Raw genomic sequence first — 69,563 nt, 5'->3', positions numbered from 1 at the left:
CAGTGTAAATACACTACATTGCCTGTTTTCAACTTTTAATAGACACATCCTATCATTCAGAATAAGAATTCCTACTATTACAACATGCTGGGGTCTGTGACATTTGTAGACACTCTATGTGTGTTAAGCGATGGTGTTTTCTACCTCCTAGGTGGCCCTTGTGGTGGATGAGAAGCTAATAATACTCATAAAGCCATGTATTTACAGGTTAGTGGTTATTCATAACCAAAAAGAGCTGGTAGCGTTAAAAATTACTCTTTTCAGATGTTTTTATAATGTATTTATACAGCTTAAACAACTAATGCAGTGTTTATATGGTAGACGATTGTTAGCCTTTTTCTCCTTATCTATATGTAATAAACTGTACGATTCAGCCGTTCTATACAAAAGTTCTATAGAATATATTATTCACAATTGCAATATCTTCATTTGTGCCTTAATGTGTTCATTGCTTGTAAAATTAGTCCTCAATCACTGCCAAATTTAACAGATTTTGACGAGGGGGGAAATATTTGCTGTTATTAGCAGCCGACATGCGAGTATGACAAGCAAGTTTGCCAATTAGGCCTGTCGATATGGGTATTAACTGTACTTTTCGCAAGTCCATCTCTAATGCCAACCCTTATTTTCCCAGAATTAATTCACCAGAAGACGAGCCTCCACTTTACTGCTTTACTCATAATACTAATTTCCGTGTTCTCTACTTATTTGTAGTCACAGACAGGTCCAAGATTTGAGGCAGGGAAGGTTCAGGTGGGGTTAAACATGAGAAAACCAGAACCGCAAGTACAATATATCCAAACTTCACCAAGAACTGGACAAGCAATAGAGAGCATCTGCATCTGGATTTATATAGAAACAATGAAACATACGTGGCACGTACAGCAACCCTGGGCCACCTTACCGATGGTAAAACTAGAAATATGGCAAGAGGGTCACATCCACAAAACTAGATAGATGCCAGGGGCAAGGGAATGAGGTCTATCCATTGAAGGGAGAGTTGACAGAAGAGTTTGTGGGACGCTTGTGATTTCAACTCCTCGACTTCACAAAACAACATGAAGGTCCGACCCCTGGAAGCTTCTGCTGCTGAATAACGTGGCAGGCCCTATATCATGTATAGTTAATTCAGGGAGATTTCTCAAAATTCTTCTCATCCATTGAATAATGCATTATAAAGAGCCAGCACACCCGCCAATGCTGAATGTATGCGGGAGCTCTCGTTGGAGATTATAAGGCACTCATGTACTAAGATATTATACATACCTTGTTGTTTGGAAGCATTTAGGTTTAACCCCAGTACTGTGCTTCTCTTATGAACCAGACACCTCATTGACTGAGCACTTACTTAGTTGTGTTGTTTGACTTGCTGTTCATGGGTTGTGTTATGTATTTGTTAATGGCCGTGATTTGGCTCTGATGTAATCAGATTGATTCAACTCTGTATACCCTGAACCCGGATTGCATTACTACTTTGTTGCAGTCTTGTTGAATCTCTACCTTTTGACATGTGAGCATGTTTCCGTACTTTGGCCACAAAAATGCAAACTCTGAAAGCTTTGTGGATTGTGGTCGCCTTGCACAGGATATCACTTTTATCATTACTATGCATCTTAAATTCACACTCAGATCAAACATAAAATCAGCCTAATTTCCTGGCAAAATCTTGAATGCGCAAATAAAATTTTCTTGTAAAAGAGAACTCCCATGCTAAACATGTTTTATTTTTTTATCTACCTTTTTGTCTCTGCAAAGATCAAGCTGATTGTGTCAGATAAAACACTACTTACCTAATTGCATACACGATATAATTAGAAATAAGGCCATTGGGTTTAATTATGTTATCATGATGGGAGGGACAAGCTAGATCAGTCAAATCTCACAATTTCCCTGCTTGCCATATCTTTTTCTCGGAGTCCCAGGAGGAACATTCCCCATGGTATGGATTTTTTTGTGCCAAAACATATAATAAAACATATAGATGAATAACCTTCAGCCTAACTCTGTTTTTTTCATATTTTAATTAGTTTTAATACATAATGCGTTATTAAAAATATTTGCATTTGCCACAATGAACTTGTTCGAATGCCATATCTGTCCAAATAGGGAAGAAAGATTCAAATGTACCTTCAGGCGTATCTTTATATACACTAATATAACCAGGGTACAAAAATACCTGGATAGTTTCTAATATAATCCATCTGGATCACTAGTTTTCATCTAGCGATGTAATATAATGCAGTTACTTTAAAGAGTATGTTGTCTCTAAATTGTGTTCTGTTAATAAAACTAAGCATAAAATATAAGTTAAAAACAAGTGAATGAAAGCTTTTCCGTTCTGTGTACAGTATACTCCATTTCTATGGCTCCCTCTTTTGGTATATTTTATAAAATCATGTTGTACTTTAGATTTCCTTAAGAAAATAGGAAGGGCCTGCCTGGGAGTGAGCTTTGCCCCCAGGTACACCTAAAACGGAGGTTACAGAAAACAAGGAGCAGCAGGCTGAGCGATTTACAACTGCGGGAAAACGTGGGGCAGGGACAAAGGGAAATAGGCGAAATGGGCTTTTTGCCAGAAGCACGGCAGGGTGCGGATGGGGAGGGCCATTCTGATAATGCCCCGTCGATCCTCAGCGATAGCAGCTCACTATCTGTTTCTCGGTGAAGGGTGGATGACTAGTTGAGCCCCTAGCCTGCCCCTCGGACCCACGCGTCACGCCAGATGCAGGGTGATCTGGGCGCTGACTGGATGCTGAGTGCACAGTGATTCAGTAGCTGTCCTCGGGAGAGAGAATGCCGCATTATACGGGGACTCCTTGTCATTCCTGTGTAATAAATAAAGGGACTTCATTTGCCACAATCCTCTGTTTCATTGTGTTTATTGTATCAAAGTTAATTCGCAGTTAAGAACCATGCCAACGGTACATATCGGGGCATAGTGTATGTACCTTAAACCAATCTTGATGGCTTGTGTTACATATTCAAAAAAAGTATTTTAACTGCAACAACCATTAGACCTGTCACCAAGCTAAATAAACATTATTAATATACTTCATAATTATCTAGGCACATGTAATGCTCCAAGTTATAGATTTCCCAACCAGCTTATCTACAACACAATCCACAGATCTAGAAAAAGACAATCTGAGCCGCAGCTGATGAGGAACGAGTGACACGTTTGTGCCGGAAAGTGTTCTCTTTTCTTCAAAGTTTGACGCAGACCAGCGTAAGTAAGAATACAACACTGATTTGCTTTGGAGAAAGGCTTTTGTCTCACCCATAAGTCTTATTTTATCAAAACATAGAAACATAGAATTTTGATGGCAGAACCCTTCGTCCCATATAGCCTGCCCATTTTTTCTCATGTAAAGACCTTTGATCTTGTCATCGATTGACGATAACTTTATGTCTATCCCATACATGTTTAAATTCCTCTTCCCAGATTAAAAGTTGACTATCTGCCTTTCAGTCTCTCCCTTCCAACTTGTTACTTGGCGTGCAACCATCAGGAGAAAGAGTGATTTGTAAGTCTTGTTTGTGCTCCACAAACCTTATCCATATCAGAATAAATAAATATTCCTACATTTTACACACCTTGAGTCTGGAACAGTTTTATCACCTTGTCGTTGGACTTATCACTAGGTACACTCTTTGAGTTTTATTTATTGGTAGGTCTAAATGCAGTTAGCAGTGGAAACAGGTTGCTTATATTTGCCCAAAATATCCAAGGACACTGTTTGAAATGATCCAGCATTACAATAAAGAAAATACGTCTTCTCCTTCCTCCCAAACGCTGGAGATGCTGCCCCAAATATTTTTTATTTTGTCAGTGAAGCAGAAACCTACCTGTTATTTTTATGAAAATGATCCACGGAATGAAATGAGCATTGATTTGTGTGTTTTTGTGTATTCTAAGAAACGGCAGGTCCCATTGAGTTGAACTGCAAAGGTTAATTTAGATTTTTTCTGTAAACTACTGATCCAAGAGTCTCCCTCTTAGACATGTACAATAAGGTTTAATCTACTGTATATACACCTAAGCAGTGGCGTCGGCAGGGGGGGGCCAGAGGGGGCCATGGCCCCCCCTAAATCATGCTGTGCCCCCCGGTGTGCCCCCCCAATTGAAACGCCGTCTTTTTTTTTTTTTTTTTAATAGATCCGGAGGAGAGAGAGAGAGGCGCCGAGCGGTCGCTGAGGAATAAGTTCTCAGCGACCGTTCGGCGCCTCCCACTCTTTTCCGCGACCGCGAGGCCTCTGCCTTGGTCGCAGTGCCGGCATTTCAAGCCGAGCGCCGGTATATGATGTCATATCCGGCGCTCAGCAATGAAGCCGCGCACACTGCGGCAGAACCAGGAAGACAGAGACCTCGCGATCCCGCCGCTGGACTTCTACAAGCCCAAGGTAAGTGAACTTCAAAGGGGGGGGGGAGGGTAGAAAGTTAGGAGGGGGTTAGAGAGTGAAAAGAGGTAGATAGGAAGTGAGAAGAGGTAGATAGGGATACATTGGGAGGGAGAGAGGGGGTAGTTAGGATAGATTGGGAGGGAGAGGGGGTAGTTAGGATAGATTGGGAGGGAGAGGGGGTAGTTAGGATAGATTGGGAGGGAGAGGGGGTAGTTAGGATAGTTTGGGAGGGAGAGGGAGATATTAACATATATTGGCAGCAGGGGCTAATATTAATATTAATTGGCAGCAGGGTCTAGTATTTATATTCATATTGGCAGCAGGGTCTAGTATTTATATATATATCGGCAGCAGGGGCTAATATTAATATATATTGGCTGCAGGGGCTAAGTTTATATATATATTGGCTGCAGGGACTAATAATATATATTGGCAGTAGGGGATAATATTAATATATACTGGTAGCAGGGTCAAATATTAATATATATCGGCAGCAGGGTATAATTTTTATGTATATCGGCAGCAGGGTATAATATAAGTATATATCGGCAGCAGGGGCTAATATCAATATATATCCGCAGCAGGGGTTAATATTAATATATATCAGAAGCAGGGTGTAATATTTCTATATATAGTCATCAGCAGGGGCTAATATTAAAGAATGAGAAATAACTGCCTAACGTGTGTGTGTATATATGTGTATGTGTATATATATATATATATATATATATATATATAGTGTATATGTACCGTTTTATAATTGGCCCCCATACTTTGGTTCCTGGCCCCCCATGTGCCCCCCCTAAATATGAAAGCTGGAGACGCCACTGCACCTAAGTTAAATGTGTTCCCAAAATATTTTGTTCATTCAGATGTGGACTAAACCTACATTTACAGCAAACTCTTTGCCGCTTGAGGTTCGCTAGCAACCTAGATGTAGACTGATCAATCTAAGTCATAGAATTACTTGCATTTAATCAGGGATATATTGCTGATCTGTTTGAGGCCATCTAGGCCTAGTAGTTAACACCCCTGATCTGTTGTATAATATGTTTTGTAACAGAGTGTTATCCCCACCTGCTGGTTTGTTTTGGTAATACACCAGGGCCATTTTTTTTATCATGTAATGCTTAGTTCTGAAATGTTTCTAAATATTAAGTGGACGGACGCTCATCATCAACTGCATAGCTTATATTGTGATTTTTGACATTTGCATTGTTATGTCGAACAGGTTTACATCCCAGGTGCCCCCATGGCAAAAACTGGTGTGATACAATAAAAATTTTAAAAATGGTTTGATTGAGTCAGGAATTCTCTATCTCACAGTCACAGTGCTATCCTGCTTATGAGTTTTTTCTAAACGCGACAATAAACGTGTTCAGCTCTGACTTTGAGTTGATCTCTTTCAGTTTGACATTCCTCAAGTTCAATTCTAACTCAATGGCTTCAGCTCCTTGTCATTGTATTACTTGGTAACATAAAGGGAAACTCCAAGGCTTGGGGCACCTAAATCAACGTGGTATTGGTCTTGATGGTGGGCGCTCATAAGGGTCATTTAATGAGAACCCACACTTCTCTCAACCGTGCGTGAGAGGGAGTGTTCACCTAGCCAGAGGCCTGAGAGTGGAAGTTGAGCTCTCTCTTTCGCTTGTGTGTAGAACTGGAAAATGCAGAAGTAAAATGTGTCTGTTTAGAAATCACATTGATATCTAAAAATATGTAATAGTTTCTACTCCTTGTGACCCTTGGACAGTAGTCTAACATATGCTTTTCCAGTCAACACTACACAAAGGCTTGGAATTTAATTCTACTTTCACACTACAGGTATTAGAAATGTCTGTCTTTTTATGTACATACAGTAGCTATAAAATATAGTATTGAAATATATATGTGTGTGGAGAGGATGGTCCAGAAGGCATTGTTACCTGGGGTGTCGTTTGTTGTAGGGCTTCAGATGCTCTTCATAAAGTACTCAAGTCCCAGTAGTAGTTACCCAGCCCGTTTAATCTTTTTCAGATACTTTATCAACCTCAACTTGATCTCTGTTTCCTGAGAACCAAACTCAGCGTGTCCTTTCACTTCGATATTCAGTCTGCAGCCAAATCCCTTCACCCTGATGTGAACCCTCGAGATACACCATGATGAAATACCTCAACATACACAGCACAAAGTTTCAGATAAGAGGGCACAAAAGAAATGGATAAGTTTAGGAAAATAATTTTTTTTCCCCAGACAAATAATAAATGCTTACAAAATGTAAAATAAAGCTATTACTGTATTATTAGTACAACATTTAAGACACGTTTCAAACATTGCTACCCTTTACGGTAAAAAAGAAGTCTACTCTATCAGATTGTGATGATTTCTTTACAGCAAGGGCAGGCAGGTCATACAAGTAAGCGCAGGATGGATATCTACCCCCAGGGGCACTGAGATTTTCTGAAGATTCACCCTATTGTTGATATATGGATTGGTGGATACGCTTCGTTCCTCTTGACCAGGCCTTTCTGGTAGAAGCATCCATTAGTTTCAGAAGAGGTTATAAAAAAAGAGTGTATTGTCCTGCTAGTAAATTATTCAACTTGAGTAAGGAAGCAGCTGTTGTTCTCCTGGGCAAATATTAAGTGCCAATGTTTCCAGCAAAGCTTCTTTATAACACATGGGGGTGTTAGTTGTGAGAGGTGTCATTAGCCCTAAGACCTTAATAATGTCCTCTCACTGATAGCCCCTGCTAAAAGTGTTGACTGGTCATTTGAGGAAATATTTCTACTTTTAAAAACCTTCTGATAAGTGGAGTGCAGATAAAGCACTATATATATAGGAGATGTGGATTTTGCGATAAACCACCACACGTTATTTAAATACGTTATTTAAAGAAGCATAAAACCTGCCTTATATTCCATTATAATTATGGTGTTACTGTATCTAGGAGTGACGTTCAACAAGAAAAGGGTACCATGCTACAAGATTTTGAACAAACATTCAGAGATATGTAGGGTTACATTCCGCACTTGCTCGTGTATTTTTTTACGTATACTAAGATCTATCACACCCCTGCCTTTTGTAAGAAGGTCTATGAATATGGATTTGTGTTGCAGAGAAAGATGCAGATAACCTTGAAGTTTAAATCTTGTTCTCCCTAGAAAGATCCAGGCTGACATCCTTTGCTCTGCCAAACATCAAAAATAGTGTTGACTGTACTATGAAAAATACTCATAATTTGAAAATAACACATGCATATAATCTGATTGATCCACTTTTATGTACAGTCATGTGAAAAATAAAGTACACCTCTTTGAATTCTATGGTTTTACATATCAGGACATAATAAAATCAGCTGTTCCTTAGCAGCTCTGAAAATAAGGTAAATACAACAACACATGATATATTACATAAAGCCAAAATGGAGAAGTCATGTGAAAAACTAAGTTCAACGTATTATTCAATAGCTTGTAGAACCATCTTTAGCAGCAATAACTTGAAGTAATCGTTCTCTTTATGACTTTTTCAGACTCTCACACCATTGTGGATGAATTTTGGCCCACTCTTCTTTACAATGTAGCTTCGGTTCATTGAGGTTTGCTGGCATTTGTTTATGCACCGCTCTCTTAATGTCCCACCACAGCATTTCAATCGGGTTGAGGCCTGGACTTTGACTGGGCCATTGGAACACCATTATTCTTTGCTTTTTCAGCCGAACTGTTGAAGGTTTGCTGGTGTACGGTTTGTTCAGATGCAACAGATGCAAACCTAAGGTGTGCTGCCATATTCTTTTAGAGAGAAGAGGCTTTCTCTTGGGAACTATAACTCTTGGGGTTTTTTTGCAATTTCTCAAGCATTGCACAGTCTGACCTCGGGGGGAATTTGCTGGGATGTCCACTCCTGGAAAGATTGGCAACTGTCCTGAATGTTTTCCACTTTTGAAAAATCCTTCTCACTGTAGAATGATGGACTTTAAATTGTTTGGAAATTACCTTATAACCCTTCCCAGATTGATGAGCAGCAAGAATTGGTTCTCTAAGATCAGTGCTCATGTCATTCCTCCTAGGCAATGTGTAAACAGATACCTGAATGCTCTAGACCAGCAAACTGCTAAAACTTAAGCTTTTATAGGAAGTAGTCACACTTGCTGATGATTAATTAATCAAGGGCATTTGATTAACAGGACCTGCTACTTAGCATCTGAATGGAAGCAGTAAGGGTGGTTGGCATTGCTCTAGGCCTAACTCAGGGCAGTTCCACCAACCACCCTCCCAGCTGTGCTGCCACAGTACAGTCCTCCATTGTGTTAATGGCCCAGTTGGGAACACCAGTAATCTCTCTTTTAACTGGTCCATAGGGCAGAGAGCCTGATCACCCATAGTCATAAGTATAGTTTATAAACTTGACTTAATTGCAAGGTAAGGAATTTTACTTGACTGACGGGGGATAAATAAGTGGAGCAACCTCCCAGACGTTGTAGAGCTTAAGGTGCTAGTAAATATTTAGAGCACGAAAAACAGGTAGACTAGGTGGGCCGAATGATTCTTATCTGCTATTAAATTCTATGTTTACTCTGTCTGTCAACACTGTGGTAAGATTATTAAGGTGTAAGAGCCTGCTTGACTGCTGACTCACGGGTCATCTTGGCACAGGCAGGCAAGATTTTGATTTTTGGTTACTAGTAAGCACTTTGGTACGAAACATATTGAGGTAAGGTCTAATGTTTTGGCACATGTCAGCCTATGTGTATTTACTGTCACATTAACAAAGGCTTAGCTATTATCAATACTTCTAGTTCCAGTTGATGGGTAAATCAAAATACACATGATTAATGACATACTTAATGAGTTTATTGGGTTGCAAGTTTATCTATATATATATATATATATATATATATATATATATATATATATATAGATAGAGAGAGAGAGAGACCGGTAACATTGTAAAATGGTCATCACGTTATTGTAACGATAATAGCTTAAGGGAACATGAAGCTAATTCTTAACTTTTCCATGACAAGTCATCCATCCACAGATAATCCATGTCTGAGACCAGTTTCTTTTTAACCTCAAAGAGGGATGGTTTATACGAGTTCACAGGATACGTGGTTCAAATTCAGTATATTTTAGTTTGGCGTAATCTTACATAAAATAGTTTGTGTGTACAGAAGGGTCTACAGAGGCGGTTTTAATCCTCACTAGAGTCTCTGGTCTTAGTGGACATTTTACAAGGTGCTGAGAGTAATTTTGCAGTGAGTGATGTGAGTATATAGAATCATTTTACAAGGAGCGTTTGGTGTGGGTGCAGGGAATGACTGGCTGGGAGTGTTAATTTGGGGATAGGGAGGGAGTTTGGAAGGAGTCTTTAATGTGGGTGCAGTAGAGTGCTGGATGTTGGTGCGCGGAGCAGCTCAGAAAACGCTATTGCTTTAAAAGTGCAGGAGAATTGTGTTTTAGAGTAAATTGATCATGGCTTTCTGCCACCCCCTCCTTCTCTGCGGTTACAATAAGGAAGTCCCCGTGTTTCTGTTTCCTTTACATCTCAGTGCTTAAAACAGGAAACTGAGTGTAACAGGCGCAGAACAAGAGAAGTTGGGGACAACATTTTGGCATTCGGAGCAAGTGCAGAGCCTGCAAGCCCCACCAAAAACTGAGAAGGCACTGGAGTGGATGCAGTCTGAGGGGGTGCTCCGCAAACAGTGCATCTAACTGACACTTCCTGAGATGTCTAACAGCTGGTACCATGGAAACATCACTCGTTCCAGGGCTGAGGATCTGCTGTCACAAGCTGGAAAGGATGGGAGTTACTTAGTGCGAGACAGTGAATCCGTCTGCCGTGCATATGCATTGTGTGTGCTGTAAGTCATACTTCTTGTTGTCTACTCGCCATGCGTTACTTGTTTGGCATGCATTGTCCAAAGCGATGCATACGTTGTTAGTGTTGTAATAGGGGATTTATTCCTAGGTGCAGTATGAGTTGTGAAGCCTGCAGGGTAATACGTTACACAGGTGTTAGGGTTATATGGACTGGTGTGCATTGGTTGATTTCAGCTGCTTTGGTCTGTATTCTGCCATCTGATAGGGATAAATACAGAACAATTTGGCAACCTGCTGCCCTCTAGCTGATATCGACATATGGCTGCCTGAAGGTGGTAGGAGTTGCAAGTTACCTGTACTTAGTGTTCATTCTCTTTGGAATTTGCAGTCGCTTTTTTTAAGTTCACGCTCTGCTCACCGTGTCCTGAAACATCAGTTGAAGCTACCTTAGTGGAAAGCATTGATGTCTGCGTTTACAAGGAAAGGACGGACCGTAATCCTGACCTTAGTTCTTACAATGTGATTAATGTTACTCAATGTATGAATTTCTACTGCGTCGGTTTACTAGGAAAAATCTCCCACACCAAGGGCTGAAGGAATAAAATGTGACTTTTTTCTCTGATATTACTAATCCACTGCCCTGGTCTCTATAACCATATTTCCTCAATTCTTTCATTCCCAATCAATCAATTATAGTAGTAACCATTTTGTCCCAGGCTTTCTTTGTCCACTAAAGGGCTCTGTCCTCCATCCTTCCCCCATGTCACTGATGTTCCGTCCGCTTATGGCAGCGGTAGATAGCAGCCATATTTTCGCTAATTTTCCTTTTTTCCTTGAATTCTCCCTCCTCACCCCTAGCAGTGTTTCTTGCATTGCTGCACTATTTGGATTGACGCAGTTTCATACTAGGTTTTGTATACTGATGTTCTGTCTGCATATGAGTGATGTTACCTGACCTGCTCTTCTGCATTCTAAACTATATTGCAGATGTTCTCTCTTCCTCTTTTTTAGATTTGTAAGGTCGCCTTTCCACTATCGTTCTCTAACTAATCCATTTGCCCCACCTTTAACTAATATTCACTATTCATTTCTCAGTTTTTTAGTCCCTCTCACCAGAATCCTCTCTCTTTTTCTCCCTTGGTCATCCCTAAAACAGTAATTCTGTCTGTTATCTCAATTTTAACCCAACTTCCCTACTCCGTCTTTACCTTTTTTCTCACACTAATTGCCATCTCCCAGGCATTCGGTTCCCAAATAATTGGCATAATTAAAAAAGTTCTGCTATATTGGAAATGGAATGCTATAGAAGTCGTATAATGAAATCTGTACATCTTACCAAAATTTTAATTGTAAAATGTTTGTTTTTCTATGTTTGAAGCAAAATCTTATTTTTCAGTCTTCTCTATATGTAAAACAAAAGGTGTAGTAGTTGTAACCACCTGTTGGCTAAGATGACTCTGAACTATTAGTTGCTTTGTCTTTGCAGATGTCAGAATTGTGTGTATACCTACAGGATTCTACAGAACTCGGAGCAGCAGCTGTCGGTGCAGGTCAGTCTCCACGTCTCGTAGTCCCCGCGTGATATATAGGTATACCTGGGAACATCCAGGTTCTGGCTAACTGGGTTCCCAGGTATGTATATAGGTTATGGGGATGTCCATTGTTATGGAGATAAACCGGTACAATGCAGCCGGAAGTGCTAATGGTTTACAGGAGGTGCAGCCCGTCTTTAACTTTAAATTTACAATTATGACAAAGTTGACAATAAGAAGACTGGTAGAGAAGGAGAATAGAATCCTGCTCTTGGAAGCTTACAATTTATTGGTGGGACAGAAAAAGAGATTGTCACAGACTGTGCCATCACGACCACTATACCCTTGCATGGGTATATCTCCCAGCACAGATGCTTTTACCCTAGCCCAGTGTGACATAGATAAGGTGCCGTTTACTGCCCAGCACGTAACTATGGAGCAAACCCTTAGCACTAACACTTAAAGCTCCACATTTCTAGCATTAGGATGTACATGGGATGGAAAAAGAGCGTCCCAGGGGGATTTGAACACGTCATTTCCCAACATAATGATGCGTTACACCGACATGCTGAAATAATGTGCATAATGGCTTCAGACAATAAATTGAGTACTATTACTGTTTCCACATGTTTGATACAGCATGGTACATTCACCACTTCAGCTTCCACAAAAGCGAGGAAAGTATTAACAGGGAAGTGGTTATCATGCAGATTTTGGGGACAGGATGTTATGAACTGGTCCCATTGGGGTATACACATGTATAAGTATTGTATGTATATATTCATTTTCTTTGAGCACCATTAAGTTGTTGTAGAATATCGATAAGTATCAGGTCCTCTTTAATGTAGCAAAGATTAATGTTTTCACTTCCATGTGCCTCACCCACAGACCACTGTATAAATGCAAATACCTTATAAGTCCAAGTGCACCCATACATTTAACCTGAACCCCAGAGAGAATAGAGCTATCAGCTGTCCCCACAAACCGCCCCAGTAACCGTAATTTGTTACAAATTGACCTCTGTTGGTAAATCATCATTTTAGTGTAGTCACAGCAGGTCCCAAAGTAGTCAGTAATCTGGTACGTGTTCATCTTTAGCTACCGAGCAATGTGTTCTATGAACCTTTACGTGACGTCATAGCTAGAGTCTGCTAGAGTCTGCATGTAGTTTGTAGTAAGATATAAAGGGTCCTGAATCTAAATTAATGAAGCCTGCATTGTGCACTGTACTTTATGGGCATTTCTCCTGAACATACTTGACATTATATACTTGTTCCTCTTTTGTATTGTTTATTAAAGCCAGATATTCATTTGCATTTAATATCATGTAGGTAATTACAGGGATTATGTATATAAAAGGTTACTCTGTCATTAAGAAGACTTACAACAGCCAGAGCTTGTCTATAAATTTTACTTCCGGGGCCATGTCCTTAAATTAAACATAGAAAGCTTGCGAGATGAAACCAGAGAGTAATAAAGGAGCTCATATTAATCATATTAAGATTCCATAGGGTTCTTAAAATGACTAGTGTCTCATACAGTCACGTCAATGAAGAATGCATTTTAAAGTAGTTTGCAAGTACCTTAGTATATATCATTTAGGCTGGATGGGAAATAAAAAATAAAAGTACCGGTATTTACCATTAAGAGAAGCTGCAGTTCCAGAGCTATGCATACTACCCCCTCTATGGTTAGGTTTTTGTGTTACTTTTGGCTGCTTGAAGTAGCCAATAAGTGTCAGGAGGCTGCCCACATTCTGCGCATGGAAAGGTTCTCATTGGACCACCTGGAGCAATTGCACAAAGCAAAAATGAAGCTGGTTGGCGAAGAGTGTAGTGGACATCTATGGGTGTCCACAGTAGTGCCATCCCCTGGAAATTCTCTGACAATGCCACCCTTTCCTGCCTATGCTTCATGACTGTGATAGGACCAACATTTTGCAGCCCACTGGAAAACATTTTGTGGATGTCCATGCAAGTGTGCATAGTGGCAAGTAGGAGATGTGTTCAGTTGAATGAGCTGGTAACATAAATACATTGGTGGGATTTCCATGCATTTACAATGAGATAGAATATAATGGCAAGAGAGTTCCTTTAATTTACAGGCAGCACCCCCTGCCAAAATGAAAAACCCACGCTGCCCGAAGCGTATGGCAATATCCAGTGTAGAATTGAGGAAGAGGTGCCAATTCATGGGGGAACATGTATAGGATTTTGACAGAGCTGTAGCTAGCTCCTTTTACTGTCTTTACACACACCTGTCCATAAACACACACATACACGCTGCCTTTACACACACCTGCCCATTAACACACATATACACACGACTGCCCTTACATACACCTGCCCATTAACACACATATACACATACACTGCCCTTACACAACCCTGCCTTAACACACATACACACACACCAGCTTTCAAACATACAAATACCTACACTGCTCTTACATACACACACACTGCCCATACACATATACTGCCCATACACACACCTGCCCATTAACATGCATATACACATTCACTGTACTTACACACACCTACCCATACACACTACCTTTACACACGCATGCCCATAAACACATACACTGCCCTTACACAAGCCTGTCCATACACAGATGTATACACTGCCCTCACACTCCCCTGCCTTTACACACACATATACACACACACACCAGCTTACAAACACACAAATACCTACACTGCTCTTACACATATACTGCCCATACACACACACAAGCTTACAAACACACACATATACACACACGCTTACACCCCTTTCTCCCCATTTCTTACTTTTCTCATCTTCCATCATCCATCATCTCTATCTTCCATCCTGTCATGGGAGCGTGAGGTCTGTGACTCCAGGCCTCTGCTTTAGTGCTCCCTCATCACTATGCGCTGGCTATTGATGCAGAGCGCCAGGGTGACGTCATATCCCAGCGTAGTCATTAGGAAAGGAGCAGGAAGCTGAGGTCTGAAGTGACAGACCCCACGCTCCCTAATGTTGGTCCGGTTAGAGGGGGATTGTGATCTCCCCAACCAGTCCAGATAATTGGGGGCGCACTGCCCACGGGGGCGCCCCATGAGCAGGGCTGGTTGTTGAGAGCACAATCGTGCAGCTGCCTCAGCACTCCCCTGAAGACCGTCCCAAGGGAAGTAGCCTCTCTGCTCGCCCCCTCCTCTATAGATATGCTACTGTTTTTTTAGGCTGGCAGCAATGTTATTCTCCACGGGGCCCCTAGAACGCATTCATTTGAATGGCAACCTTAATGTTGGGTTGGTTAGAGATATCGGTGATCTCTCCAACCAGTCCTGGAGGCTGCAGCTGCTGATCGGGCGGCTGTGAACCCCTTCGCAGTTGCGCCCGAGGTGAGTTCCTCCCTCTCCTCACCCTTCCTACGGCCCTGGATTTTGACATGAAATAAAAGCGAGGAGTGCTGAATATGAGTGTTGTGTCATCTTTAGCTATAAATGAATCTTATTAATTTTTAATCAAAGCCATGATATTCTAAACATGAGGCTATAGCTTATGTTTGACTACCCTAATTCTCAGCAGAGATATACAGAGCATGTTCTCCATTACACTCGTACGCAGAAGCATCTGTCATGTATACAGTCTTTCCTCTGCCGTACACACATTTTCACTTCCGCTGTCTTAGCACATAAACTTTAATGAATTCCCTCTATCACACAATTTAATAAAATACACACTCAGAAATTGTACGCAAAACACTTGTATATACATTAGCATTTATATACATAAGGCTCACTCCCAATAATGCACTCAGCAACTGTCACTTGTCCTTCTTCCTCCTTTCCGAAACCACAGCAGTTTTGCATGTTAAATTTAGACAGAGCACAGCCCAAGAGCCTGTCAAAGGAGTGGAAACCACACACACAAAATTATAACGTAACTTTGAAACATAAAGTAAGATTATGTGATGGTAAACTTTTTCCTTTATTATTATTTACTGTTCTATATAACACCATCAGATTTTGCAGCAATGGGGTACACAGGACATAACGAGTAGTATATAACATAAGAATTTGATTTACAGAAGCAATAGGTGAGCCCTGCTCAAACAAATTTACAATCTAGAATGAATTAGGGTGTATTACACAAGATGTAAAAGTGCCGTTGTTAGGGATGGACCAGTAAGTATTGCAGGAGAGAGACTTAGAAAGGTGAACTAAGGAATATGGGGGGAAGGGGGGTCAACGTGTAAGTTTGTAGGCCTGCCGGCATCCGCCAAACCCACCTATCAAACTACTAAACAGAGAAGCGAGACAAGCCCTGGATGCTAAGAGGAAGGGCTGCATGACTGGGCCTAGATTAACAGCAAGCATGCTAGGTTAGGATTTAAGGGGTCATTTAAAGGACATCCTATGGGGTTCCTCGACCCTTTAGGTGGGGTTTGGGTGGCTATTTAGGGGACCGTTTTTCCCGCCACTGGTCGGATACTATTAACCAGCATTGTAATCAGTGAATCCCCGCCCTCCCTCCCCATTTTTAATTCATCTTTCTGTATCTGACTGGGGTTTTTTTGGGCGGAATTTTAGAGATAGGTATGCTATGTTTACAATTGGTTGTTATACCAACATTTTATGTTCATTGTAATTTCTTCACGGGTTCAGTCCCTGGGGAAACTTTTCAAGGGTAGGGTGTTCCGACCCAACGGTCTCCGTGTGGTATTTGGCGGGATATCCCTACAAAATGTTATTTAGCGATTGTTATGGTTTTACATGTTATTTGATGGCATAACCGATCTCATATTTTCTTAATTTATTTTCTTGCATTTGTCACAGTAATAAAGCGCTGTGGCCTTACACTTTTCCAACGACCTCAAGTCTCCTGTGTCTTATTTAAGTGTTTACGCTGTATGTTAATATATAGTGCCCAAGTCATGATTCATCACTCTACAGAACACATTTCCACTGTTCCAGTCCAGTGACGACATGCTTTACACTAGAGCCCATGCGCGGGACTGTTATTTGAATCCCGCTCCCGCTGATTTTTTGACCAATCCGCCCGCTCCCGCAATGTGGGCGTTCCACTCCCGCCACATTTGTGGCCAATCCCGCCCGCTCCTGCCACATTTGTGGCCAATTAAGCCCACCTCCTTACCTGACCTGCAGATTCCCGCGCAGTCCCGCAAGGCTGCCCTCGAGTTGCTCCCTCACAGCATCTCTTCTCTTGCTCCGCCCAGGAACAAGGCAGGGCCACAGGAAGTGACATCACATCACGTAACTCAGTTTTGTTCCTGGGCGGAGCAAGAGAGGAGACACTGTAAGGGAGCAGCGAGAAGGCAGCCTTGCGGGACTGCGCGGGATTACCGGGACCCGCAGGTACAGTGCCTGACCGCCTGCAACACCAGCAAGACTGCCCGGAACATTCTTGTTCCCTATCCCAACTCCCAATGCAGTCCTCTACTTTGCACTACTCAATCTAAAGCTTGGCATTGATGTGAGGCTTGCATGCAGCTGCTCTGCCACGGAAACCCATTCCATGATGCTCCCACAACAAAGTTTTTGTTCTGAAATGCCAGTGGAAGTTTGGAACGCTTCAGCTATAGAATCAGGAAAGCGTTGATGACTTTTATGAACCATTAGCCTCAGCACTCAATGACCCTGCTCTGCAGGGCCGGACTGGCCCACAGGGATACCGGGAAATTTCCCGGTGGGCCAACCGGTCCGTGGGCCGCTCCGCCCGGTCGGCCAGCATTCAAAGCGGCCGTAAGTGTTGTAAATACACAACACATGCGGCTGCAACGTAAGACAGCCGCTGAGCGGCTGCGAGCAAGCTTCAAATCGGCCATTGCGCGGCCGACTGTCCACCTCCACTGGCCACTGATGAAATTAAAGCGGCTGGTGTGCACACAACGCGCCACCCAATGGCCTTTCCGCTGCTCTTCGTCCCACCCCACAAAAGGGGTGGGACGAAGGCCATTGGGCGGCGCGTTGCGTGCACAGCAACCGCTTTAATTTCATCAGTGGCCGGTGGAGGCGGGCTGACGGTGCCGCAGCTCTTCGTCCCACCCCACAACATGTTCAACACAGCCCCTGTGCGGCTGCAGCATAAGACAGCCGCTGAGCGGCTGCATGGAAAGTTCAAAGCGGCCATTGCGCGGCCGCCAGTCCGCCTCCACCGGCCACTAATGAAATTAAAGCGGCTGGTGTGCACACAACGCGCCGCCCAATGGCCTTGCCGCTGCTCTTGCCCCCTTTTGCGGGGGTGGGACGAAGGCCGTTGGGCGGCGCATTGCGTGACGGCCGCGCAGTGGCCGCCTTGAATTTTGCTCGTAGCCGCTCAGCGGCTGTCTTACGCTGCAGCCACATGGCGGCTGTGTAGAACATGTTGTGGGGTGGGACGAAGAGCTCCTCGTGACAGGGAAAGGACTGTCATGTCGTCGAGGAGAGCAGGACAAAAAACACTAAACTTTAAGTACCGGTATTAGTATTACCAAAATATAGTAATGGGGTTAAAGAGGAAAGCAGACCCATATTCAAAGGAGAGGGGTTTGCCTTCATTAAATTTTTTCATTAAATAATACAAAAGGAGGGGGTGGCTGGGGGTAATACACATGGCAGTGGGGGGGGAATCAATAATAGACAAGTGTGCTTCACAAAAGTGTTAGGGGCATCAAGGGAGGGGGTTAGCTGGGGTATCACATAAATCAATGCTGGGGGGGCAATACCCAAGGGTGTGGGGGAATAAATGCACAAATGGGGCAATACCCAAGGTTGTGTTGTGAGGGGAAGACAGTAATCAATACTAAAGGAGGACCTAGCTGGGGCATCAATACACAAGGGGATTAATGACAGGGGGAGTTAATGACAAAGCAGCGTAGAACATAGTGTTTTATGCTTCAGTATGGTAGAGGCTGTCCTGGTGTGTGTATGTCTGGGTGTCGGTGTGCACTGTACTTACTGTAGTAATAAACTGATTTATTTAATGTTTACTTATCCAGAGATAAAACGCCCTCCTGAATTTGTAGTCACTTCAGAGGACAAAACTTTCTAGGCCCAGAAATGAGTGAGAGGAAAAGTAAAGGTATTGTGTTATTTACTCTTATTTTAATCTGCATATTTGGGATCTTCAGAGTGAAACCCAATTTAGTTTGTTATTCCCTTTGGTTTCACAGTCCTTCCCCCTTAAGAGAGGACCTTTTACTTAAACATACTGGCAGACCACTTTGTGCATTAAAAAAAAATAATAATAATGTATCTGGGATGAGGTATTAATTGGATGATGCAGTGCTAGAACAGTTGTGGTGGTATTAATAGCCAAAAGTTTCTTACAAGAATATCGTGAAAAATAATGTGATCACTGTTTTGTTCCACTGAATAAAATGGAACTTTTTCATCAGTAGCAAATGTTTTGATTTCATTATGTCTAATGTATTTCATTTATTAGGGCCTTTTAACACTTGCTTTCTGGCATTTTAATACAAATAATGTGACAAAAATAAGGTTTTAAAGCTCTTTGTATGGCAAATAGTGTGACTCGGGAATATATAAGGGGTGCTTGAGGGTATAAGCGCTCGACCGCGAGATAAACTATATGGGGCCGGTCCCCAAATGTTTCCAGGGCTGCTTTTCAGTCCCAGTCCGGCCCTGCTGCTCTGTCACTTTACATGGTCTTCCACTTCCACTTCATGCTGCTGTTCATAAAGTTTCCACCTTCCAATAATACCATTTACAGTTTACCATGGAATATGTGGAAGGGGTGAATTACTGAGCTCTTCAGAATGATCCATTTTATTTTCACAAATGCTTGTAAATGCAGAGTGCATGCTTGAGTTTATACACCTGCAATGGGTCTGATTGAAACACCTGAATTCAATCATAAGAGGTATGTCCCAATACTTTTGTCCATATAGTGTATATAATATAGGTACATACAACACATGTAGATTATACCACAGAACAAATGAAGCTGATAGGACACAATATATTGCATCCTTTCATTAGTCTTAATTATTCATTATTTATATTTTCTCTTTTCACTTATTTATCTAAAAATGTTTTATTACCCCTTTCTATTAACCAGGCAATATTCTCCATTCTCAATGTGTTTCATTCCCTTAAACTTAGCTTTATATTAACTCTCATCTTCCTCATTTGGAATCTGCTTATAGTTCCTAAATGCTACCTTCTTCTCCTTCCATATATGTGTCACTTCTGTGGAGTACCACAGTAGTTTCATTTTACTTTTAGTCTTACTGACAAGTTTAATGCAATGTTCTGCTGCCTTTAGCAGAACATATGTTTAACTCATTACATTTCTCTGGACTCCATACAATGATATGCAGATCATCAAAGAATCACCTAAATATCTGTCCTTTTTAGAAAAATCAGCCTTGCGGTGGTGGGGACATCTGATCAGACTTTTTTTAACAGCATGCCAGCCAGCTAATCTTACAGTAGACCACTAGTGTTGGTTACCATAATAGCAAGCAGCCGTATTCGACTGCCCCCTTCATGCACTGATTGCTGCCCATGTACACAAGTTGCGGTTTGGTCTATGATCAATCTGCATTTAAGAATAAACACGTGGTTTTCCTCTTTAATGGAAGTCTTGCATGTAATAGATGTGCAAGACTTCTGTTGCAACCCAATAAGTTGTCTGACAGTTGGCTCAGGAGCCCATTGGCACCCTCCCCTACACTATAGAAATGTATGTTGTAAGTGGTTGAGACTTGGGTATGCAATAATCATCCGAATCAGAAAAAATTGCTACATTTGTTCTCTTACCATTCACAAGTAGAATTAAGAAAACTCAAACATGAATCACACTGTGTAGTATTACAAATTACCACACATGTACCCCCGCACACATTAAATAAATACACAAAAATACAGTTCTGTAAATTAGATCACTTGTCTTGAAATGAGTAGTTTCATGAACATCAATGGCCTAGCTTTAGTCCCAAGATTGGATCTGTCACCTGAGATTATTTATGAAATTGTTTATGTTGTGTGCTTTGCTGGTATAATGGGGAAATCTTTTGTCTTTTGTCTCTGTCAAGCGTCTGTCATACTGCTTTATGTGGCAATTCCTGTGTAGTAATGATCTCTATTGTCTTAAGGTTACATTCATACCTGGGATCTCTCCGGGTTTGACCCGGAGATTGCCGGGTGAGCACTGCTTCTCCGGCTCTCCGGGTCAAGACCTGAATCCTCCAAGTCGCGGGAGCGGGGTCTTGACACGCCCTGCTCCCCGCCCATTTTTCCTTTAAATGGGGCTGTTTCCCACTGCCATCAGCGGGAACGCCGCCGATGTCATCGGGAACGCCTCCGACGCCAGCGGGAATGCCCCCGACGTAAGCGGGAACTCTGCGTAACATCAGCGGGACCGCCCACCAACATCAGCGGGACTGCCCACCGACATCACGGGCCTGCCAGCTGATGTCAGTGTGCAGTCCTTGCCACGCCCCGCAAGGGAAGGCTCCAGGTATGGTTACATCCCTTCTTTTGGCTTCTCCCACCTGATACTGATTAACAAAGGATGCTTCCAGTGAGGCTTGGATTTCATAAATGAACATTCATTTTTAAAAAGTATATCCCACAAAACTTTGTATACCGTGGGTTATGTATTCCTGCCCAGTTGAATTGACCTAGGATGTCAAAATCAATTTAAGAAAGAATCCGTTTTCTATTACTATAAAAAAGACACACGTGCTAAGAGGTAGGACACATTTATATCTTAAGGGTGCTGGGGCACTTTTTGTAGTTTTTTTATTATAATTAAGTGGCAATCTTATAAACTGCCTACACATTATTAATAAAAAGGTGTAGTTGTGGCTGAGGGTGATGGGAGCTGTTCTCTAGGGGCTTACCTGAAAATAGATTTCTGCCTCAGTTTCCTGTTACCATGTACAGCAAATTCTAGTTCCAGCTGAAACCAGGCTGTTATGCAGGTGCAAAAAGGCCATGACATAGGGGATACAAACTTGGTCCTCACGTACCAGTTTTTTTGTAAGGTATACCCCACGATCATTAAGGGGTTAAGCAAGTAGGGCTGGTGGATTCCAAAACCCCTCAGAACTGTAGTGTCATACCACCTGACTGTCATGTCATCATCCAGGGGGCACAATCCCTGATCGTTGATGCACAGATTGTTTAGAAGTGTTTCATTACCATGTAAAGTGGAAAGACAGACCATGTTCTTTTTCTGCTTTACTGTGTCTGTTTTTTGGTCTTTTAATTGAACATGAAGAACTTGAAGTGAATTAGATATTCACTTACATACATTTCTGGTTTTCTTGTATCTTTTACACTTTGAGGAAGAGTGTCGCATGGGCAGCTGCGGTTCATACTAGGGAAGTATTTACACATTTATTTATTGATTATTTATCACATTTCACCTTAAGTAGCACGTAATTTTTGGATTTCTTTTTTTGTTAAGTGAATTAGATATACCTATCCATTTTCTTTGGACCTGCTTTTACAGGGATAAACTTATGCTTAACATGTTGCTGCCCTGCACGTGTAAACTGCTGCCTTGCAGTATGTTGGATACAGGCTTGCACTAGCCATCGGGCACACTGAGCATATGCTTGGAGAGGAAGTGTCTGAGAGCCACCTACATTTCACTGAGAACATGTTGCCCTTAGCATGCAGCCACCAGGTGGAAATATGCAGTCACTCGCATATATCCACCAGTGAAATGAGATTTATTGGCAACAATATCTAGACTTATATTTACACATATACATATTTGGTACTATACAGCCTAGTATATATCATATACATGCATTGCCTATTATTATTAACCTGTGCAATACTGGGAGAGAAATTCCCAGAGGACCCATTCTCCTTTGTGGGGCCAGTACTGGCAGTGTATGGGGAGATCTGGCATGTCTACCCCAACTGCTGGTACAAATATTAGTCCACCCCATGTATGTTTGGGGTAATTTTATAAATGCAGTTCCATTACCATAGTTAAAAAAAGACACACATCCATCATATTCAACCCTGCTGTTGATCCAGAAGAGGGCAAACACCCCACAGTGATCTGCTTAGATCTGCATGTTATAATTACTTATGCCTTTATTAAGCTTACTAGCCATGCAAATTGTGCTTTGTTAAAATCACCCAGGTATCAATAGAAATTGATAGCACACCCTATGTAGATAGTGGCGTCAATATCGTTTTTGCTCTTTCTGTAAAGAACCCTCTCTGCTTATTTAGGTGTAAACTCCATTCTAGACGTGTCAATGGCTGTCCAAATGGATTGTTATCTGCACAATCCTGTTAATGAACAGGTCATTAGAGAGATGTTTGTAATTGGTTCTGTATGTATTTATATAATTTTAGCATCTCTGTTCTAAGATGCCTTTCTAGTTCTGTTCTAGTGTAAAGCTAAGGTGTTCCATTCCTTCTTTGATTTGGTAGCCTACCTCTGTACTTTTTCAAGTTCCATAATTTCCTTAAAAAGAATAGGTGCCCAGAATTACATGTTGTTCTCAAGGTGCAGCATTTATATTCTGCCTTTTTGGAACTGCGTAAAAAAAGCATTGTGTTTATATAATGTTTCAGGGTGATAAAAGACTATTAACATAAGTAATCATGTCTTCATTCAAATTAGCCTTCATTTCCACATGTCTGACATCATTTGACAAATTTCAACAGCCACAAAGTGTCGGTGAAGGTAGAATATAGAATATATATATATATTGAGCAAGAATACTATTATTAATATATGATATTTTATTTACTTCAAGACAAATGAATTAAAGAGACTAAAGGGAATTGGGTCATACCTAAATATGTTACATGCATTTAAATATAAAAATTGCTACGTAAACTGTAGTACACTGTTTTCATGTATATGGTATGTGCTTACTTCCATGTATGAAAAGCAACAAGAATTCATTTGGACATCATAGGCATATTATCTACATACAATATTTCCAATTTCAGAACAAATACTAAAACATGTGAACTATTTATTATTCATATTTTAAAACATACAATGTGTGCATTATAGAACCAAAAGTACATATTGGGCAGACTGGATGGGCCTACTGGTTCTTATCTGCCGTCACTTTCTATGTTTACTTCTGGACATCTGACCATACCGCCTATTTGAGCTTGTTGGACCTCCAATTACAAAACCATGGGCATTAATATTACGTTGTGCCCTCCCCTATCATAGCCTCTACTCTTCTTGGAAGGCTTTCCCCAAGATAATGTATGTGGGAATTTGGGCCTATTGCGACAAAAGAGCAATTTGTGAGGTCAGGGATTGATGTTGGATGAGAAGTCCTGGCTCAGTGGGATTAAGGTCAAGGCTCTGTGCAGGCCAGTCAAGCATTGAGAGAGCTACGTGCCCTTTTTGCAATTTTTGTTTTTATCCTTGCTGGCATTGAGTCATGGTGATAAGACCAAAAAACTGCCAGATCACATGCTTGACACATCTTACCCGAAGAGTTATTCTGTAGGAACCTCATGCATACAATCAGAGATTTAATTGGAAAATTGCTAAAAGTTTTTTTTTTTTTAATAAATATGTTTTCTATCTAGGCTTCTGAAGGTGTTGCAATGCGTTTGTTTACAAGCCTGCTGGAGCTCATTGAGTTTTACAGGAGTGAGAATTTGGGGCTGGTTACACACCTTCAGTATCCCATACTGAACGAAGATGAAGGACCTGAAGAGCCTGATGAAGAACAGGGTAAGACCTATCATTGGTTTGACATATGAGGAGCAACTTAAAAGAGATAATACTTTCACTGCCTCCCTTCACCCTGTGAGGTAGCATATGCTAATTAACAAGGGAGAATATTTCATTTTCATATAGTACTACATGCTGATATCACAGATATTAATGGCAGAGTCAACCCTCTTTTGTTTTATGGACGAATGAAAAAGAGTGCAGTTTGTTTACTTTCCAAAAGTAATGTCTCCGCAGTACTTGTCTCTCAGTCTCTTACTGGCATCATGGATGCAGTAAATGTACACCATATTCTGAATAGCAGCTCCCATCATGCTTAAACGTGCAGATTTTAAAGAAGAAATAGCAATAAACATAATTAATATGATTGTTTTAAGGACATGTTAATTATAAGGACGTGGCAAATTATGTGATGTTATATGATTTTAAAGCTGTTTTCAGTCTGGTACAGTAGTTATTATATCCTGCATTTAATATCAAATGCATCTTTTATATTTCTGGCAGGTCAGGCCTTTTAGAAAATGTAGTGACCTGTGATCTATGTGCATGATAAGCCTACCATTTGTATTTCTATTGATTAATTTTGTGATCTATAGATTATAATAGCAGGAAATCGTGTTACTAGATGAGCTCTGCATACCTGAGCACACATGACTTCTACATGTCACAGCTTGTTACAAATGTGTGTACAAAGTTGGATTATTCAGACTGTATCTTTGCTCACAGAACAAGCTCCCCCAGATGTGCCACCAAGAAACTTTGCCTCTACCTTGGTATCAGCAGATGTCAAGGAAATTCAGATGACTTTGGAGAAACCTGCCCTCGGGAATTCTTCCCTTCTCCTCTCAGAAACTCTGCTACAAAGGCTTCAGGATATTGACAGCCGTGGGTATGTGCTGCTCTTCTTTTGTAAGTATTAATGATGGACTCCAGAGGGACACCACCTATCATATGACCCTCAATGCATACGATAGCTATGTTTTCCTCTTCCATTTATGTGGTGTCCCCTCTAGACATTAGCCCCATGGGGCCCCTATGTGGTAAGTGCTGCCATTGAGTTCAATGGGACTACTTTCCTGCCTCTGATTGGCCTCTTACCAATGTGACAGCCGTGCTCCTATTCTGCTCCAGCCTCAGAGCTGCAGATTCTCTCAAAGACAGAGAGGTTGAAAATAATGCATATTAAGGTACTACAAAGTACTTTAATATGCATATTTAGTTTTAAGCGCAGCCTGGACACTGGAGTGTCACTTTGCGTCATAAATATTGGTCATTTCTTAATGCCCACATTTCCTAATTTTTCATTTTGCAAGTGAGCCTGATCCAAGAACATGTTGTTAGCAATAGCTTAAATAAAGCGCATAATAATACACTGAGTCCTATTGGTCCATTGTAATATGTAAATTCTGGGAGAGGTGTAGAACCATACAGCTAAGGGCAATAATACCAATGTAATGTAATGGACACACTATATAGCCTTTATGCATAATCTTATTAGCCTAATCTTATTTTAGTCACAATTTTTTTAAATTATATTTTCAGTTGTTGTCGTGCTAAACTGTTAAAAATTTCCCAACATGCAGGGTTCCTGAGGAACATTTGCAGGCTATACGTCAGTATCTGTCTCTCCACATCAGTAGTGATTGTGAGATGGCACGGAATGGGTGCCAGAGTCTCCCTCAACTGAAAAAGCTTCTAATGACTTTGTGTTCTGGCCTTTACAGGTAAGTGCCTATTGGACTGGTGGAAAAAAAATAAATAAAAAAAAAATTAAATCTTGTAAACACTGTATAGTTAACATAGAATATAAGTGTATGTAAGAGCAGTTGTGTTGCCAAATTTGAGTCAACGTAGCAACCAGAGCAAAGTGTCACGGAACCGGGTCCATACAGATGACTGCATTGACCCAGCGCGCCCAAAGATTGTGTGTAGGAGTTACGGTGCAGTAGCGGAGTTGGACAGGGCCTGGTGCAGGGCGAGCGCACTAACCCGGGTGTTAAGCACCTAGGGTTGTGCAGCCACATACCAGCGCCATGACATAGCAGCAGATGTAGTCCAAAATGAAACAAAGTGATATCCTGCAGGCACCCTGGAACAAGCATGAGACATAGCACTAAACTCACGTGCAGGATGCTGCAGGCTGGGAGTATGGAAGCTAAGCAAAGGATATAGCAGAAACATAACAAGCAAGGGGGACAGAGCAAGCAAGATACAGAGAGACCAAGGAAGAAACATAACCAGACAAGACATACATAATACAGGACACCCCGCTGCCGGGGATACGAGACAGGACACCCCGCTGCAGGGGATACGAGACAGGACACCCCGCTGCAGGGGATACGAGACAGGACACCCCGCTGCAGGGGATACGAGACAGGACACCCCGCTGCCGGGGATACGAGACAGGACACCCCGCTGCAGGGGATACGAGACAGGACACCCCGCTGCAGGGGATACGAGACAGGACACCCCGCTGCCGGGGATACGAGACAGGACACCCCGCTGCCGGGGATACGAGACAGGACACCCCGCTGCCGGGGATACGAGACAGGACACCCCGCTGCCGGGGATACGAGACAGGACACCCCGCTGCCGGGGATACGAGACAGGACACCCCCCACATCTTATGGCCATAGTATGCTTAGCCCACCACTACGCCAATGACGGTGGGTCCTAACGCTAATCCCTGCTGACAGTGGTACGAAACAAACCAAACATGAAACCCAAACACATAACAATGAGAGACATACCTGTAGACTGCAGACTGAGACAAACAGAACACACAGGTGGGGCACACCTTATAAAGGAAACAGAGCTGAAGCAAAGAGCTGAACTAGAAGCAAGGAATGGAAGATCAGAACAGAACATTTACTGTCTGCAACTAAGCTTAAAATGAATAGCTTCTGAAAAAACGGAAAAAAAAATATATAAAACTGGGAGAGCAATCTCTTTTTAAGTTAAGAACTGCCATAAATTATAATAAAAAATATACAAATGTGTTCAGTTCTCTTAAAATGCTTTATTGAGGTACAAATCTCTGCTACTCTGTTCCTGCTGTTATTTGTACTGTTAGAATAAAATGTCACCCTATAAGAGGAAAAACGCTGTCTCTATTTGTTCTCTGGTATGAAGCTTATTCAGACTTGAAGGAACAAATAAGATGCAGGAACAAATAAGATGGACGGGACAGAAGCTGTAGCTTTTAACACAACCTGTGGTGTGTCACTATTCCACTAGTAAAGGTTCCAGAATAAATGTATTTATAGGAAACCAAAAAAGAATGCTTTGAGTTAAGGTGCAAAATTGGGACAATATGATCAAGATTGCATCAAGATGGATTAAAATTGACCCTGGCACTTTAAGGCCAGTGGCTGAGGATCCACATACATGTCTGGATTCATATAGTCATAAAAGAGCATGCGATTCAACACTTTTGCAACACATGGTCATCTACCGTATAACTTTCTATCACATGAAGCTACACGTTTCAAATAGAGGCATATACAGAGTTCTTATTTAATGTGTTATTGTGTAGAAGAGGTTGAACCACAGCAGATGTGATGTCAGTTTGTCTGTCCTGCCTTCCTAATGTACGTAGTGTTTCCTCAGTGAGGTGACCCGAACGTTACCTATCCTGGAGTCCCTGCAGTCTACGTTTGATTCACAGCTGTCTCCAGGATTTAGGCAGCGATCTCCAGTAAGTTTTATATCACAGTTTCTACATCTCCACTAACAGTCAAAAAATATTCATTTACAACATTGGTTTTCTGGTACAGAACCTAGCATAATGGACGGGAAATAAATAAAAACAAATAAACTATATCTCCTTATATAGACAGATATCAGTGGAAAATTGTACATTGTACAGAATGAAATATATATGATATTAAAGCATGGATCGATATTTCACTACATTGGATTTCTTGAATGTGTTACTTATTTTATGGTAGTACAACAAAATATAGACATTTATGGGAAACAAATGAACGTTTCCATTTATATATAGATATATGTATTCTTGCTATTATTACTATTAATCAGAGCACAGCAAGCACTGATTCCAAGCCTCAACCTCAGCTAGTCTCATGAGACCAGTAAAGACCACTTTGCATTCACATTCAATTAAGAATAAAGTAGTTTACAAAATAAGTTCAATTATCATATAAATGTGTAGAAATGCTCATTAATTTAGTCTTTCTATAACCAAAATGGTTTGCTAAAACAATATTTACATGAATCTTTTAAAAGGATAAATGAAAGAATTAATATACCAAACAGTGAGGTTTATGTAGTTCAGGGCTGGCCTATATTTAATTTAAAAGTAAATAAAAGGGGCAGTTTAATATGCATTCTTCCAAAATGAAAACAAAATAAAAACAAACCTCATACAGATGCTACAGTCGTACTGTAGCAGCAGCAGCCGATCTACTACACAATCCGACATTTCTTTCCACTGATTGGTTACTGGAAGCAGCCAATCAGTGGCAGGAACGTGCTCCCATGCAGTGTTCACTGGCGCTCAGCACCTGTAAGGCATTTTATTCTGGTATAAAGCTCCCCATTAGGTTTGTTAAAACCACACTGGACAGTTTAAAAAATGTTAAAAGTACATATAGATAGTTTTTGTATGGGATTGATGTCAGGTGACACTTTGTCTTTAAGTGCTAGACTGCACCCCTTGGAGAGGGAACTGGCCACAAAATGTCTCTACTTAGATATTCCTTATCTAAATACCTCTTGATCTTTTTCAGCTATCTGGTGATTCCAACACTAATCCTATGATTAGTAAACTAACCCAGCTCACTTCCCTAGTCTCTGGCCTTGAAGAGAAGGTGAGGGCAAGACTTTATCACCTTTGTCACCATACAGATGTTTCAAAGGGAAAGGTACAAATTAAAACTTACATGATCATATTTTACTTTTATTTCAGATGAAAACTTTGATAACAGATGGTACTGTGGTGAGGCATAGACGATCTCTGATCCCACCCATTGTATTTGAGGTAGTGTCTTCTGTATCAAATATCCACATGAAAATGCATACTTTTTTAGCTCAAAATAAGCCCCCAGTGATCCTCCTTTCTTTGTAGGTTAAAGCAGATTCTCTGGGTATATCCCAAAAAACACACCTGAAGGTTGATGTGGAAACTGGAAAACTCATCATCAAAAAATCTAAGGACGGTCCTGATGATAAATTCTACCCCAGCAAAAAAAGTATGTACTAATGTTTGTTACAATGAGCACAGTCACATAATGAAGACTATGAAAGTCTTATGGCAGCACCTTTTAATGTCACAGATAAGATAATTGGTTCTCTTCTACTCAGTTCTGCAGCTAATCAAGTCTCAGAAGTTTCCCAATAAACTTGTAATTGTCCTGGAGACAGAAAAGGAAAAGACACATAGAAAAGAATATGTATTCTCTGACTCAAAGGTAAATGGGCTAATTGGGGAAATTTGAGAGGAATCTCAGTATTAGCTGGCTCTGATTGAGCGTGACATCATTATTTCATATTACTGTGTCATTAATTAAATGTGTTCTAATAGATCAATGACCTTTACAATCCAGTTCAGCCACTTCTATTACACGTATTTCATGCATCGAGCTTGTGTTTCTATTGATGGTTCTGATGGCTAAATATTCATACAGTAGCAAGGCACAATTTTCCCAGCTAAAAAATATAGAACATGTCCTGGATAAGAATGGCTGATATTTAACTTTATTTCTATTCAGAAACGAGAAGGCTTTTGCCAGCTTCTCCAACAAATGAAGAATAAGCACTCAGGCCAGCCTGAACCAGACATGTTAACTATTTTCACTGGAACTTGGAATATGGGTAGGTGTTGTTAAATTCCTGTATAAGTAATCCCAGAATGCCAAAACTCAAACTTCTCTTGTCCAGCTCTATAAACCTTAAAAACCTAGACCTGATTATTTACTCCTTGCTTAACTTACCAGGAGCTGCTCCCCCGCCAAAGAAGATCACATCCTGGTTCATGTGTAAAGGTCAAGGCAAGACCCGCGATGAAACAGCAGATTATATAGAGTATGACATCTACGTAATTGGTACCCAGGAGGACCCACTATCCGAGAAGGAATGGGTGGATATCCTGTTACGATCTCTAAATGAAATTACCTCATCTGAGTACAAATTGGTAGGGACCATTTCTGTTGTGCAAGGGCTATGGTTATATATTCTAGAGCTGAGAAACAACAAACCATTTCATATAGTAACACATAGCTGAATATACAGCCTAAATAGTTCTTTGAAATGGTGCAAATATCTGTGAAGATTTGAGATTAGTCAGTAGTCCTATTATTGTTTTACACCTTCTTTCTTCACACTCTCTCTCTTCAATCCCCTAACATCTGTATGGTTTTCTCCTTTCTCTGGCTTCATCTTCGACATCTTCTAGCTACTGTATGTACTATGCTACCTTCAGTTTGTCCCCTGCAGTTTTCTCCTATGCTATAATTACTTGTGTTTTCTGTACCATTGTCTCAAATTCTAACTTTCTCCATCTTGTCCCAGTCACTGTCCTTGTATCTAATTTTTTAGATATGTGTTTTGTGTTTTACAATTACATGGAATATCCATAGAGGAAATAATTTATGCTGAATTGAAACAGAATGTTTAAGTGTAAGTCAGACTGAGTCCCCATTGAATGTACCATTTGACTGAATGCTTCACATGCTCAGTAATTCCTACAAATGAACCCTACAAAATGAAAACAGAAATCTAGTCTAGACGCCGATCTACCTAATCTTGCCCAGTTTACGTGTGAGCTAAGAAAACATGCTAATAGGTCCAGGTAAATGAGTATTATCAACTTGACACTGAAATTAGACCATCTGGAATCTCTATGCTAAATAGACACACAGCTATGACTATTAACCCGCAGAGGTACCTCCCATCCTCAAACCCCAAGGAACATTTCCATACATTGCTTAAAGCAAGATATTTAGGCCGTATAATGTGGAGTGTTTCAGTGTTTCAGTGTTAACAAAAACTAGATGTTAACATATGAAAGTTTTATCTTGCAGGAAATACAATTTCAGCAATACCTAAGAGTGTGAGCTATACTATACTATAAAAGTCATTGTGAAGTGACATAACATAGGAGGTTATAAACAATATTTTATTATAGATCACTATACAGACGCTCTGGAACATTCGAATTGTTATCTTGGCAAAGCAGGAGCATGAACATAGAATCAGTCATGTGTGTACTAACAGCGTGAAGACAGGCATTGCCAATACACTGGGTGAGCAAGTGAATGGATGTTTTTAACTTTGCCGAGTTCTGTCTCTTAAAGACTAATTTACCGCAGATGACCCTTCTTGGTGCAAATCAAGCCTAGTTTCCAGAACTAGTTTGTAATGCTGTACTCTTTTTGTAATACGTATGCAATTGTTTGTGTAATTATTATTGGGGGGATAAAGAGTATGAGTAACACTTTAAATGTCTTTTTTTAATCGCTGTACTCTTTAATCACAGATTTTCTATCTCCTCATCTTAATAGGGGTGGTAATCTGTGCTTTTGTGGGGCAGAGTCTGTCTAGTGGCTGTATTGTATAGAGCACCACAATTCATATACCGCATCCCAGTGTTCTGTACTGGGCAGCGGTACAAGACAGCAAGTCATACCTGACATGTGTGGAGGAGCCACAAAACTTTTGCCTCCTCTTGGACCACACAGAGTCGCTCAGAGGCTCCTTCCCTATGCCACTGCATAATGCACAGTTAGCAGGTCAAAAGCAGTAGATCTTGAGAACATTTACCAAAAACATATTATATCCTCTAGATTGTAAGCTCCTTTGAGCTGGGCCCTTCTCATCTGTTGTTTCTGTAAGTCAATTTGTTATGTCCTGTCCACCCATTGTACAGCGCTATGGAATTTGATGGCGCTATATAAAACAATAAATAATAATTTACATGAACTTTAAAATTTCCTTGCAGCTGTAGGCATTAATATACCTGCAGTAGGATATCTACATTTCTTTAACATTTTGTCTGCATATCTAGGCAATAAAGGAGCAGTTGGAGCCTCTTTTATGTTCAATGGGACATCATTTGGCTTCATAAACAGCCACCTAACCTCTGGCAGTGAAAAGAAGCTCAGGTACTGTACATCACGCCATACCAGCATCAGCACAATACTGTGCCACATCTTGATACCCTTTAGACCCCTACTTGATTTTTGCTTGTTTAAGACATATTCTATGGTCAGTTGGGGTTGTCAATCTGTCCCTGTTAATGCATGTCTAATCCCTGATTTTTTGTCTACTTGCCTTTTGTGCTAGATTAGCATTAACATATTTTTGCTTTGGTTGTGACTGCAATGTACTCTTTGTCTAATCAGGCGGAAGCAGAATTATTTTAACATCTTGCGTTTTCTGGTTCTTGGGGATAAAAAACTCAGTCCCTTCAATCTCACGCATCGTTTCACTCATCTTTTCTGGTTAGGGGACCTCAACTATCGAGTTCAACTTCCTAATTCAGTAAGTAACATCTCATGGTCTAGATTACAAGATTGGTATATTCGTATAAACCAAACTGTTTTTCTCCAAATGTAATGTCGGATCCTACAACAGTATGGTGACCATTTTCGGAGGCTCACTTTCCATCAGAACATAAAGCCTCTCTGTAACTATCTGGATTTTCTGGTGAGGGAAGCCTTATGGCTGGATCCTCCCTAAAATGACATTTCAGTGCTCCTTGCGGGGTGGGACCAAGAAGTTCTGGCCTCCCTGCAGGCCTTTACGGCCAGAAAGTGAAGGGGACGCATATTCCTGCAGGGAGTGTAGCCCCTGAAGAAAGAAGACTGGAGGATATGGTGCTTCTGTGGCCCATTTAGTAGTAAAGCAGCCTGCAGCATTAATTAGTCATTTTTTCTATTAATATCAAAGACTAATGGAACCAAAGCCTGATCATGTTCAGTTTAATGTTGTAACTTTATTAGCTTAATATGAAAAACCCAAACTAATTTTATGTCTGGTTTTGGCAGGAGGCAGAGAACATTGTCCAGAAGATAAAGTTGCAGCAATATCAGGAACTGCTTCCATATGACCAGTTGAACATGGAACGCAGGGAAAGTCAAGTGTTTCTGCACTTTAGTAAGTTACTTAATATGTTGCCGGCTGGGCCACTCTGATTTAGAGACTTTGGCTGCCATCCAATCTCTCACCTCTTAGTATTTTAACTGGCCAGCATTAGTGGCTTTTGTTTTTAGAGGTGGCTTTATGATGTGGGGAAGGTCCAGCGGAAAAAGGAGGTAAAAAGCGAGCAGAGGGCATATGCAGAGGCCTGGCAATCAGAGGCTATATGCAGAGAAAATACAGCAAGTTCACAGGTTAGCCAATATGATAAAGGGAAAACATGAAGACATAATCAATAATGTAGCACATTGTATTCAAGTTAACATTTGCAGTCAATTGGTAGGATTATTTATATTATAGATATATCTAATACCAATTGTAATACTGGAATTTCAAAGATCCACTCTTTCTTGTCACAATAATACACTTAATGGTAATGACAGGCACAATTTGAACAAAACTTTTGGACCTAGAAGAGGAAATCTCTTTTTTCCCCTTAGCACATTCCAAGGAAATATTTCATCTATTTTGCATCTCCCCCACAGAGCTGCCACCTATTATGATCTCCATAAAACACTATGAAGCCTACTGGAAGGTTTATTGTAAGGCTCCTTTAGTGTTTGAAGGCACATTAATAATACATTGTTTTAACACTTATTGAAAAAAACCCATTTGTGTGATCTTTTCTTTTGCTTTTATTGTGTTGATCCAGTCCATCCTAAAAACATACAGTATGCGAGAATCAGTTATCTCTAGGGTGGAAGCATATACTCTGCACTCTTTGAAGAGCATGGAGTTCTACTTGTGATTAAATGGGCACTCCAGCAATCATATGCACTTTAACACTTAGGATAACTATGTGGTCCTTTTAAATTTTCATGCGGCCCATTTGGCAAATGCATGGTGGAATTCTACAGGAACTTTACAAATGCACTTGGTTTTTCCCCATTCCCAAGCAAACAGCTACTAAGAGTATTTTAATATGCATTATTCCATAGTGGGGGTGTCAGGGACATTAGACTGTCCCTTTAACCATATACTGCTCTATACGAATAGGTTTATGCACAGGCAACATACATAAACTTCAAACAAAGCTTCGTATAAGGATAACACACTATTCGTGAGTATTGCCTGCCCAATCTAAAGCAGAAGGTTTGTGTAAAAGGAATATAAGCTGAATATTGGAGTAGTTCCTAATGGCTAACTGCATAGGCAGTTGATGGCAAGTGGCTGCTGGTTTTCTGGCAGTTGGTGGTTCCTGCTTCCCTTTTCTCACTTATGTAATTGAGCTAGCTCTTTCTTCCTTGTGATTGATGGCGGATGCTGGAACATATTACTTAGTTACATTGATGATGACACACAGCACTTTGATGTTCTAGGAACATGCACAAATATTGATCCTACAATTGTCAATTGTTTTAAACCTGCATTGCAGATGAGGAAGAAATCACATTTCCACCGACATACCGATTTGATAGAGGAAGCAGAGAACGATATTGTTACACAAAACAGAAAGCAACAGGGGTGAGCAATTCTGATGTACATTGATCAACTTCAGCCAAAAAAGAATGGTAGCTAAATGCAAAAAAAAGTCAGGGTGATGAAGGGATCTTCAGGTACATTAGCTCTATTTACTGTATCATATAATACATTGCAGTTTCTTTAAATACCATAAAATCAACCAATTGGTTCCAAGAACCAATTATATACTGTGGACAATGGCCTACCTTAAAATTAACCGGCGGGAGACTGCGGATCCTAGAGGAATTGATGTTGTTTTGAAAGCAAAGGGTGGTCACATCAAAAAGTGATTTGATTTAGATTTTTCTCTTCTTCGAGTCACTTTGTATTTGTTAAATGATAAAAATAAACAATTGACATGTTTAAAAACATTAACTTTACAGCATTTTTTCACACTGCCTAAAACATTTGCAAAGTATGGAACATAGCATTCATCGGCCTATACACATTATTCAATTAAATGCATGTAAATGTTACTTTCTCAATAAATGTAGCTAACACACAAAAAAAACATTACAATAATTGGAAAGCTAACCAAAAACAGCAAGAAGAACTAACAATTCCTCCAAACACACCCAACTCGAGTGGTTAAAAGAAAAATGTACTATGGAGAGCTCAGGATTATCCAAGGTGATTATTTTAAGGAAACAATGATGGGAACCTCTTTGAGATATACCAAGGCTCTGTGGCAGGTGTGAGCTTGTAGAAGAAACGGCATGGATAGAATGGAGGGGTTTAAACTAATTAAAAGATTAAAATCTATAGGTCTATGCTATAGAAGAAAAAAGGAAGCAAAAGCTATAATTCCGATAATTCCCTTTTCTATTCTCGTTCAATACTCATATCAACTTGAGGATCATTTAGAGAAGTTCACCAAGGTTCTTGTGGATAGTAAAGCAGATAACCAAACATTTAACTTCAGGCTATCAGCTTAACTACAAATATAATTTGTTTCTGTGCACATGCGAGACATGTGGTTTCACTTCTGCTTTTTTTTTTATACTTATCTCAACCCACATCACCCGGTTTTACACACTTATCCCCCTTTAGCTTTCTAGTGGAGTATTCAGCCTGGAGGAATGGAACGTAAGAACCCTGTTTGACTCCTGAATCATCCCTAAAACATGACAATGAAATCTGAAATTCAAACCATATTCACATTTCTCATAGAATAAAATATTTGATAAATTTTGCTAAAAGTTTCTATTCATCTGTTTTTTTTCCCAGATGAAGTACAATTTGCCTTCGTGGTGTGACCGGGTTCTCTGGAAATCCTACCCTCTGATGCATGTTTTATGTCAGTCGTACGGTGAGTGTGTATGGTTACCGTGGCTCTTACAATGTCTATCCTCAGATTTAAGTCACCTCTATAAAGCAGGAGTATGAAGGTTTCCAGCTAAAGCTCATTCACAACATTATTAAGTAAGCTGCTAGAAGTTTATTGGGGATTTTTATGTGCCTAGGAAGGCATCATAGGAGATGTAGTTAAACACTAGCTGGAGTCACCGTTTGCCTTTGTGTTTACCGCAGGATTTCTCAATATGGAGACTGTCTTCATGAAATTTACTGCTAGGTTATGCGTTTACGTGAAAAAAAAATATCAAAAAGAATTTCAGACATTGCGGATCATGTGAGAGTAATGTTGTATGTAAACCGTATATCAATATCATAATCTCACTATATATACATATATATATATGTGTATTTATATTGCCGTGCACAATGACTGGCAGATGTGACCAGACTAGGGCAATATGCTTTCGCAAAGAGAGAGGGTAAGATGAGCCTTGTGCAGGGAGGCAAATAAAAGTAAGCCATAAGCCAGGCCTATGTATTAATTTATTAAAATGATATTAAAAGTGATATGCATAAATAATAACTCTCATATTTCCTTGAATTGGGACCTGATCCTTCTTAAGCACAGCATCTGCAGGTTTTTATACCCAGTGTGACCTGACAAAGAATAAATGGACAGCGAGGCGATACCGGATCTTTGGTCTTAAAGGGATTTGTTCAGATTCTGTAGCAGAAGCTGGTTTTTCATAATATATAATGAAGTAAAGGAGCTGGAACACAACTCTCCTGCAAACTCTACCTTTGAATCCCCCTTTAGTGAACAGACCCCAAAGATTTCAGCTGGCTGATCAACTAGTCTTGCAAAACCATGAGCCAAAAGCATCACACAGTTTCATTATGTGATCCATATACAAGGCCACTGGGTGTCAAACCAGGAATCTCTATTAATATTATTATTATCTTTTATTTATATAGCGCCAACAATTTACGCAGCGCTTAATACAATACATATATTGAAGGGGTGTGACAAGACGAGAATTGACTAAGACAAACCGATACATCTACTTCAAATAGTACATATAAATCAAAGTATAGCAATAATAGTAAAATCAATAGTAACAGAGTAATTAAGGTTGAAAAAATACCTAAGTCCATCTAGCTTAACCCTTCTATCTAGGGTAGGTAACCCCCCCATTTTAATACATGAAAAATGTACACAGCGCATTTCATGTATCTAAAACAAGCTATACCCACATTTACATATCACAGTATAACATGAAATATTATAAATTGGACTCGTTATGTAAAATGAATGCCATGCATGCAGTTACCTACCTGAAATGCTAGATTACCCAGATACACAGCACCATCTATTGATAAAAGCTGGTTAAAAAGGCTGAGGCCCTTCTGACTTTATTATTATTATCTTTTATTTATTAAGCGCCAACCAACTATGCAGCCCAGTACAGTTGAATTGTTATGGATAATTCTGCATGTGTATGATCACAGAATGCATTAGGAAAACCTGAAGAATACCTACAACATATGCATTGCGGTGATTATAGATTCTGTGCAGATATGGTAGAAAAAGTTGTTAAAGTTAAAAAAAGTTAAATGGTTGCTGAAGCATAGTATGTTTTTTTTTTGAGGCTAGCAAGACCCCTGTAAAAAAATATCACCACCTCCATGACTTCTCCGTTATTTTGTATATTTTCTCTTCTGCCTCCAGGATGTACGGAAGATATAACTACCAGTGATCACTCTCCGGTTTTCGCCACATTTGAAGTTGGTGTAACTTCTCAGTTTGTTTCTAAAAACCGTGAGTTTAATAATTCTAAATTATATATTGTGGAAATACATCTGAAATTCATCAATAAGAATCAGGTTATACCAGTTCTACTGATTCTTCATCTCACAGAAACAATAGTTTTAAATAATTTATATTTACGAGGAGGTTTATGGATGGAAGCCAAGCATTTGAGCCTGTCTCAGTCTTATTGTGCATTCTCATCTGATGTTCTTCCCAACCGCGATACAGGATGCGCTATTCCTGATGTATTTTAGTATTACAAAGACTACATGATGACACGCGCGTGTGGCTTATTATTTTACTAATTAGGTCCTGGCGATCCAGATTCACAGGGACACATTGAACTGATGAATTGCAAGGCTGCTTTGCACACCAAGAGCCATACAAAGTTCTACATAGAGTTCCATTCTTCCTGTTTAGAAAGTAAGTTTGTGAAATTATTTGGGAGGTGTGTGCATGTCCCCAAGCCTCACGTGATTTGTGATAATCGTACCACTTATGTGAAATTGTTTAGAGTTATATAGTGCCAACAAGGAAACATTGACATCCACAATGCTCTTGACCCACTAAAGGCTGTCTATCTTAACCACGCACATTCAACTACCCCTGCCCTATGAGCAACTTGCTCCACCTCTTCACGAAACCACCCTCCTTAAAGGGAGAGAGCTCCTGGTAGCCTTGTCCTTGTTTTTGAAAGAAAAGCTAATTTTGTTCATTAATGTTATAAATGACTATTGCAGCTGATTTTTAATGGAATATCTTCATAGGCTTCGGAGGACCTTCGTCAATCCCATCACTCCTGTGTCCCAAAGGCACATTGTGCTTGCTGATCCAAGTTTAGGTTAAAGCTTAAAGTTTCTGATCATTAGAAAACCCTTTTGCAATTATGTTACACAGTTAGAAAGTTCCATGTTTTCCATGAAGGCAGCTAACTGACCTCAAACTTTTGAATGGTAGTATACATTTACAGATTATCACAACTTCATCTGTTTTATTTCTTTGGACATGCTCTGTCCTGTCAGATTCAGTCCCATCAAAAGGTCACAATAGGTGTCTGCCTAATATGTTTATAGGGAGGGGGTCATTTATTCCAAGAAAGGTACAGGAGACACAGAATTTGCTTTTCATCAACTTTGTGTATTGGACAGATTTCATGTGAACCTACCACAATGCAAAAACAAAAATATTCACACAAAAAAAGAGAAGACAAATAATAGAAGCTCTGTAAGTCCACATTTGCACGTTTGATATTTCCCAGAAGTAATCAATAAGACAGCATTCTGATATCTAGGACTTTGGTGCCTTTTTTTATTAATTGGATTACTGAATACTGCATGTATCTTTAAAAATAATAGTGAATGCAAATTCTATATCTCCTGTATCTTAATATCAAGTGTACAGCACTACGGAATTTGATGGCGCTATATCAAACAATAAATAATAATAATAATAAATGGCATTACTTCAAAGGGGGGCATTCCCTTTCTTGGGATATATCAGCCTAGAACCACTAGGGTCTGCCTTCTCACAAATGAATCCCTCACACAGCCTGATGCAATAAAACATGAGTGTTTGACATGTAATCCACCTTTCATTTAACTATCTGACTTTGTTTAACTTCACTTGATTGCTTGTTGAGCTACTGTCTGCTATCTCCTGGAATATCCCATTCAAACAAATATATACCTGTACTTGTATCCTCTTGTATATTCCTATATAGTGCAATGAGAATAGCATCCTAACCTACATTCTGTCATAGATATGGTGAAGAGTCCAGAGTCCGAGGACCAGGAGTCAGAAAATGGGATGCTAGTGGTGAAGTTTGGGGTTCTTCCCAAGGTAATTTACTAGAATCATATACTAAACCCAAGGCAGTCAGTGCTAAATGATCATGGTGTTTATGGTTTAAGTACTTTACACATTTACGTAACCTAAGATATCTTTCACTAACACTATTAAACCCACATCTTTCTCTTGATCTACATTCTCTACCCCAACCTGTTAACCTATGCTTATATTGGAGTGTCCTAACAAAGTTATATATTTGCAGCTTACACCAATTATCTCCGACCCTGAATATCTCCTGGATCAGCATCTTCTGGTTTGCATCAAATCTTATGACACTGATGAGTCCTATGGTAAATGCCCAAAGATCAGCAAAGGCTTGCTGTATGGATTTCTGTCCACACCTTACCTGTCTATGTGTCTATTCCCTGCAGGATCATTTTAGGATAAGACTTTGAGTGGCTGGTAGCATTTTAAGGAACTATCAACAACCTTTTATCGCAGGGTAGTATTAAGTAGACATTAAGTAGACGTTTACGATGCCTTCCCCAACCACAAAGCGATTTCCATATACATTATGATTTATGTCAGAAGGAGTAAGGTTTGATTTCCATGTTAAGGTGGGATTTTAGAAAGCAATTGAAATCTTAGAAGATCGGAACCATGGTGAAGCATGTTAAATTCTAATTATAGGGCAACATCGCCTCTCTCTACAGTGGGTACAAAAATGTACGGGAATTAATAAAAGCAGATAAAAACATATGTAAAAAATAAAGTTCAGATCGATGAAAATGTGATTGGGGAGAGTATGTAAAACAAAAAGTATATCTTTGTTTGGACACCCATCTACTTGGTGGTCATATGGTCCATATAAGAATGAATTGGAGCATCTTCTGCGGCTTAGTTTAACAATAACTTGCTGATACACGACGAGTGCACCATTCCAGCTTCTCAGGAATACAACGCTCTTTGTTTATAGAGCAAGCGTCAGTCATAAGACATCCGCCTGCACCGGAATGCTCTTAAATGTGAATGGGTTGTAAGGTGTATTCTAGGATCTGACAGAACACTACTAAGGAAATATGTGTCTGGCGCGTTTATTTCTTGGCTTTACTGGGGCCTGAAGAAAACAAGAAAAAACTAGAGTTCCACGTGTGAAATCTAAAATAATAATGATAAAAATAAAACTCCCCAATATTAGCAGCTGCCGACAACACTCTTCCTCAAACAGACAAACGATACACCATGGCGCGCATAAACCAGAAACGCCATCTGTTTATAGAAATGCACAATTCATACGGCCAAGCTCTGTTATGAAGCCAGCCGTCCCATCCTAATGCTTGCCATGCTCTCTGTCTGTGTAACAAACTCTGATCTATTTGGAACCCATTTCTGTATTTATAATGACATCTTCATCTGTTTGTTCTCTAATTGTCATTGATGCTCACATTCATTCTAACCTTATAATCTGCCAGTGAATTAACTACTGGGTTTATGCATTATGCTATAACTTCAATATATTAACAAGGTGTAAACATGGGGTGCAATAAGAGGTACATGAGAATGGTATGGGCAAAAGGCTGAATAGGGCTGTTAGAGGGAACATATAAACAAAGGGTAAACATATCATTGGAGGGTAAAATCTAATTTACATTCCATTTATTTAACTTTTATGCCATGTTGCCTTCTCATGTCCCCTTTTTTCTTTTCTTGTCCTTTTTTTTCTATTAAAGCGCTAGAAAGGTTTAGGAAGGATAAGCAGCTAAGTTACACTTATGTATCCATGCAGGTGAGGGCTGCATTGCACTGAGAATGGAAGACCCCAAACAGCAGGTCTCATTCTTTACCCCTTTGGCACATCATGGGGAAGCGACAGGATACCTCCAGGGAGAGATCTGTCTCCCTGCATCTGAGGGCAAGCAACGCGAGAAACTATATGGTGAGTTTCATAAATATTGTTACATAACTCAGTTCCTGTGTTTTAAGCACTTTGCTGCACCATAATCCACACCAGGTTCAATCATACCTTCTTGTTATATCCTTTTGTAATATTGTTAATAAAATATTTTAAGTTTAATAATAAGTATGGTTCCCTGTCTAATCAGTATTCTGACCCATAAATGTAGATTCTATACAGTCAATAACAGTACATCAAGAATTTGGGTTCCGTGTGTAAAACAGCATTTAACTGCAAAAAAATATATACATTTCTTAATGTATAAATAAAAGATATATTGTTGTAAATATATTCTTGAAAATTAAATTCTAATAATAAAGTGAATTATAAATATAATCTCTCTCCCCAGAGCTAACCTTGTTTTAAAAAAAACAGGGTCCCATTGTCAACCTTGTCTAAAAAAACATCTTCCCAATGTTGTCCCCTAACAGCTTCCCACTGCCAACCTTGTCCCAAAAATAGCTTCCCAGTGTCAACATTGTCCCCTAATAGCTTCCTAGTAAGTAACAAAAACAGCTTCCCATTGCCATTCTTGTCCCAAAAACGCTTCCCATGCCAACCTTGTCCCCTAACAGCTTCCTAGTACTAACTGTAACAAAAAAACAGCTTCCCAATGCCAACCTTGTCCAAAGACAGTGAGAGTACATACTATAAACCCACTACTCCACACTATTTGTGTTTGTGAAAACAGATTTTGTCAAGATTGAAAAAGATGAAACTGTGGCACACAAACAACCAAAACCTCAAAACAGCCAACACTTGGAACAAACTTGGTAATGTATGGGTACTATATTATCATGTAATATCATCTATACCAAACATGTGTTTAATATACACATTTTTTCAATATTCTCTCTATCTATCTATCTATCTATCTATCTATCTATCTATCTATCTATCTATCTATCTATCTACCTATCTATGTATTACATATATACTCTTATGTTTAATGCAAGAGTAGCCCCCTCCTCCACCATGATGCAGTTCTTGATGATCAATATTAATATTCAGTTAACTAATTAAAGGCAATTTTGAAATTGGATGCCATACATATCATAAGGATTATATGGTTATTCTTCTTATTACTATACTTCTTATTGTTATTATTCTGTCCTCTCCATCAATACGCTTCTTTGGACGGTTGATACAAGTTGGTAGTTTTTTTTCTTATGTATGTGCCTGGTTGGGGTGTCAGTGAACTAGTCACAAGCATATTACCTTTCTACCATAGGTTTGCCTCTTGGAATAAAAGGACCAAAGTTCTATATGCGCCAAGGGGGTCATAAATCAGTAAATATTTATCGATCACAGTTTCCAAAAAAAAGTTTAAACCTAAAAAGCCATCCCTACCTCATTTACCTTTGAATTTCTATTGTTGAGTATGTTGGAAGAGTGAGAAGCACCTAAAGGCCACTCAACTCTATATATGGGTCCTGAAGACTTCCATATCTTTCATTCTTGTTTCCGTCTTGGCCGCCTCCTTCAAGGGGGACCTGATTCTAGCTAGGACATCATGCAAATGTTAGTGTCTCAGATTGGGAGGTTTGTGCTGACAGTAAAATGGAGAGGAAATATACAGCTTTCTAGAAATGCATTTCAAATTCATTCAGATTTTTTTCTCAGGAGTTTTAAAGGATTCGTTGATAAGAGTTCCATAATGGCTCGGATGCTTGGTGTGCAGGTGTGTCCCCCAGAAGCACACAGCAGGTAACACAACCTTATAGTTATCATTTATTATTTTTGTCACCAAGCGACCTGTCAGTCTTTCACTCTCAGCCGACATACACTTATTTATAAATCTGCTTTTGCTTCTTTCTCCCGTTTCTGTCTTATGTAATTTGCTTTTATTCATTAAATAAAATCTGAGTGGCAGAACTGTCAGGCCCTGCAAATCTCAGATTGTGAACCAAATTTACCAAATAAAAAGAAACAATTTTAATCCAATCCATCCTCATATTGAATGAGTACATAATGAAGCCATAATGACAGGATACAGGAAAAAAAACCCCAAATAAAGCACAGAACAGAAACGACTATAGCTTAGTCCTCAAAAAATAAGGTTCATAGATGTACATGCATCATGCTATGCACCTCCTCTTAGCACTTAAACACTGATGTAACATTTTTTTAAGTATAATATAATATAATAAGTATATCCTTGTTCCTCCAGCATAGATCATAGTGGATCCATTCCAGTCTTCTCAGGTCAGGTAAAGCAGAGTCCCCCAGATACTCCACCTGGATACCGAGGAAATGAACAGCGTCCCAAACCAGGATCCCCAGTACAAGGACGTGGGGATAACCCCATAACGCCGCCACCTCGCTCCACTGCACCAGCACAAAAGTTCACACACCCCAACACGGCCCGTACGGGCCTGACCGTCCGCCAGCAGGATTCACAGTGAGTATTTTTTTGCCTGAGTGTATGTTATATATATAATTAATACTGTGTAATTCTCACTCTCGCCCCTGCATCCCCGCTGCTGTCCTCCGTACTATGACAATTTTTGCACATGTGTACAAGAGTCTGAAGAGTGCATATGATGTCCCTTTAATATGTGTACTTTATAATGAACAAAAAAATAAAGCACCCTAATTGATGATAAATCCACTAATCTTGGCCATTACAGTTTTTTAATCCATTATTTGTTTTGTAAATTCAGTGACAAATATTAGAAATCTTTCTTTTCTGTTTCAAACTAAAAGTAACGTGTCAAATCAGTCCGAGACTACTGGTGACTTGTCTTTTCACTTTCCTTACCACTTTCTACGACTTTCTCTGTGTTAATAATGAACTGTGTCTAATGAATTTAGAATTATGCATAGCGGGTTTTTTTTTATTAATCACAATTTACTATTTTCTCAGCAGAACGGCAAATCCATCTGACACTCACGAAATGGTAGATAATCCTTTATACGGTGCAGTTAGTGGTGCTCTCTACCCTCCTGCAGCCCAGGTTAGGTCTCTGAAACCCCCAGAACCCATGGCCCGACCTTGCCCTGCCATCCGCCCACGTTCCATGACTTGCTCCTCTACAGACAAGAAGCCTGCACCTATGGACAAAACAACAGTTAAAAATACCCTATTTACCCCTGCCCCTCAGGCTGCCCCTCGACCAGAAACTGTTCCAACTTTACAAAAGCAGCGTCCACCTGTGCCAGCCAAGATCCAAGCCACACGTGAGAGTCAGCACACCTAGATTTGTCATGGGACAATAGTAATGGTACATCACTTACTTCCCCACAATCGTTATAGGGGTCTATTTCAATGTGTTAAATAATTATTTGTATTGAGCACCTTGACTGACAGTTAATTACTTCATATCTGGATTCCCTGTAGAGTGCGAGCTCTAAAATTAAAAAAATTATGAATAATGGCCTTATGAAGAAGTAATATCTACAGACACGTAATATGAAATCCTTTGGAGGCAAGTTGTCTGATGGTGGTTTGCTCCCTCTGAAGGTCTGACTCAGTCCCTCTTCTTTGATAACGGGGCTCAAAAACTGTGTTATTTAAGGATTACGTTAATACAAAGAATACAAAGCCACATTATTACATAATATATTTTCATGGTTCCTCATGATCTGATATTTTTGCTGTGCCGAATAATAACTGTCTTAACCCCTTCAGGACAATGGGCAGTCCCTAAACCCATTGAAAACAATGCATTTTGAGCTTTGTCATTAAGGGAAAACCAAAGAGCCCGTGGTATAGTGTCGGTTTACTTCCACTCATACGTTATATTACAGAACTTTAGACTGGAATATGCTCCAGAACCACCATTGTTTCATTTGAATGGTGTGAATTATTATACGAATTTTAATTGCAAGGCTTGTCATCAATAATCCTGGGCTAACCCAATGTTGTCCCTAATACTGTCTAAAGAGAGAATTTGAGATTTTTGGGATTATTTTAAGTGACTTTTTTATCATTGATTGACTGTACAGATTAAGTTACAGAATGACTGCAAGGCTAGGTTTTTTTAGGCATTATTGATTGAAAAGATTATCTATAATTATTAGAATTTATTTTAAAAAAACGTAATAAACAATATTTAAAGCAATTCCGTAGCACAGAACACTGGTTCTTCTTATTATAAAATCAAAACTTTGAAATTGTTCTGATGAATTTACAGTATTTTTCTCACTTTTGGCACTGATGATGTACACAGAGCATTACTGTTATAGAATTTCAAGTTTCCTAAAGTCTTTCCATCCTTTTTCATAAATTAGGTACTGACCTCCTTGGTCTTGTTTTATTCTCTTACTGTGAATATGGAAATTACTTTTTCCAAAGGAAACACTGGTTAACTGTTGGATGGATATGTTTTAATATATATGTGTGAAGAATTATTTGGGGGGAAAAGATGGATTTGAGGGAGGGAGATGGAGGGGGAGAGTAGAGGTGAAAGAAAATGTGTGTGTGTTGGTGTATGTCTTAGCGTATGTGTTGAAGTGAGTGTGTAATCTATCATGTTAGTTATTCATGTGTTAGTGTGTGTGTTCATGTCTGGTGCTACAGTTTGTGTATTATTGTATGATGTAAGAGTGTGTGTGCCTGTAAATGGTATAAATTTATGTGCATGCGAGTTGTTAGTATAAGCAACTGTATGGTGTTAAAGAATGCGTGTGTGAGGGTATGGTGTCAGAGTGAGTGTGTGTTAGTTTATGGTACATTTGTGTATTATAGCTAATTTTCTTGTTAGTATGTATGTGTTTGTGTGTTACATATGATGAGTGTTAAAGAAATACTGCTCACAGGAGCTGCTTACCTTAGGGTCACCGCTGGTGGCAGTTCATAAAATATTGATCAAAATGTCAAATAATTGCAAAATAGCAAATCATCGGTTTGTTATATGCTGTAAATTGTTGCATTTGCATGATATTGGCACTTTTACATACACCGAAACAAATTCATACTAACTAGCTACTATGTGGAGAGTCTACAGTGACCTGCTGAATGCCAGGTTTGGCAAAATAGAGCTCTTATACATTTCTTTCTACCATGAAACCTCTCCATCACCCCCAGCCTAATCATACCCATGACCCCTAAATTGCCCTGATGAAGGCAGGGCTGGGGATTACTATGCCACAGTTGTTTCAAGATGTTTGTATATGCTTCTTGCTGCACAGCCTAGCACTTGGTCCAGTTCCCATTCCATAGCTTGTTTCCTAATGATGAAATGGTGTTACCACTTTCTAATTATATTCGCTTATATATTAAACACTCTGTGTAATAGACAGTGCTGTTTGCATTTGCTGTTTATATGTACTTATGTTTTATATTTTTATGCTGTACATGCAACATTAAACTAGACAGCAATCTAGGTGGTGTATTAGTATCTGCCAGGCTGTGTCCAGTTATAATTGCAGCCTGTACTCAGAAGTGCTTTTGCTGATGTACCCAAATATGATTTTCAACCCAAAACTGCTGTTAAACCAAAGGCAATAGAACATACACTTATTTATTTGTGTTTAATATGCTTGTAACGTGCATTAAAGTATTTACATGATATGTTTTTGTAACTGTTTTCTAGTAAAAACTTAAATATTAATATTTGTCATTAATTATTCAATATTTCCTTCTAAAAAAGCATTTTTGTTTTCATAATTCTTGTTCCATTCTTCTTTTCCATAAAAAGACATTCTTTGCAGAAACAACATGAAATAAATCATGGAAAATAAAGCTGGGCAATGCAATCCATGCCACTAAATGAGTGAATGTGCAGCCTCTTGTGAGATTTAATTTCCTGGGAAATACAGTATAATAATGATTAAACTAATAAAGAGAGATTATGTATAGCTCTATCATTGAGAGGGTTCATCATAAGCGTCTAATAGAATAACAGCACTGAAAAAGAATTGGAATATCTACTGTACTTATATGCAATTATTATTAACTAATTATTAAATATTCACCTTCAGGCATTCTTCCTGCAAATCACTTAAATTTGCATAATAACATTATGCTGCAAATGTACGTATTGAGATAATTTTGACCATGTAATCCTGTATCTTGCCTTATTTATCAATTGTAACTCTTTTAGCTAGTACAAAACTATGTTAATGAAGGAATGACACTTTATATTCAGCAAACTTATTTATTTTTTATTCTAGAAAGTACAGGAAAAATCAATTTACAGTTATTGCATATCAATTCCAGGTAACCTGGAATAATTTATTAAGATGTTATTAAATTGCATACATTATGTGATTTTTTTTCACATATTCTTATAAAATTGACAGGGATGTCTATATGGTACCTAATAAAAATGTGATGACTGCGACTTAATTACCTGACAGCCGTGATGACATAACTACACCTGAACCCCTATTGATGTATGTATGTATAAATATTTGTAAACACACACATATAGATAGATAGACAAACAGGTAGATAGATGGATGGATAGATAGATGGATGGATAGATAGATAGATAGACAGGCAAACAGGTAGATAGATGGATGGATAGATAGATAGATAGATAGATAGATAGATAGATAGATAGATAGATAGATAGATAGATAGATAGGCAAACAGGTAGATGGATGGATAGGTAGATAGATAGATAGATAGATAGGCAAACAGGTAGATGGATGGATAGGTAGATATATAGATAGATAGATAGATAGATAGATAGATAGACATTATGTGACTTATCTGCTGGCTGTCTAGTAGTATATGTGTATTCTATATAGGAAGCATGTGATATATGAGTTCTCAATAAATGGATGCACAAGTGCCTGTGGATGTACAAAATCTTTGCAAGCTGTACTTTGGAGGAATTCCAGAAATAACCCTATATATTTTGTGACTAGTTCAGCGTCAACCTGGCTCCAAGATTGGCGGGTCGATGCTGAGCCTTAGGGGCCAAGACATTTTCCAGGCTCGTTGTTCTAATTCACCCATTTCAGCTCCAATCAGCCTGCTGTTTGCTTACTCTGTATACCTAAGAGTCAGCCTGATGTCCAGCTGTTTTTTATTGATGATGATGAGAAGGGAGAACAAACAGTATAATGTTTGTTACAACTCTTTTGCATACATACATCAGTAGTTATGTATGTGTAAAATCTCTCTTTCTCTCATATATATATATATATATATATATATATATATATATATATATATATATATATATAGCCATAGATATATATAATTTACATTTCATTACCAATAATAACGGTTAAAATGCATGCAATATCTTACGTTCAGACACTGACACTGGATTTTATATTTGGTAGTTTGTGTGGGTTAAATTAACCTGGAGTTAAATTATTTCAAAATATAAATAGGTGCAAACATTACATTGGTCAAATTTAAAAGCCTTTTCACTGCTACTGTTTACTGATCTGTTTAAATTATTTTTCCCCTTCATATGATTAACACAGTATCTTAATTGAGTTGTGCGACTTCAGCGACTTTAAGGAAATTGAAGTAGCCTTTTTTTACTACACACCTTGCAACATTTTAGCAGCATTAAAAGTGCTACCATGTAAGAATCAGTGTTAAATAAAATGCTTACTTCAACTGACGTTTGTTACATATGCTGGAAAATATACATGAAATCAATTGGGACGCCGTATCAACCGCAAAAATGGGAATAGAAAAAAAAAAAGCACAGTGAAAATGTGTTTTCAAAAAAATACTTTTTAAATTTAATCTGGCTGTGTAAGGGTTAAATTGTCTACACTGTCTTAAGGCTCCTCTGAACATTGTGTGTTTATTTTACCTATTTGTGCTTTGAAAGTAGTTTAGAGCAGTCTACAAGTGTCTAGACCTAATTTTTTTCTATTTAGGAAATGTAATCTTTAGGTGAGGTTCTTTAAGGTGAGTTATTTTTAGGTGAGTTTAAACATGTATTTAAACTGCAATCTGTACTTGTTTCATCACTGTTAATATCGAGTTATTGATTCTGGCCCCAGGAATGTATACCTAGATATAGGGAATGCACCAATGGAATCCCTCCAATTATATTGACTGCTGCTTTATCAATTGGGCAACAGTTTTATATTCAATAAGTTAGCATAAGCGTTCCCTTAATTAGTAGTTACGTTTATGCAATTCTACTAAGCTTTGCAAGCTAGAAATAACTGGAAGACGAAATAAATCGCTTATCATGTGATTGTTATTTCTAAAAGCCCCAGAAGAGGGATCCAAGGGCCATTCCAGTAGCAGCTCCAGCGAGCATCCCCATGGCCAGGTCTCCATCGTTGTCATGATATCTCTCTCGGATGATGATGTGATTACCAGGAGGTACTCCTGTGAGGTGAACAAGGAGGAATTGGTAACCATGTGTAAGTCCTCTGCTCCTTAGCTGGGTGGGCATCATGGGATCTGCCCTCTTTTGGTTAAACAGACCTCTCATATATTGGGATAGTCTTAGCTCTCCTTTCCCTATCTCCAAAAACTCCTTCTCCTTTCCAAAGTTTAACTGTTCAGTAAATAAACCATCTAGTCAGCTTCTTTAAGATCATTTATCTTGTCATTCTATATCTTTAACAAACCCCTCTGCACCTCAAAATAGAAGAGCTATAAAACAATACAATTCTTTGATTTGGTTCCACCATAATGTGCTTATAATCATTAAACATAAAACTGATGCATGGTTATTTAACCTTTCTAATGTGTTCTGTAGGAAAACAACTCTCCCTGTTTATACAACCAACAAACGCACCAGATGAACAACTCCTGTACTGTCCTTTTGAGCTCTTAGTGAGATGTTCATTTGTATGTAGAATGAAACATGTTGGCAAGATCCTAGACCCAGCAGCTCTCTAAAGTTGCACTTTAAAGTTTAAAAAGGGAGACTGAATAAATGTCCACGTACTGAAACATGCAAATCTTTCTAACATGATCATCCCAGTACAAAGTATTCCATTTTACCTTGTTGTTGATATGGATAAGAGGCATACACTTGCCCATCTCTGGTATAGACAACTTGAGACCCTTGAACTGGATATCCTCCAGGATAATGCTCATATCCATATGCCTGATAATAACAATTTATTACAAGGAAAACTACATGTTAATTTAAAAATTCAGATTTTTTAAAAGCCTCTAAACAATACTCACCTGCAATAGTATTTTGATCATCATAACAAAAAAAAAAAGATTACAAAATTGTTGCTTTTTAACTTACCGGCGGTGAATCATATTCTGTATAAGGAGGAGCAGGACCAAGGATAGCCTCGTTGTATAGTTGATCTGGAGCCAGGATCAGCTAGGGAAGAATGTAAATTAGTAGTAACTGGGATTTATGCTGATCTATAGCTGGAAAATAAACTTTTATTCTAATGTACATTACCTACATATCTCCCAAGTGACCCCCTTTTTGACCCATATCCGTTTGTCCCTCTTTCCTCCTCTGAGTTCCCTGTTTTCAATGGGCTCAGGAGGTTTGGTGGATGTCAGTATTGTTAGGGATATTAATGAGACAAAATAGGGGAAAGAAAAAATGTCGGTGCGCTAAGCTAGTCTCAGGCTCAAATAATACAAATGTATAATATGAGGCCTACCAAACAGTGTGAGCATGCTGCAAATACAGTGTGTTGGCTGTGCAATGTATACAAAAAACAAAATACTGTCTGCGCTTCTCACCCTAATAAAGTTGGCAACAAATATATAAACATAATATAAATGAGAGGTTTTGGTTATATGAATTGGCCAAAGCATAATTAAGCTCACCCACCACGTCAAGGCACACTCTCAATAGGGTGAGAACCTACTCTCACCTCCTACATAGTGGGCACACAAAGCAGTTTATACTGCTACCAAAACCAAATTAATGTGTTGGGGGAGGTGCAATTAAACCTCCTCCCATTTAACCCCTGGACAGCAAGCTGCAACCAGACTAATGAGGAGCCAACAACCTCAAATATGTGCAAACAGGGAAAAGAAAAAATGTCGGTGCGCTAAGCTAGTCTCAGGCTCTGTATGAGACAAAATAGGCAAAACCAATATTTTATCACACACGCAAAATAACGACGCTACCAAATATTGTAGAACCACATCCACAATATTAATACCCTATATTTTATCTCCGATCCTAAATTCTTTCAGATCGCCGAAAATTATAATTCAAATTAGATAGATATCGCCACGATAATCAATCAAAAATATTATTTATTGTAAACACAATTTATAAAATATCTATATGAGTCACATAGTGCATGATATAAAACAGAAAATTCTTAAAACATGTCAAATTGAATCAGTTCCAAATACAGTATATAATCGAAAGTTATCAATATGAATTACTACTTTATGAGTCTAACACACACAATTAATTTCCAGTCCACTCAGCAACCAAAAATGATAATCAGGGCAGTAATAAAAATATCACTGTATCACAGTAAATCGGTTAAGAGTTCCTGAAGATTGAGAGAGCTAAGGAGTAGAGGCAAGCTGTCAGAGGTAGTAGAAAGGGAATTAGAGAAGTTAGTGAGTAAATTGTTCACAATGGCAAGTTCTAGCCCCTCGCCATGCCTCTAGCCACACTTCCTAACACAAACAAAATCCACTTTGGACATTTGAAGTGTTATATGTTACCTGTACTATGTAATTATAAAATCTCACTGGGGTTGCTTGCCTCTTAAGGTGGGAGAGTTGTATCTATGTCATTAAAGATTAATGGCTAATATAATCCTTTTTCATCCCGTTCATCTAGGTGTCCATTCACCTCAGCTCTCATATGTAGTTCCTGTTTATGTAAATACCATAGATGTGAGGGCAGTAACGTGTTTATTGGGGGTGCTGATCTAGGCGACTGGGGCGCTACTCCCATACCAATCTTGGCAAGGCTGTTCCCTTTCCTTACATAGTCTCCTTTCTATGGTGTGTTGGGATAAGCTGTCAAATAGCAGTGTTCTGCCTCAGAAGATCACACAGTATAATCGATACTTTAGAGGACAAATGGCCAGTTTAAAACGATCAACCGGCCCACCAGGGAGCACAATTGTCCAACAGGGGTGGTCTGTCCCAGGTAAAGCAACATAGGCTGCAACCTACTCCCCCACACCTGCTGCCTTAGACCAAAATACTCTTCTTGACAATGTAAGCCCTACCTAAATATATGGTCTAAAAATACCAACACAATATTTATCACAAGATTTACAGCTACCTAGGGCTAGTGTGTTGGTAGAACAGATCTTTATCTTTTTTCCATATAGTCTATCATTCTCCTGGCACTACTTACTGTTTTAGTCCGGGCTTCCTGCAGAGCACTTTCCCAAGCCCTGGAAACAAAAGAGGATTTCAGTTAATTTTAGTTTAGCCTACAAAGTTTTCTAATGTCCCAGACACCCCCTCTAAAGAGGAATGTATATTCAAGTTCTCTATGAGTATTCTTTCAAAATGAAAAAAAAACCCTGTATATTTAATTCACTGAGCCGGTGCTGGAGCTGCCTGGAGGAAAGTATATCACGTGATATGTGATATACTATATGTGTTCGGCAGAAAACATGTACTGCGCAGCAAATCAATGGGAGACGAAGGGATGCAATGAAAATGTTAAGAGGCCATACAGCTATCATATGCATATGATGACTGGAGTGTCCCTATTCAGTTTTGTGTAAATTAAATTTCAATATATTCAGTATACTGCATGTACCAACATATAATGTTTTATGCATATGCCTGGGAGCGGACGTTTTTGGATAGTTGGAGATATTAACTCTAACCTCCCCACTCCATAGATACATTTTGATTCCGCTGGGAAAAAATATTCTAGATGCTCCTGCCTGTAGGGATGTATGAGAAGCATTCTCTGCTTTGCTTTGACCAAAGTATAAAGATAATTAGCATTTAAATGTAGAAATACAACATTTTGTTTGATAACGAACACTTACAAGCAATCATCAACACTTTCCGCAATAAGGTTAATGACTTTTCCTTCGTGGCAAATGATCTGTATGCAGCAGTCTTTAGATTTCCCTTCTGGTGGGTTTAACTCTAGAAAAATAATAGTTATAAAAACAATAAAAACCCAATTACAAAAGAGACAGAACAGAATTACAAAACAGAACTTCACACAGCACAGTGGATATAAGGACAGACATTGAGAAACATGGTTCCTTTTTCATTCCCAGATAAGTATTATTCCTGACAAAAATGAATAACCTTAGGCTATCTTTAGAGCGATTCTAGGGCAAAGTTCTAAAAATTATATTTACAGTTAGATATTAATGACTTTATAACATGTGGTGGTGTCCCCGCCACTGTTGATATTAATAATTTAAATTTAGCGTATTCTAATATAGAAGCCTCAGTTCTTGGAATATAAGTTACCTGCAGATTAATTTTTTAATATAGTACATAACTAAAAAGAAGTACAGGGAATAGTACAATTATACAGAAAGGAATATATTATAGTACCTCGGCAATCGTTCCCCACTCTGATTGCTGCACATTCGAACTGCATGTGGATTTTCTCTTCCATATCTTGACGTTCCTGATCACTATAATAGATCAGATACCCATCTGACCACAGATCAAACCAATTCTTCTTCCATCTCTTTAGAATAGAACCTTGGTGTGAAAGTAAACAAGATCTAATGATATAAAACACAATATATTTTGCAGATAATTGAGGGCTCATTAAAAAATGTGGACCGAAAGTGAAAAACAAACCTTTTCTATATAAGATAAGATTTAAGAATGTGTTTGTAAGGTGAAAAATAAGAATTTTAAGCAGTCAGAATACATACTTGTCATGTCTTCCAGTATGGTTGGCACAATCCTGATTGTGTTACTTTAGTTGACCAATGAAAGAGAGTGGGATTGTGGTGCTTTTCAGGGGCATGACAGCACAACTGCACCATTCTCTTCTATGGGACTAATGGGACGTATGTCCATTTGGCCGGTTACTATAGTGATAAGACCACTTTTCAAAGGGATCATTTCCGTGACCCATCTAAAAGCTAGACTTTTTATGAAACAAAGTGAATCACATGCTAAAACCAAACTCACTAGTAAGGAATTTTACACTATGGGCACAAATCCAAAACATAATTGCTGATCAAAGATTTGCAAAGTTTGTGAGTCTATACACACTGATGATTCCATGTCTAACCCTCTGTACTAACTGATGTTACTACAGGTCAGTGCCACAGCTGAAGCTCCATACAGTAAATACAGTCAGCCAATAGTGCAAGTTAAATGAATATACTTATACTGCCATTATTTATTTCTGCATTTGTAGCTATAAGATGTATTAACTAAGTGTTTCCCCAAAAAATAACATAGTTACATTTATGCTTCAAACATTGGGATGAAAATGTATGTGTGCCTAAGAAATTAATTGGCAAAGATAACACTTGTTGAACGAGAAGTTGCACTCACAATATGTCTGTCTCACTAAGGTCTGCCTACTCAACAGCATCATGACGGTTACAGTAGATGTTAAATAGGCTCTGGGCATAATTATGATCGGTACAGGGGAGAAAATAGTACGTAAGTGGAACTGACGCACGCTGACAGAAGTTCCTACCAATTTGTTCTTTGTGTTTAGAACTAATGACAAAAATGTTTAAAACACCACCTAAAAAAAAGAACTATGGTGGTTCATTTGAAGAAATCCTGAATGTGTGCAAACCATTAGCAACAAAGACTTCACATAGTCACATGCCTCACCCCCCTTTTCTATGTAGAAATATCTTGTCCTGTAATAAATACAATGCAATTCATCACTAAAACAATTACTAGTGCTACTTACTTTGGCGAAGAAGCCAACCGCTTTTTACGTATGCCATGTCTTCTGCTCCTGCAATACAAAAAGAAATGCTTTCGGGTGCGCACTCTAAGGGATGGTGGGAACATGATAGCAAATAAGATGTGTTTTAGTGGCGTTATCCAAGTTTACAATGGATTTTTCCCCTTCTTTTATATTAAGTATTTTGCTCGTAATATTGTAAGATCCTACATCAGAGATTGCCGAGCCAGTGCCTGAGTGCAAAAGGCGTGATATTTTATTTTGATTATATACAAAAATAAAGGGCATTTATACAAGCTGTTACAATATGGTTTTATTTGAATTAATATAATTAAAATAACGTTTAAGATGATTTTTCAAGAGCTTGTGTCTCCAAAGTCACTTTGTGATACATGTGAGTCTATTAGCATTGCTTAGTCCAGCATTTTATGAGTTATGGGCATTAAAGCAAACCCGCTGGACTTGCACAGCATTCACTTTAGATTTGTTTAGGATCTAATACTAGTTCTGCTGCTCCATGTTAATTACTAGGCTAGACCTGAAAAAAACTACATGATCAATTGAAATGGAGAAATCAAGTTATCATTATTTTTTTCTCATATTTGAGTCAAATGGCATTATTATATGATTTATGGTTTATGGATCACATGCACACATTATATGATTTATGGATCACATACATGCATTATATGATTTATGGTTTATGGATCACATACATGCATTATATGATTTATGGCTTTATGGAACAACATGCACACATTATATTATCACTTCTAATTTTGCTTATGGACTATTTCATACATGCATACGATGTCTAGTATTCTTTCCTGTAACTGACCAATTCACACTTCAAAGGTTTGACACATACCGGTACTGTCAAATCCCCTGCACTGAAGCTCAATGGGCAGGTTGGGGGACCTTATAACCTGATCTCCCTTATAACCGGACACTTTTACTACAGAGATCTGTGCTTAGCCAGCATAAACATCTGTGATATCTCTTATATTACACCATGGGAACCTATGAAGGTAGAGTTCTAGGATACAACATCATCTACTGGTGCTCTGCAGAAAGTAGAATGAGGAAGGCAGAGTTGCCACTTAAATAAGGGTCAGGCCTTATTTAATACATCACTGCAGACCTAAATGTCCTAAAGGTGCTGTTCCAGCTACTCAGTTTTATTTAACAATTTTGATACAATATGCAGCATTATAAACATCGTTGATGGTTTTTTGAGAAACACTTAATTGTCATGTGACCCAAAAACAGGTACTGATAGGTTGTCGCCATATAAACTGAAAAAAAGCTTCTTTAATGAACCTGTGTTATTTTTATGTAATTAAACCTTCAGAGGAAAGAATAAAAAAACAGATTTGCCATGGTTTATTTACCTAGCATACTAGATGCAATGATTGCATTGTCTAACTGGAACAGCAGCTTTAACATATATTTAAAGAACAATCGAGTTAGTTTACACAGCCTATGAGTCAGTCAATAAATTGTTGGGTTGTACGTGTTAGAAGAATCTTGCTGAAATGTTGTAAGCAATTATTATTGTCACTGCAACAATGCTATGGAACAAGGCTCTCCCCTGTGCATGTCTATGGTCTTATGGGACAGAAGATTGTTGTTGTAACTGTGGCTATACTAGAACATATTAATATAAATATTACAAACTTTAAAATCAGGAGGAATAGATCCTACATACATTTAAAGAATATCCTGAAACATATTTAGCATTGGAATGGGCTCTGTATCTATGATATGTATAGATCTATAAATCAAACTTTCTTCCTCACGCAAGGCAGCTATCCCTGCCCTTTTCAGTCATGGAGTCAGCGTCATCATGAGGATGGCCCCAACATCACTCAATTGGGTAACTTTCACAGGGTTGATCAAATGTGTTCTGACTGTTATCATGGACACTCTTCGAGGGAATAGAAGCCTCTGACTGATGGAATGGAAGCAGAAGAACACCTCTATTAAGTTGTATCGCTGCTAAAAATATTGGTAACACCTGGCAGATACCATAAGATGGAGTGCTAGATATTCACATTGGATTGGAATTCTTTGGTAGGTGATACCAAGCAGAGTTCCCACTGACATCCATGAACTCTGGAGCTAACTTGGGAAACTTGTTGAACATGAAGACGGTCTTCATGATTTTGCAATGTAGTCCATGGGACTTTACTCTCCATGACAGGTCATTTCTGATCTCCACAGTTAATTTCAGTTTCACCTTTCCATTTGAAGAAGAGACCTATGAAGTCCTTCAACCATCAATCTTTTTTCTAAGTCGGCCTGATAAAACTTACCACCTAGGACTACATCTTCTCTTGGAAATTAGACATGACAAACATTTAATATGCTTAGAGTACAGTCTACCACATTTTGTTTTCAGAATAATGTTAATTAAGAATTGCAGACTTAATTCATACCAATATTTTCAAGTATCTGCAGATTTTCTATTACAATATTATTTGACGTACCCTTTTTCACTTTCTGGCCCAATGTAAGATCAGCGTCTTCAGGCGCTTGTTTACTATTCATATTGTAAGGATCCTCTGCTCAGTAAATACGGAAATCCAGACAAAGTGTATGGAATTTTAGAAAATAAAGGATCTTACACCAATGTCGAGTAGATATTTTCTGTGTCATGTGACTATTATCTTTGTTGTTTTACCGTAGCTATGTTTGCATAATGCAGTTACCACCCAAGAGGGTAGGTGTTAAATGATTAACCCTTCATTTTCCATTGCAATGCACAAGACTCTAACGCTTCGACTATAAACTCAAACATTTTCCAAAACCATAATTTAGAGATTGAAAATATACGGTATATGCAGTACAACGTTCAGCACCAGTATGCATAAAATACATCATGGGACTAAAAAGGGTTCACACAAATTTAGAAAGGAAGGAAAGATCATAGCTATGAAAGCAGACTTTGTAAATTGGGCTTGTTTAATTAGAAGAGACACCCTCCATATGATTATAAAGTATATTCAAGGACAACAGATGCATATGTCTGGGGACATCTTCTGACATTTGAGGAAAGAAGAGTCTGTGTTAAGCAAAGGGCAGTCTGGGCAGTTAAGCTGTGGAATGCACTGCTATATACAGTCTTTTATCAACCTATGTATATTATATGGTGTATATTATATGGTGTATGTATGTATACATCTTCCCTTAACTTGCTTGTGTGTGTTTTCGCTTTCTTTTAACATGATATACACAGTATGTGAGTACATTTTTATATCAACACAAATCAGTTTCTATTGATAACATTTCAATTATCCTGTTGTTACAACAGGAAACAGATTTGGTTCTGATGTTCACAGAGGGTTTATCTCAGTTGGTGCTTTTTAGGCACCATCAGCTGGCGTGCTGATGAACACATTTTTGGTATTATGAGGCCCAGAAATTAGAATTTATTATCTACTGATTTATATAGAGCTCTGTACAATGGGTGTACAATTGCTCAAACAAATTTCTAGTATACAAGATGCCCAAAAAAGGGCTGTTTAACTGTTTAAGTAATAATAATTTACATTTACATAATCAAATTACTGAATATGTTTTATGTTGTTTCTAGAAACATTTGCAGCATTTGAATGGAAAAAAAAAATATTCTTATAGTCCATTTATCCATAAACACAGGGAATAGTGATTAAGAATGATTGAACTGTAGCAAGCCAGCTGATGTCAAACTACCATTTACAAATACAGATTCACTTATTGTCACATGTTTGAAACATTGGTATAAAGAATGGAGAATCCATATTAAAGTACTTTGTAACCAATGGGAATAGGAATTCAATCTATATTATGGAATATCATACTTAAATGGTGTATTAATTATACAGGATTTGGGAAAAAGATTTAAGAATCATTGCCAACTGCCCCAATTAAATCTGGGCAGAAAGTAACATAAAAATGATGCAATGCCATGTATCTAGATTTCATTCCAACTGATCACAACAACTGTGTTTGGGTTACTTAATTACAGATGTCCCTGAATAAAAATCTGCTCAGTTCAGCAAATACCCACTGTGATATCTTTGCTTTTTTTGGCAGGGGCTTGCTTGCCCCATGCCTAATCCAAATTCTATAAAAAGTTTTGTTCTTAATCGTGTCAGCCTGTTCGTAGAGGGGGAGCACAGTGGGGTCACTTATGTGAGCAGCTATGAAGACAAGCTCTGCGCACGGTAAATGTGAGAAGGCGTGAGGAGGTGTGATAGTGTGTTTTTTTGAGTGATAGAATGAGTATGTGTATAGAATGAGTGTGTATTTTGAAGTGAGCATGTGAGTTAGTTATGGGGAAGGTGTGTGGGGCGCTCGCTATGTACCAGTCCTCTCCTTCTTTTTACCTGAGCATTATCACTCTACTTGTGTACTTTGGGACCAAAGCACCCTTGTATTTCCCTAGTTGCTGTTTGTTGTCTGTTTAAAAACATCATCTTTCACTGATTGTGGGAATGTGAAACCTGAATGTGTTAATATTTTACTTTAATAATGCGTAATGCAGCTGAGCATCTTAGAGGCAAAATAGTGATTTACAAAGTCAACTCTTCTGAACGTTAATGTGGAAGGAGACATTTACTATGAAAGTTATGAAATGAAGAAGTAGCCAAGATGAATTTAATAATTTTATGTAATTTCCTTCCGAAAGCACCAAATTAACCTGCACAATGCCTTGGTACAATGAGATTAAATATAAGTTGTGTATATAATTATAAAACACTTTAGAAAACAATTTATTAAAACTCCAGTTCTAATTTTATGCAAGGTTTAAGCCCATTAAATACCCCATAGATTCTAATGCATTTTGGTTATTGCATATAGGTGCATGTAGTCATGTGTTATTGGTGTTAAAAAAAAAAAAAAAAATAGACTTCTGTCTCATTTGGTGTGTAGGTATGTTTTGGTAGAGCCAGGCAGAGGGAGGGACAAAATGAAAATGGGACTAAAATTATATTAAAAAAAAAGAATCTGTGAATGGACAAAAATATTTTATGTATTATCTTTTAATATTTTGTTTTTAAGACAAACACTCTGTATTATTTGCATTCCTGCATCCGGGTAAATGTTTATAATTCTTTTCTTGGCAAAAATATGGCTTCTGTTCACATAAAAAGCCAGTGATAATGTATCCGTACTTTATTTAGCAGGATTCTTTTGTATAATAAACCATATAGTTAATAATAATTAATAATACACAGAAGAAAGTGAGCACTAACCAGGTGTATCCAGTTATTTTAAATATACAGGCAATGCCTACAGCTGGATTAATGGCAGAGCACATTGAGCAATTGCAGGTTGTTAACAAAAACAACCTGCAAACAAAATAACAAAAAAATGCAGGGCCCCCAGTGAGACTTACAGCAGGGGTCCCTAAGACCCTCTGACACATACTTTGCATGCGTGGATTAATGGAGCATGGCTCTATGGAACAGAGTTATGCACAGCTCGGGGTGGGTAGTGGTATGGTGATGCTGCACTGGCATTGGGGGGCCTGGATAGAAGTCCCTCTATAATGCCTTCAATATGCCAGTAAATCCAGAGAAGTGCCCTTCCTGTATACTGGATAGGAGTCCCTCTGTAATGCTGGGGCCTTCAAGATGCCAGTGAATCCAGAGAAGTGCCCTTCCTGTATACTTGCTCCATGGGCAATTACGTTCCTTAATCTTACCTTGGTATTGCTTAAACATGATTTTATTCTTGCATTTCCTATTTCTGTCATTGGAGTAAATGAAACATGAAGACTTTTACTTGCCGATAACATTATGACCCCCTGCCTAATATTGTGTAGGTACTCTATGCTGCCAACACAGCCCTGATCCTTCGAGGCATGGACTCCACTAGACCTCTGAAGGTGTGCTGTGATATGTCGCACCAAGACATTAGCAGCAGATCCTTTAAGTCCTGTTAGTTGTGAGGTGGGGCTTCCATGTATCGAACTTCTTTGTCCACCACATCCCACAGATGCTCAATTGGATTGAGATCTGGGGTATTTGGAGGCCAAGTGAACACCTTGAACTTGTTGTGTTCCTCAAACCATTCCTGAACCATTTTTGCTTTGTGGGAGGGCACATTATCCTGCTGAAAGAGGCCAATGCCATCAAGGAATACCATGTCCATGAAAGGGTGTAAGTGGTCTGCAACAATGCTTAGGTAGGTTGTACGTGTCAAAGTAACATCCACATGAATGGCAGCACCCAAGGTTTCCCAGCAGAACATTGCCCAAAGTCTCACAATGCCACCGCCAGCTTGCCTTCTTCCCATAGTGCATCCTGTGCCATGTGTTCTCCGGGTAAGCGACACACAAGCAACTGGTCACTTATGTGATTTAAAAGAAAACATGATTCATCAGACCAGGCCATCTTCCTCCATTTCTCCATAGTCCAGTTCTTAAGCTCATGTGCCCATTGTAGGTGCCTATGGCAGTGGACAGGGGTTAGCATGGGCACCCTGACTGGTCTTAACTATTTCAGCAATCTGAGCTACAGTAGCTCATCTGTTGGATTTAACCACACAGGCCAGCCTTCGTCCCCCACGTGCATCAATGAGCCTTGGCCCATGACCCTGTCGTTGGTTTACCGCTTTTGTTCCTTGGACCAATTTTGATAGATACTGACCACTGCAGTTTTGGAGGTGCTCCGACCCAGTCATCTAAGTCTTTATAATTTGACCCTTATCGAAGTTGCTACATTTTTCCTGCTTCTAACACATCAACTTTGACGACAAAATGTTCACTTGCTGCCTAATGTATCCCACCCACTGGCAGGTGCTATGATAACAAGATAATCAGGGTTATTTACTTCACCCGTCAGGGGTCATAATGTTATGGCTGGTCGGTGTATGTGTTATGTACACCTCTCTATTGATAGATGATAGATAGATAGATAGATAGATAGATAGATAGATAGATAGACAGACAGATATAAATGGCATGTTAAATAATAAAACTAGAGGGTCATAGGCTTAGATGTAATGTAAGGAAGTTTAACTCTACTGAGAGGGTAGTTGAAAAGGGGTACCGTATCCCAAGAGAAGTGGTAAAAGCTAATAAAGTATGGAAATATAAACATGTGTGGGATAGGCATCTGACTATCCTGACTTGATGGCTGAATGGTTCCTCTATGCTGTTAACTTCTGTGTTTCTATGTACATACAGGATATAATAACAAATTACTCTTCTGCTAAATAATTGTAGTAGTTAGAGGCTAGAGTAAGTAAGCTATACACTGTTTAAATACTAAGTCCGGCTATGCCTGTATTTGTATAGATCCTTACATTGCTTTAATGAGAAATGACAAATATTGCCTACCTGCATAGAAATACTGCAGCTTTGTTGCTATTACTTCTGTATTTCGTCTGCTTATTATCTGATCACTCAGGGTAGCTCTGAATCTTGTGCTTCAGCTGGCTAAGCACCACCTTCAGTGACTTCACAGCAGTCTTATGACTGATGGCTGTTTACATTCTACCACAATACAAAAAACTTACAGTCGAGTGACATCGTAGAACTATGTGTCAAACATCAGAACAGGAAGTCTTTTTAAACTATAGCCAATTCATGGGTGGGATGTTGCATTTTTGGAATTTAACTTTCCAGAAGTGTTTGCTATGCAAACCAACAGCTGCTAAAGGCTTATAAGAAGCTTGTATTGTGCGGATTGATCCCACGCAACACAGAATAATGAAGAAAAAAACTTCTACTGCTGGAAGAGCCCTGTATAATGTATAGTTAAATAAGGGAAATGTCTTAAGTCAGTGGCCAGCTAGTCCCTTCATGGTGGAGAAATCTGTCAGTGCTGGTCCTTCATAATAAGTAAGGGAACTGAAAAGAGAACTCTCTTACCAACTCTCTCTAAATGTGTATTTTTTGTTAAACACTGACAGAGGAAAGCCCAATTTTTGTTATGAAACTTTGCATTTCTTCTATGTTCAATGAGTTTTAATAAAAAATATATTTTCCACACGCTGTTTTAATCTTGCATATCCACTTGTGGATTACAGTTGAACTTGACGGACTGGACAGGCATTTTCATGGGTGGTTGTGATCTTTAATGTGGTAGCCACTTAGCCCACCACTATGTCAAAGTGCTCCAAGTTTGGCGAGTCCTATCTAAGTTTTCATGGCTAGCAGCTGGATCAGTAGGACTGCTTTGCATTTAAAACTTTAAAACTTTTAAAGGCAATTTAAAGCCTTCTAAAAATTAGATAGAACTCACCAAGTTCGGTACTTTGATGTAGTGGTGAGCTAAGCAATACATGGCCATATAGTGTGATGAAATCCCCAATATATATGCCTTAGGTGTTTTTGAATAGCATTCTCTTGCTTTGTTTTGGGTACTTACTGGTCATTTTTATTCTAGCAGCTTTTAAGGTCGTGCGCACCTCTATTTTTGTATATTTTTTGTGCTATCCATATTTGCAGGTTCTGACCAAACCTTATGGTGGAGCAGTGTCTCCTGCCACACAGATGGCTAATTAATGGTTTCCAAAGAAATCTTTAAATTGTTTGAGAGTTTCTTTGAAATTCAAAGCAGTCCCACTGATTCAGCTCCTTGGCAAGCAATATAGCCATGAAAAATTAGATAGGACTCAACAGACTTGGGGTACTTTGACGTAGTGGCGGGTGAAGCGATCTATGGCCATATTGTGTGACGGAATCCCCAATATTTATGCCTTAGGTAGGTGTTTTTAGTATTTGCTGGTTATGCGCTAAAATGCCCATAAGTTCCTGCAAGACTCCTCATATTACAGGCACTACCTCTTAAATGAACAACTTAGTTTTTAATCCCTTAACGCAGGGCTTGACAAATTTGTTGTGAATCTAGGCGCCAGCTAAAAAAGTTAGGAACCAGGATTAACAGTTGGTAAGGAGTGATCTGATCATCATCAGCCCACTTACTAAACTCACAGCATTTGACCTGGAAGCACCCTGGTCTTTCAGGTCAGTGCTGTTTTTTTTTTATTTTTATTAACTCTTTCAATGCTGAAGTTCAATTGGAGCACAGCATTGACTGATATTTAGTCCCCACAAGCTTGTGGGGACAAATGTTAACCCATGCAATGCCATGAACGTGTCATACACAATTGTGGCATTGAAGGGGTTAACGCTGCACTGCCGGGCAGCAGGGGAGGGTTGGGGCTGCTCTCCACACTCATGTGGAGACTGAAGAACCCTCTCCCCTGTCCCTGAAGCTGCCTCTGGCAGCCTGGACGCAATTGCTGGCCTATAGACCAGCCATTGCAGGGGGAGTCTCTTTGATGACTGCTGTAGGCTTCCATGCCTACAGGAGTCATCAAAGGGCTTGTGGGGGCTCGTTTTTGCTGCAGCGTCCCGTACAAAACGGGAATTAACCCCTAAAATAATTGAAGGGGTTAACGCTGCACTGTCGCTCTCATGGAGCGATCAGGCAGCTGGGGGGTGTTGGGTCAGGTCCCGACACTTGTGGGAGTGATCACAGGCTAGGTGGCGGGCTCGGAGTGGCTGTGCTGGGGGCAATTTTTTGTGGATGTAAGAGGCTGACAAACACCTAGGCCTTAACGACAAAGCCCGTACATGTACGGGGTTGCCGTGCAACGTGATAACGACAAAGCCCGTACATGTACGGGCTGTCGTTAAATAGCTGCATCGCCGCGATCGGCGGCTTTGCAGCATCCACGGAAGCCTCGCAAGTGAGGCTGACCGTGGATCCGGGGAGGAAAGCCTCACTTGCTAAAACAGCTTAGGAATCGATATCGAGGCATGAAGCAACACAACCCCCTACCCCGATAGCCTTGTGATTGACCAAAGAGCAACCACAAGTGCCACCCTGTAAATTACGTTGCCGTCATTTACAGGATGGCATCAACAATAGATATGAGTTCACAGAGGATCTATCCAGACCCTCTTGAGAACTCTCAAGCTCCTCCTGCAGGTTGAATGCAGGTACTGCATCCAACCATGCAAGGTCAATGAAGCCCAGCTGACTAATCAAATTAAAAAAATTATGTTCAAAAATGTTAAAACAAAATATATGGTAACATCCCCACTGTCACCAAAATAAAAAGTTTTTAATGGCCAAGTCCTACAATTCTTTATCTTCACAATATATTGGCATGTATTAAAAAATGCATGAGTTGATAGGGTATATTGAATTGGCCGGGTTCAAAGATGTCCCAAATATGGGACATAATATGGGGCATGGGGGCAGTAGGATCAGATGTCTAAATGGCAAAAAAATACACACCCCACAAAGGCCGCCTTTTACCGCCCAAATAACCCTACAAACCCATGTGGGGTATCACTGCGCTCAGGAGATGTTGCTGAACACATATTGGGGTGTTGTTTGGCAGGGACATATACCAGGCGCTGTAAATTTATACCTGGAGTAAAACGTGTGTAAAGGCTTATGGTAGAACTAGAGCATGGAAATGGTTAAAATACCAGCATTTGAAATACCTTGGGGTGTCTAGTTTTAAAAAATATATGACTTGATGGGGAAATTGCATTAGCCGGCTTCAAAGATACCCGAAATGGCACACGGGGGGAAGAATTACCATATTTGGAAAAAATGGCTTTAAAATAGCAAAACGCTACTATTGCCCCATAACGTGCAGAAAAAAGCAAAAAAACATAAAAACATTGGGTATTTCTAAACTCAGGACAAATAGTAGAATCTATTTAGCAGGTTTTCTCATTAGTTTTTGCAGGTGAGTAAAAGTTTTTTGTTTAAAAAGTGAGAAAAAGTAATTTTTTAACAAAAAATCCCCATATGTTATCATATCATTTTTATAGTAAATTAGACGATATGATAAAATTAATGGTATCCAAAGAAAGCCCTGTTTGTCCTGAAAAAAAAATATAATATGTGTGGGAGCATGAAATGAGAAAGAAGAAAATCCCAGCTAAACAGCAACACTGAAAAATGTTAAAAGAGCCATTGTCCCACAATATACTACGAGTAAGAAACAGTATTGTCCTTGAGGGGTTAATTTTACAAATCAAATACTGTTAGCCTCACACTTAGCAAATTCATTTTTAATTTTAGTTAATTATGTTGACAACATTTATCCCCTTTCTAATATCCTAAGAAAAGTATATTGGCATTCTTATTGTAGTTGAGTTTTTTTGCGCATGGAGCATCAAAGTTCATGGTATACTGTATAACTCATAGTTTCACCTATGTTCCTGACTCACTGTTAGATATTCGTTTGTCTTAAATATCTAAACTTTTCCAGTGACCAAACAGCAATCAAGACCACAGTTTCTATGTCTTCTTAAGTAGGTTTATTTGGAAGAACAAAGTATACATACAGTACTGATTGATGAACAGATGGTGGTCGTAGGTACCGTAGGCTCTGCATTCTTGATAAGATAAAGGAGAACGAGACCGTCTAAAAATGAGTTTTTATACCCCTTTACAGTCACAGTTAGGGTATAAGTTATCGCTTTATATTGGCAATATGTGAATTTTAGAAATCTCATTGGACCAGTCATAGGATACACTGGCATTCCACAGAATACCCTCTAATAGCTACGTCACGTGTTTGAGAACACGTTCCTAGCACTCAAGTTGCATTCAAGCCTATATGTGTATATGTATAGAACAAAATAAAAACATAATGATTTCTTACACACGTATAGATATAGAAGTTATTTTTCTGTCGTAATTGGGACTCTTTTCACTCTCTCCAGTTGGAAATCTTGCCATTGACACAAAACTTGATTTCATTACCACTTTTTGGTTGCACTACATCAAGCTTGGACTTTCATGGCACTAGTTTATTGTGTCTCTACCACTGGTCTATTAGGAGCCAGCATACACAAATCTATGTATTTGTTATTATATTGGTGTTGTCCAATGCAGAATATGTTTCCTTTCCTTCTTTTGTAATTAAAACAAATTTGTCAAATTGCCAAATCCAGCATTTTACAGGCCAATACATTAAATAAATCAATCCCATTTACAAAGTCAGTATAATCTTAGAAACCCATCATGCCACAGAAGTTTATTTTAATTCAAATGCACCATTATATTTGTTTATTTTATGTACAAAACTATGCGAGGTAAGCTTTCAGAAAAGTGTGAGATCCACAAATCAGAAACATGTTAATAATAAACCTGAGTTAGAACAGGTAGCCAGGCTGCCTTGTCTAAAGTCTTCTCTGCATGTAGGTTAAGGAGCAGCCTAGGTGTGTGCTGGGCCTTTATTTGACACACCAATAATTACTGAAATAGTCTCATCACCCTAGCAACCAGTTTATGCTGAATGGATGATTCCACTAGTTGCTACGTTACAACTTTGCACCAGAATAATAAATATATAAAAATTACTTGAACGGATTGTGTACAATTGCCTTACTAACTTCCTCTCCTCTAATTCGTTCCTTGAACCTCTACAGCCTGGTTTCAAACCCCTTCACTCTACTGAAACGGTTCAAACAAAAAATACTACTGGATCTCTCTGCTGCTTTTGATACTGTTGATCACCACCTTCTTCTTGACTCACTTGCTTCTACAAGTATTCAAGATACAGATCTCCCGGATTTCCTCATATCTGTCTAACAGTTCCTTCTCCGTCAGCTTCTCTGGCAAGACATCATCACCCATTCCACTTTTGGTCAGCGTCCCTCAAGGTTCAATCTTTTGGCCCTCTGCTGTTCTCTCTTTATAATTCATCTTTTAGCAAACTAGTCAACTAATTTGACCTCCAGTATCATATATGCAGATGATACCCAAATTTACCTGTCTTCTCCTGATCTCTGTCCGTCTCTCATGTCTCGTATTACCAACTGCTTGTCTGCTATTTCTTCATGGATGTCACAACGCTACCTGAAACTTAATCTTTCTAAAACTGAACTCATTATCTTCCCTCCTTCCACCTACACTCCACTATCTGAATTCTCTATCACCATTAACAACACAACTATCCCTCCTACTAACCAGGCCCAATGCCTTGGGGTCATCCTTGACTCAAACCTCTCCTTCATCCCTCACATTCAGTCCATCGCGAGATGCTTCCGCTTGCACCAAAAAAAATCTCACGCAAGAATCCACAAAAAACTCTGGTTCACTTATTTACATCCAACAAACCTTCAGCATTCACCCTCCCAACAACGTCTCAAAACCCACTTCTTCAGAGAAGCCGCACGATCTTAGCTGCAAAAACTTCCCTGTTGCTAATGCAACCAACCACCACACTACCTCTCATCTTTCTCTGTGCCTTATGTTTGTCCTCACCCCAGAGCAGGGCCCTCTCCACCTAATGTATCGGCTTGTCTTATTCTGTTAATTCTCGTCTTGTCATACCCCTTTAATATATTTATTGTATTATATATATATATATATATATATATATATATATATAAACTCCCAGGTCGTTTTGCAAAGGTGTGTTAATAATGTAGCATATTGTTGCGCCACAGTCAGGTATTTGCCGTAAAGCATGCATGATAATAGCCGAAAAACTAAAAACACCCAAAAAACACGTGTAAGGTGATGGTAAAAGAATAGGAACCAAAAATTACTTCTCTAATGTATCACTGCCGCAGCCCAACCAGAACGCTCCTCTCGGCGTTCAAACACGTAACCAGCAAAATTCGGGGCGCATGTGTACATAGAAAAAAGAAATAATCTTATAGTGTAATATTGTCAAGAACAAGAAGCTATGTAAAAGGTGTGAAATGCACTCACAAACAGTGCCAGCACAACAGGCTCGTCTGAGGTATGAAGACTGTTCTTTATTCTTTAAAATCTCTAAGAGCATAAAATAAAGAAAACAACCATATGGTGCAGTATGAATCGAGAAGTTTTTTAATCTGCATGTTCCTGATCCACTACAATGGACATTTAGTTTGAATAGCGACTTGAATTCAACCATCCTGTAAGTGCTTTTTTTAACTTGCGCATATACTATTAAGGAAGATACTGCACCATACGGTTGTTTTCTTTATTTTATGCTCTTAGAGATTTTAAA

General features: G+C 39.1%; 2 protein-coding genes across 2 annotated transcripts; one reads left to right on the top strand and one right to left on the bottom strand.

Moving 5' to 3' along the window:
- The first annotated feature begins 10,109 nt into the window (after nt 1–10,109).
- On the top strand, nt 10,110–45,080 carry LOC149288242 (phosphatidylinositol 3,4,5-trisphosphate 5-phosphatase 1-like). Its single transcript, XM_089491987.1, has 26 exons — nt 10,110–10,243; nt 11,689–11,752; nt 24,265–24,412; nt 25,139–25,301; nt 25,996–26,136; nt 28,022–28,109; nt 29,164–29,244; nt 29,343–29,414; nt 29,502–29,625; nt 29,738–29,844; nt 30,145–30,247; nt 30,370–30,566; nt 31,560–31,677; nt 32,439–32,535; nt 32,776–32,914; nt 33,421–33,529; nt 34,947–35,035; nt 36,260–36,341; nt 38,058–38,147; nt 38,448–38,561; nt 39,898–39,977; nt 40,189–40,276; nt 41,713–41,862; nt 42,572–42,653; nt 44,051–44,281; nt 44,750–45,080. Exons 1-26 carry the CDS (start codon nt 10,110–10,112, stop codon nt 45,078–45,080), a joined length of 3,222 nt encoding a protein of 1,073 aa, XP_089348113.1.
- A 4,932-nt stretch (nt 45,081–50,012) lies between these two features.
- LOC149288241 (pleckstrin homology domain-containing family B member 2-like) lies at nt 50,013–55,629 on the bottom strand. The gene is made up of 7 exons (XM_089492071.1): nt 55,593–55,629; nt 54,254–54,406; nt 53,728–53,830; nt 53,076–53,115; nt 51,021–51,101; nt 50,765–50,870; nt 50,013–50,140 (listed from the first exon to the last, which is right to left on the bottom strand). The coding sequence occupies exons 1-7, from the start codon at nt 55,627–55,629 to the stop codon at nt 50,013–50,015; spliced, it is 648 nt and encodes a 215-aa protein (XP_089348197.1).
- Nucleotides 55,630–69,563: the final 13,934 nt, after the last annotated feature.

This window comes from Sceloporus occidentalis, unplaced genomic scaffold, assembly GCF_023333645.1.
Source record: "Sceloporus occidentalis isolate IW3139 unplaced genomic scaffold, rSceOcc1.0.p SCAF_53, whole genome shotgun sequence".
Lineage (NCBI taxonomy): Eukaryota > Metazoa > Chordata > Lepidosauria > Squamata > Phrynosomatidae > Sceloporus > Sceloporus occidentalis.
This window is presented reverse-complemented; position numbering and strand designations above follow the sequence as displayed.

Excerpts from the sequence above, each read along its gene's own strand:
- LOC149288242 (XM_089491987.1), top strand. The coding sequence starts at position 10,110 with ATGTCTAACAGCTGGTACCATGGAAACATCACTCGTTCCAGGGCTGAG. Across the intron at positions 11,753-24,264 it reads AGCAGCAGCTGTCGGTGCAG|GCTTCTGAAGGTGTTGCAAT; the intron begins GTCAGTCTCCAC and ends TTTTCTATCTAG. Across the intron at positions 38,562-39,897 it reads CCATTCTTCCTGTTTAGAAA|ATATGGTGAAGAGTCCAGAG; the intron begins GTAAGTTTGTGA and ends ATTCTGTCATAG.
- LOC149288241 (XM_089492071.1), bottom strand. The coding sequence starts at position 55,629 with ATGGCATACGTAAAAAGCGGTTGGCTTCTTCGCCAAA. Across the intron at positions 53,116-53,727 it reads GAAAGTGTTGATGATTGCTT|GGCTTGGGAAAGTGCTCTGC; the intron begins GTAAGTGTTCGT and ends TTTTGTTTCCAG. Across the intron at positions 50,141-50,764 it reads TTATCCATATCAACAACAAG|GAGTACCTCCTGGTAATCAC; the intron begins GTAAAATGGAAT and ends TTCACCTCACAG.